The 71,070-nt window shown below is 44.7% G+C and overlaps 2 protein-coding genes across 5 annotated transcripts; both read left to right on the forward strand.

Moving 5' to 3' along the window:
- The first annotated feature begins 1,154 nt into the window (after positions 1 to 1,154).
- On the forward strand, positions 1,155 to 17,501 carry Ptpn18 (protein tyrosine phosphatase non-receptor type 18). Of its 3 annotated transcripts, none has more exons than XM_087898056.1 (15): positions 1,155 to 1,309; positions 4,056 to 4,164; positions 4,410 to 4,486; positions 4,578 to 4,673; positions 4,769 to 4,807; positions 12,208 to 12,276; positions 13,840 to 13,902; positions 14,179 to 14,361; positions 15,195 to 15,261; positions 15,350 to 15,427; positions 15,525 to 15,614; positions 15,807 to 15,895; positions 16,484 to 16,689; positions 17,076 to 17,150; positions 17,320 to 17,501. In XM_087898056.1, exons 1-14 carry the CDS (start codon positions 1,217 to 1,219, stop codon positions 17,104 to 17,106), a joined length of 1,290 nt encoding a protein of 429 aa, XP_087754182.1. In that variant the 5' UTR covers positions 1,155 to 1,216; the 3' UTR covers positions 17,107 to 17,150; positions 17,320 to 17,501. The 3 variants fall into 3 exon arrangements, with proteins under 3 accessions (XP_087754182.1, XP_087754181.1, XP_087754183.1); XM_087898055.1 differs by having other exon boundaries at positions 14,179 to 14,321; XM_087898057.1 differs by lacking the exon at positions 14,179 to 14,361.
- Positions 17,502 to 49,843: 32,342 nt separating this feature from the next.
- Positions 49,844 to 55,101, forward strand: LOC125397943 (serine protease 40-like). Of its 2 annotated transcripts, XM_048430493.3 has the most exons (5): positions 49,844 to 50,060; positions 50,682 to 50,844; positions 51,468 to 51,742; positions 54,044 to 54,210; positions 54,632 to 55,101. In XM_048430493.3, the coding sequence occupies exons 1-5, from the start codon at positions 49,880 to 49,882 to the stop codon at positions 54,953 to 54,955; spliced, it is 1,110 nt and encodes a 369-aa protein (XP_048286450.3). In that variant the 5' UTR covers positions 49,844 to 49,879; the 3' UTR covers positions 54,956 to 55,101. The 2 variants fall into 2 exon arrangements, with proteins under 2 accessions (XP_048286450.3, XP_087753960.1); XM_087897834.1 differs by lacking the exon at positions 49,844 to 50,060 and having other exon boundaries at positions 50,729 to 50,844; positions 51,097 to 51,742.
- The last annotated feature ends 15,969 nt before the right edge of the window (positions 55,102 to 71,070 follow it).

Here is a 71,070-nt window from a genome sequence, read left to right on the forward strand (position 1 = left end):
TGGTGGCACACACCTTTAATCCCAGCATTCAGGGGGCAGAGGCAGCAAATCTCTGTGAGTTTGAGGCTAACCGTCCCCCTTTCAATGAAAAAAAAAAAATTGGATCCAGCCACCCTCTCCCCCATTATCTGGCTGTTTTCGTGTGGGAAAAGTACACAGGATAGAGATCAAGTAATAAAGCCCACACCAGTTCTTGTCTGGCTTTTCAGGATGCTCTCCATTCTTTCACGTAAACACTGCGATGACCACTAAGTTGACAGCCTGTTACCAATGACCCCATTGATCTTTCAGTGACTTAAAGCACTTCCAGTCCTCAGCCCTATTCTTCCACACTCAACCCCAAATGATTTTCTCTGAGCCCTCGGAGGGCTGGCAACCCCTGAAATTCTTTGGTTACCCTGCAGGTGTTGCTAGCCCATCTACTGAAACCTGTGTTTTGGCAGCCCCCCTTTTTATTTTATTTTGTGTGTACGTGATGGGGGATGTACCGTTCACCTGCCTCTGCCTCCCGAGTGCTGGGATTAAAGGCGTGGTCCACCACCGCTCAGCTTTCCCATGGACTCTTTTCCAGTACCTCAATTCTCTTCCTCTCAGAGAGGTGTGGGTTAAGAGCCTTATGTTAGGACTAGATCCTGATATCCCTACTTTTCCAGCAGATTCCAGAAAGAGAAAAACTCTCAGGAATAGGTCTTTTCCAAAAGCTCAGTGGCAGGGCAATATTTTTCTTCGAAGCCTGCCTTTCTCCGACCTCTCTCATATTCAGCTGTGGCACAGCTGTGGATGTCTGTGTGCTGCGTGCAGAATGGGTGACCTCGCTACCCTGGTGCAACCTTGGGAACCTGGACTGCGACCCTGAGGGCGCAGCCATCCACCGGGAAAGGGACATGGTGGTGAGCCCGGTCTAGGGACTGGTTCAGGCGGGTCCGAGCGTTCTATGAGAACTCAAGCGCTGCTGCACCGCAGTCTAAACACCTGAGGCGCCATCGGGGAATTGCGGGTCAGACAGCCACACGACGTCCAGTTCGACAGCAGTAGCTGCCCGCGCTCGTGGTTGGGGCGAAGTGGAGTGAGCTCTTAATGCAATTGGCCAAGGGGCGTGGCTTTCCAGCCACTACCAGCCTTCATTGGCTCCTGGGACAGAGGCTCCGCCCCACAGAGTCTAAATTCTCGGGGGGTGGGAGCGCGGCTTGCACAGACCTCGGCGGCGGGTCGCAGCATGAGTCGCCACTTGGACCTGGTGCGGAGCTTCCTGGAACAGCTGGAGGCCCGGGACCGCCGGGAGGGAGCAATCCTTGCCCGCGAGTTTAGCGTGAGTGACACTCCAGCGATCAAACTTCGCAGCTAGGCTGTCCACCTGTGCAATGTGAAAGTTCTGCCTGCTTCTCTCGGTTCCCGGAGCGTCTCCTGCCTCCGGCTCTCTAGTTTCCTCTTACAGCACCTCCGTCGCGCTCTCACACTCTCCCTCAGCCTTTCCTACTCTGCCCGCAGGTGCCCAGAGGGTGAAGTACACCGCTGTCTGGGAGGAGTCGGACACACTCAGGCGTCCGTGTCTCCCGGAGCGACCCTTCTCCCCAGCAGGGCGGTGGCTGCAGCTGGGGAGGGAGGCAGCACACCTGCGCTGGACTCCCAGTCCCCAACCCGGGCCACTCCTAGGTCACCTTGTAATCCCTGGGAGGAAGTGGCTTGGGGCAGCAGAAAGAGGAACAGGGAAACTGTCGCTTAGCCTTTGAGCTCCGCGGAGTTTAGAGTTTCTCGTCCATGCCTGTGGCCTGGGGAAGTCTGACTTCAGTTTCAACTGTTTTGAAAATGTGAATGCTAAAAGTTGATCTGAGAAATTAGGTAGTTTTGGTGAAAACACTTAGCACTTATGGGGTGCTCACTGAATAGGTGCTCTCAACATGCATTACGAAACTTCTAAACGTTACATCAGGTAGTGCCAATCAAACCTGTGAAAGAGAATACCACTCCACAGGTAACGAAGTATTTTATATATAGTAACATGGTCACACTGTATCAAACACAAGTATGTATTATAAATATATAAAACCAAGTATGACACTAAATAACCACTTACAGCCTGGCATGGTGGCACATGCCTGTAATTCCAGCACTTGGTAGCCTAAAACAGGAGAATCACCACCGTGAGGTCAAGGCCAGCCTGAGTTACATAATTTGAGGCCACTCTGAAATACAGAGTTAGATTGTCTCAAAGAAATAAAAAGATAATTTACACAAAGATCATTATGTAACCCAATAACAATACACGGTGGTGGCACACACCCTTAATCCCAGTACTGGGAAGGCAGGGCCAGCTCTCCATAGAGAGCTCCAGGATAGCCAGGACTATGCTGAAAGACCCTGTCTCAAAACCAATGACAATACCATCATACACACAACAATACCACAATACATACAACAAACATTAATAAGAACCAAATTTATTAAATTCATAAGTAAATATACAGAATAAACATGTATAAATGCAAATATAAATAATTTTCACATGTAAAATACTGTAACATAAGAAATATATAAGTAATACATATTAATATAGGTTTTTTTAAGACAAAGTTTCTCTGTAGCCTTGGCTGTCTTGGAACTTGCTTTGTAGACCGGGCTGGCCTCAAACTCACAGAGATCTGCCTGCCTCTGGCTCCCCAGCGCTGAGATTAAAGGTGTGTGCCATCACCACTGGCCCTGAAATATGTAATTTATAAACATGAAAATGTGCATAAATATACATGTGGTGTATAGTTCAGGTTGATGAAGAGAGCAGTTCTGAGGGCAGAATCTTGCACGCACGCACTCACTCACTCACTCCAGGGCTTTGGTTTTTCCACCTCTGGGACTGAAATCCCAACAGTGGCACCCACTATAGGAAGGTGTCTCTGGGGGCTGGAATAAAGCACTTTGGAGTGGTGGCCCAAACACAATGGCAACTTGAGAGGTGTTTATTATCATTGCATTATGAACACCTGATAGTAAGAGTAATATTCTTCACTAATCATAATAATGTACTAGTTATAAAGCACCTATAGCATCTGCTTATATGTTATATATTATAACATATATGACATCTTGTCACGTATCTTGTATAAAGCACTTATTTTAAAATTTTATTTGGTATGTATGTGCGTGCACATGCTCACATGTGCTTGCAGTATTCTTGGAGACCAGAAGAAGGTGTTGGATCCCCTGAAACTGGAATTGCAGGCAGTTGTGAGCTGGCCGGTGCTGGTGCTAGGAACCGAACTTGGGTCCTCTGCAAGAGCAGAGAGCACTCGACCACCATCTTTCCAACCACCATTTAATTTTTTTTGAGACAGTATTTTATGTACCTCAGGCAGAGCTTGAACTCAATATGTAGCCAAGGATGATTCTGAGCTTCTTATAAAAGTGTGCGTGTGTGCACGTGCGCACATGTGTAACCATGGGAGTTGGTTCTCTCTTTCTACCTTATGAATTCTAGTGGTCAATCTCAGGTCATCAGGTTTGGTGGCAAGTACCTCTACCCACTGAGCCATCTCCCCAGTCCATTTCATTTGTTTGGGGGTGGGAGTCTTGTGCATACTACAAGTACCCATGTAGAGGTCAGAGAACAACTTTTTGATGTTGCTTCTCACTCCTTATTAAGGTGTGCAATCTGGGGATTGAGCACAAATCTTCGGTGCTTTTACCCACCGAGCAATCTTTTGCGTCTAGATAATGCGTGTTTTATTATTTATAGTACTTTATAATGTGGATCGAGGGTGCAGGCCTGAGAGGTGAACCTCCTTGTGGGACCTTTGGCAAGTTGCTCAACCACTTCCTACATCAGCTTCCATCTACACAATGGACAGTGGGTAGTTTCTACTTAGGACGACTGAATCACCCAGGCATGTTTTTCACTTGCTGTTGCTGGATAGTATTAAACAGATTCTTATGCTTTGGGTTTGCACGAGTCTTTATGTTTGGATAACTCTTGGGATGTTTCGGCGTCCCAACACTCTGACCTGGCTTCTTTCTTCTTCTCTCTTGCCTCTTCTCTTCTTTTGGCTCGTGGTGCCTTCTACCAGGATATTAAGGCCCGCTCAGTGGCCTGGAAGACTGGAGGTGTGTACTCCACTAAAGTCGGCAGTCGGCCTGGGAACGCTAAGAAGAACCGCTACAAAGACGTGGTGCCATGTAAGTCACTGGGTATCTTTAGGGAGTCAGGGCCACTTGCACAAACACTAGGTGGCAGTGCCCAAGTGACAGCAGCTACCCACTGCCCGGCCCCAACAGCTCCCCAAAGCATTCTACCTCCCGTACTTGAGGCAGATGCATTACTCCTTGAAGCCACAAGGGGCAGATTCCTACCAGTGTTCCGTTTCCTGGCTTGTTTTTGCCTTGGAAGCACACCCCTCTCCATTTGTCTTACCCACTGGCAGATGATGAGACCCGCGTCATCCTTTCCCTGCTGCAGGAGGAGGGACATGGAGATTACATCAATGCCAACTTCATCCGGGTCAGGCTAGTGACCAGGGAAGAGGTGGCTTGGGGGTGGGGAGGGTGGGCTTCAGAATCTTGTTAATGAATGGTGAATGGGCCTTTCCCAGGGCACAGATGGAAGTCATGCCTACATTGCAACCCAAGGACCCCTGCCTCACACTCTGTTGGACTTTTGGCGCCTGGTTTGGGAGTTCGGGATCACGGTCAGCATTGGGGGACCTTGGGCATGGTTCTGAGTCACCCTCCTTCTTGGTTTTCCTCACCAGTGACCTCCCTCTTCCTTGCCCCTCTTGTCTAGGTGATCCTGATGGCCTGTCAAGAGACAGAGAATGGACGGGTGTGTATCCTCAGCCTCCCAGAGTGCAAAAGAAGGCTTGTGTAGGGAGGCGGGAGAAGGATTTCTAGGGTCTCCTTCTTGTCTCTAGGACCCTGGGTAAAGTTCTTGGATGACTCCATTGTCGTTCTGCAAAAGCAGCTAGTCCTGGTTTTGTTTCCTTTTGTCCCCTCGGCACTGGCAGCCCGGGCTTTCCACCAGCCCATGACATGTCCAAGGACCTGTACTGCACTGTTTCCTCTCCGGTCTTTCTTTCTGCACCCCTCCCTGCTTTTCACACTCCCCTCTACTTATGCTTGCCTGTTCCTCAGATGAGACAGAGAGGTACATCCCCTGCCTTAGACTTTTCAATTGCCCATTCTGTTACCAGGACCTTCAACTGGCTTCCCACGCCCCAGCATGCCCACCTGGAACTCCTTCCTGTATTTTCCCATTTCTTAATCGATCTCAACAGTTCGTATCCACCTCAACACACTGGCTAATTCTAAATGCGAAATACACTCACAATAGTGTGGTTATACTCCACACGCTATTGGTTCTGCCTTTCTGCCGGAATACAATCTGTTCAGTCGGGTATAGCAGCTCCCCACCCCCCACCTCCCCACCCCCCACCCCCGTGCTGCTGGTACTTGGGAGGCCAAAGTGGGAGGATACAAAGTTTGAGGGCAGTCTGGGCAACTCAGGGAAACCACCAACATTTCCATCATCCCGTTAGCAGCCACACCCCACGTTTAGCAGTCACAGACAACCCGAGTCCACTTTTGATAACTGCAGCTTTGCCTACTCTGCATGATTCACACGCGATGGGATTGTGCAGCGAGTGTCCTTTGTGGCTGGCTGCTTTCTCTTTGTGCTTTTGGTTCTTGCACATGGTACTGTGTTCGAAGTTTGCTCCTGTTGCTGAGTCGTACCACACCTTTCACTCCTTTAAGCAGTTTGTAGATGCTGGGTTGTTTCCATATGTTGGCTTCGGTGAATCACACTGCTATGAACACTCATATGCAAACCTCGAGTGGACATGAACTTTCGTTTCTCGAGCTGTTGGAACTGCTGGGTCTTGGAGGAACTCTACTTTGAACTCTATTTTAAGGAAGTGACAAACTGGTTTCCGTAGGAGCTGCACCGAGTTACGTTTTCATCCATAATGCATGACAACTCTGGTTGCGTCAGAGCTTCGCCAGCGTTCGTTCTTCTCTTTTTAAAAACAGTTCCTTTATTGGGGGCGTGTCCATGTGTGCACGTGCGTACTGTGGAACGGGGTGGAGGTTAGAGTCAGCTTTGGGAATTGGTTCTCTTTTTTACCATGTGGGTTCCTGGGATTAAACTCAGGTCATCAGTCCTGGCAACAAGTATATTTACCCGATGAGTCATTTTGCCTGCTCCCTGTTCATCTGTCTGTATAGCCATTGTTGGGAATATGAAAGAATCTCTAACTGGGTCTTTTAAAACATATAAAATGTATGCAAACATAAAATTTGCCTCTTAAGGAACTGAAAAATATTTGGAGGTTAAGAGCACTTGTTGCTTTTATAGAGGACCAGAACTCAGCTTACAACTGCCTGCAACTCCAGCTCCAGGGGGCTCTGACGCCCTCTTCTGGGTTCCTTGGGCACCCAAACACATTTGACATTCATTCTCATACACAGACACACACAGACACACACACACACACACAAATAAAATGCATAAACTCTCCCTTTCCCCCTGGTGCTGGCCACCTGTCTTCTGTCTCTGCTGAATTACCTGTTCTAGTTGTAAACGGGATTATAAAGTAAGTGTCCTCCTGTTTCTGGTTTATTTCACTTGATATTTTCAAGGCATGTCAATGTTATCACATCAGAATTTCATTCTTTTTAAGACTACTATGCCATCGCTTTGTGCCCTATTTTCTTTACCCATTCATGTGTCAATAGATGTTTGGGTTGTTTCTATCTTTTAGACTACTATAGACAATGCTGTTTGCATACACTGGTAAACAGTTATCTGTTTGATTCTGGTTTTTGTTTTACTTCATTTATGTGTCGTGTGCATACTTGTGTCTGTGTGTCAACAACACACGTATAGTTATGGATGGGTACACCTGTGTGCATACATCTCCCATCTCACTAAGTCACCCTGGCTGGCCTGGAACTCAAAATGTAGACAAGGTTGGCATTAAGCTTACAGAGATCCACTTTTCTCTGCCCTCTGTCCCTGCCACGTGGCTAGGTTTAAAGGCTAGGCTCTGGCTCTGCCTGGTTCTCTTATTCCTTCTGAGGCAGAATCTCTCCCTGAACTCAGCTCTTGAATTTTCTCAGCTAGCCTAGAAGCTAGCAACCCCAGAGAGCGTCCTATCTCTGGCCTCCTGAGCTGGGGCTGCAGGTATACAGAGGATGCTTGGCTTGTTATATGGGTGCAGGGATCTGAACGTTAGTGTTCAGGTTGTACAGCAAGCACTCGTAATTGCTGAGCTATCTCTCTAGTGCACCCTCTATTTTTTTCAATTCATTGAATATAAATCTGCAGTAGAATTATTGTTTAATTTTTATTTCACAGTGTCTAAACCTTTTACGATTCCACCAGCTGGGGGTTTCGGTTTCTCCATATGCTTCCTAACACTTGCTATTTTGTGTGCATACATGTGTATGCACATGTGTGTGCACATGTATGTGTGTCTGGGTGTATTTGTGCTTGTGTGCACACCAAGTGTGTGTGTGGGGGTGTGGTATGCTCTTGCACATATGGAGGCCAGAGGAGGAATTGGACATCCTCCTTTATTAACTTTCTGCCTTTTTTCATAGAGGCAGGATCGTCCACTTAGCCTGGCTCTAGGCTGGCAACCAAGCCCCAGGAATCCTCCTGCCTCTGCCCCTACAGTATTGTGGTTACAGGTGCAACTCAGACTTTTCATTTGGGTGTTGGGTATTTGAATTCAGATCCGCATTCTTATTCAGCAACCACTCTTATGCATGAGCCATCTCCCCAGCTCAACAATTGTTATTTACTTCCCACTCATTAAGAAAGCCGCTCACAGGGATAGAGAGATGGCTCAGTTGTTAAGCGTGCATTCTGCTTTTGCAGGGAACCTGAACTTGGTTCTTAGCACCAGCATCAAACTCTCACAACTACTTGTAACTCAGCTCCAGGATCCAATAATTCTGGCCTCTGCAGGCACTGCATTCACCTGCACATCACCTCCTCAATTAAAAATAATAAAAATAAATCTTTTTTTTTTGAGGCAGGGTTCCTCTGCATAGCCCTTACTATCCTGGAACTCACTCTATAGACCAGAGAGCCACCTGCCCCTACTTCCTTAGTGCTGGGATTGAAGGCATGTACCACCATCACCAGGCAAAAATAAATATTAAAAAAAAGCATTCATTTTGGTTTTGTTTTTGAAAAGTTTTTGTATGTCCTCTCTGGACAAGCATATATTTGGGTCCCATTTTAAAAGTGGTCTGTTGTCTTTGTTACTGAGCTGAAAGAGCTCTGGGTATAAGTGCTTATCAGCATATGACTGATGAAGCTTCTCTCCCATCCTGTGGACTGTCATTTCCTTTCTCAGTAGTAACCCTTTGCACACACATATGCTTTGATCTTTGTGTTCTAACCTATCATTTTCTCTCTCTCTCTCTCTCTCTCTCTCTCTCTCTCTCTGTCTCTCTCTCTCTCTCTGTCTCTCTCTCTCTGTCTCTGTCTCTCTCTCTCTCTCTCTTTCTTTCTTATGTGTACAGTATTCTCGGTATTCTGTCTGCATGTATGCCTGCAGGCCAGAAGAGGGCACCAGATCTCATTACAGGTGGTTGTGAGCCACCATGCGGTTGCTGGGAATTGAACTCAGGACTTTTGGAAGAGCAGGCAGTGCTCTTAACCACTGAGCCATCTCTTCAGCCCCTAACCTATCATTCTGCTGGTGTTTTTTTGCATTTCCATCTAGGAAGTCACTGTCTAAAGTATAAAGATCTACTTCTGTGCTTTCTAAGTTTTCCACAACTTTATATCTTACATTTCTTATTCTTTTGAATTAACTTTTATGTATACAGGATGAGAAAGGAATCCAAAGTTCTTTTGTATGTATTCAATTGATCCCATGCCATTGGTGAAGACCATGCCTTCTGCATTTAATTGGTCACTCACTGGGCCTTCTCCATTAATCCCATGGCATCTTTATTGAAAAAAGGAATTGTAAAGACTTATTTCTGAGCTTTCAAATTTTTCCATTGATCTATAAATCTGTCTTTGTATTAGCAAGACAAGGTTGTGATTACTGTACTCTTGTAGCAAATTTTGAGATTTTTTTTTTTTTCAATGCTGGGCCTCAAAACTCAGAGCCTTTTTTTTGGTAGGAAAGCATTCTACTCCTAGACTAAATCCATAGCCCTAGAAGGTTCCAATATGGAAGTGAGCCCTCAAATTTGTCCTTTCTCTGTGTGTTTGTATGGGTGTGCTGTGTGGTATGTGTACGTGTGTATGAGTGGGAAGGTATGTGTACATATGTGTGAGCATGTGTGTGGAGGCCAGGTGATAACCTCAGGTATATTTCTCTATTGCTCTCCAGATTACTTTGAGAAAGGGTCTCTCGGAATCTGGAGCTCCCTGACTCATCTAGAATGGTTAGACTGTGAGTCCGGGGAGCCTATTGGCACTTTCCCACCTGAACCAGCTTCCCAGCTCTAAATTTGTCCTTTCTGGAAGACGGCTTTGGTTATGCACCTTGTGCAAAAAAGTGAACAAGGCCAGCGTGCTTAGAAAGGCCTTCCTATGTGCTGGCTCTAGGACGAATTGTGAGGGTTTTCTATAATAATGGATCATTATGCCCAACATATGTATGCTACCAAAAAGTACCCAGCAAAATTCCCAGGGAGCCGACTCCCTAACAAGCTTTGCTGTGGTTGACATTTCATCGTTTCTGCCACATCAACTCATTGCTGGGCTAATGAAGCACATCCTTTGAAACTCTACTGGGCAAGCAGCTTTGGAAACTTGTGTTCTGCAACCGTTGAGCCACACACCTTTTCCCTGTGCTGAATTTATTCTGTGTCTTTTCACGGGACCAAGTCATGGCCCTGAGGATGATGGTGTGCCGAGTCCTGCCTGTCCTAGTAAACTGTCAACACCAGGCTGGTCTTCCCTAGCCCCCACTTCTGCACTCCTCTATTCATCCTAAGATCACATTTTCGGCAACACCAAAAAAACCTGCCCACCAAGCCATTTTCCCAGTTCTGATACTGATATTTTCATTGTCAAAATACCTTGCATCACTAGGATTAATCCTGTTTATGCATGGCTTATAATACTTGGCTGGTATTTTCTTGAGAATTTGGGCTCTAAGTTTGTGAGATATTGGTGGGTACTGTTTGGATAGGACCATATTTGGTTTTAGTGTGCTAGGTCATGTTTATCCTCCTTCAGGTTTGGCTGATTGGTTAGTTGTTTTTTTTTTTTTAAGGATGTATGAAGGGTTGTTATTAAGTCTGCCTTACTTGTTCAGTAAATGTAACTCGATTATTTTTTATGGGAGGCAAAAATATGAGAAATGGTTTAATGTAACGACATGCCTGCTTTTGTCTTTGTTCTTTACTGTTTTCTGTAGCTTTAAGTTTTCATCTGGTGTTGTTCTATGTATATGAGAAGCTTCTCCTTATAGATTTGCTTGCGATGAACTTGCCTAGTTTTTGTGTGACAAGGTTTCTATTTTATTAATTTATTGGGTGGGGGCGGAGTATGAGTGTGACATGGCACGTGTGTAAAGGTCAGAGAACAACAGTCTCTTCTCTCCTTTGGCTGTATGGGGATCTGGGGATAAAACTACGATGATCGGGTTTGGTGACAAACAACTTTACCCACTGAACCAACAATCTAACCCAAGGTTTTTTCTTTAATTCCAGTATTCTTAGGATGTCACATGATTATCTTCTGGCTTACAGAGTTTCTGAAAGAAATTGTCATCACACATGTTTTGTTTTTAAGATTTTTCTCATTATTATTGTTTTTCTTTCTTTTAATTAGTTGGGTCATGGTGTACTTTTCAACCTTGTTTTCTTTATGTCTTTTCCCCCTCAATGCAGATTATTGACTTTAATTTCATCAGCTTTGGGGAACTTTTGGCTTTTATTTCTTCAAGTATGATTTCTGTTCTCTCTGGGACCAGAGAGATGTCTCAGTGGCTAAGAGCACTGACTGTTCTTCCAGACAATTTGAGTTCAGTTCCCAGCACCCACATGGGGGCTCACAACAATTTCTAACTCTAAGTCCAAGATATCCACTGTCCTCTTCTGGCCTCAGGCGCCAGGCATGCACCCAGTGTCCAGATAGACATGTAGGCAAAACACCCATACACATAAAATAATTTCTGTTCTCTCCATCTCTCCTCTTCTGAACTCCGGGTACCACTTGGTGTGTCCCACAAAGGACCGAGTCTCTCATCTTCCTTTTTTGCTTTGTTTATGTTACAGTATCTTCATGCTCACCGCTTTTCTTTCCTTTGGGATTTAACCTGCTATTTGTGAACTTCAAGTGTTTTAGAATTCGCTTTAGGGCTGGTTTTCCATCCTATACTTCAGTCTTTGTTGTATTCGTGTTTCCATTTTGACTATTTATATTGCTACTTTGAGGTCTTTGCCTCTTTCCTCTGTCGCTTCTGGATCCTATTCTACTTGCTGATTATTCCCCTGGTAACAAGTCACATGTTACGGCGTCATTGTTTGTCAAGGACATTTTTATTAGGTGCTGGATGGTTGAAGTGTCTCCTAGTTCAATGTTAGGTTGTGTTGACTTTGGTTAAAGAGTGTTTCAAGTGCTTTACTTTTCTAGGAAGGTGGCCAAGTCTCTTTTGAATGTTTTATTCAAAACATTCTATTTCACTGGTTTCTGTTTGCATAGCTCACAGAAATTTCATTCCCTGAAAATTCAGTGTTGCCTTCTCTGAGCCACGGTCTGTGTTTCTATAGCATGTTGGAATAATGAGGCTCCCTAGTTCCTACAGCTTAGTGACATGTCCACTTAGTGCCTACACCCCTGCAGTGCATGTGTCTATGATGGGAAGCACTGGTTCATGTACTTAGTTCTAGCTCCAGGCAGCAGGAGAATATCCTGAACTGCCTTCCCCCAGTGTAATCAAAAGATTGCCCCTCAGAGTCAGGCAGATCTCTGTGAGTTCGAGGCCAGCCTGCCTGGTCTACAGAGCAAGTTCCAGGGTACCCAGAAAGAGCTACATAGAGAAACCCTGTCTCAAAATAAACAAAATAAATAAATACATAAATAAGCTTGCCCCTATGGGGTATACATGTGTTTGATGTCATACTCTACAGCTGGCCTCTGTCACAGCCACAGCTGCTGGTCCTTCCGCATGTAGCACTTGGGCGTCTTGTCACTCTGAAGGTGACCTCCTCATTTACCCTTGCCTTTCCTCCCTCCCTCTGCAGAAGAAGTGTGAACGTTACTGGGCCCAGGAGCAGGAGCCACTGCAGACAGGGCCTTTCTGCATCACCCTGGTAAGCTGGGGCAGGGCTGGGAACAAGGTGGGTTCTGCAGGCCTTGGGTAGTGGGGAAGATCTCCAGGAAGAATAGAGAATGAGAAACCTTGGACTGGAAGGATGAACCGTTTTCTCACAGCTCCCTCACACCATGAAAGACTCAGAACACTCCGGGCTTGTCATACAAACCATCAGAACACAATTTAAAGTTTTTAAAATGTATTTTTACTTTATTATTATTTTATTGTTATTATTATTATCGGTGTGTGTGTGTGTGTGTGTGTGTGTGTGTGTGTGTGTGTGTGTGATTTTGCTGGTGAGAGAATCAAGGACTTCACGCATGCTCGGTAAGTGTTCTTCTCAGGCCCTAGCACTTTTGACTATGATTACTGTTACCTCTGTAACCAAAATGTTCCTTTCAGGTTTCTTCAATTCCTATTTCTTTACCATGTGCAGAGAACTGCATATGGATACAATGAGACGGATGTATTTCAGAACAATGGACCTCTCCTGTTCACAGGACAGGGATTAATTTTGTTTGTATAGTCATTCCTCTTTTCCTGTTCTGAGAAAAGTTTCCTTGAAAACTTTGGGAGAAGTTTGGACCAAAGGAAAATTTATAAATATTATCAGTATAGAAATTTATTTGAATTAAAAAATATAGGGCTGAATTTACAATAACGTAATACTTACCTAAAGGAAATACCATCATTGGCTGTGAAACCACTTTTTGTTTGTTTGTTTGTTTATTTGTTTGTTTGCTGAGACAAACAGCCTTGGCTGTTCTGAAACTCTCTGTAGACCAGGCTGACTTCAGATTCACAGAGATCCTCCTGCCTCTTCCTCCCAAGTGCTGGGATTAAAGGCATGCGCCACCAGTGACCAGCTGACTGTGAAACCATTTAAAGATATTCTTTTGAAATGAAAAGAAATATGTAATGAAAATGGACAAGGAAGCAAAGGGAAAATCCTCTGAGGATTGGGAATTCTAACAAGGACACACTAAGTAAGCTAGCCCAACAGAGTCTGAATTGGAAGCCATGCTCAGAAAGCTCTCTCATCTCTCAGCAACATGGGAAATAAGTCTGTGGTCCCAGGAATGTAAGAACAGCACTGCAGGCCAGAGACTTTTTAAAATGTTTTAGTATTTGATTTTTACTCAAGAATGCTTTGCCTGCATCAGGCATGGTAGTATATACATGTATATACACATGTAGTATACACACATGTAGTATACACGTGCCATCCCAGCACATATACACATGATAGTATACACATGATAGTATACACATGTATATACACATGATAGTATACACATGATAGTATACACATGTATATACACATGTAGTATACACATGATAGTATACACATGTATATACACATGTAGTATACACATGTCATCCCAGCACGTGGGAAGCTGAAGCAGGAGGCTCTCATGTTTGAGGCCAGCCTAGGGTTCTATAGCAAGACCGCTCTCAAAACCAAAACCAAAACGCAAACCTTCGCTTTCTAGAAGTATGAAATGTGCCCCTGCAGGTCTGTGTTTCCCTTTTGTTCTCTCTCCTCTTCTCACATGCTCAGACAAAGGAGACACCAGTGAATGCAGACATCACTCTCAGGACCCTCCGGGTTACATTCCAGAAGGTACTGAACAGGCAAAAGATGAAGGGGCTCTTGCACGGGAGGAGCTGTTTCCACCGCTGTAAACTGGGCTCTCTGCATGGTTTTCATCACCCTCAGTGATTAGGCAGTGGGTTGGTTTTCCTTTGCGGAGCTGGGGATGGAGCGCACAGCCTCGTGCACGCTGTCCAAGTACTCCTCTACCGAGCCTTACCTGGTGGATTTCAATGGAATGCGCTTAGAGCTGTAGTAGGTGCTCTATAAATGTCTGCTTTTCTATTCTCTGTTCCGCTGTCCCAGGAATCCCGCTCCGTGCACCAGCTGCAGTATATGTCCTGGCCAGACCACGGGGTTCCCAGCAATCCCGACCACATTCTCACCATGGTGGAGGAGGCCCGTAGCCTCCAAGGAGCTGGCCCTGGACCCCTCTGTGTCCACTGCAGGTTTCGAGAACAGGCTTTCTGGGATCTGTGGAGGCAGAAGGTAGAGGGTGAGGCAGAAAAGCAAGGAAGAGAGGTTTTGGCTTGGAAGCAGCCTTTCCCTTTCAGTTGCTTCTTTTTGAGGAACTTCTGGTCCTATGTTCATGATACGACAAGCTGCCATCTTTAGCATTTGTTGAACACAGACTGCCTGCTGGGGAATAAGCATATAGCTGATACTTCATAAGCCCAAGTGAATAAAAAATGCTTTTCCTGTGCTGAAAAATTTGCTCAGGGGGTAAGGTGCTTGCTGTCTGTGGACTTGAGCTCAGATCTCTAGCACCCAGGGAAAGCCAGGACAGGCGGCTTGTCTCTGTGACCCTATGGCTGGGTGATGGGTAGACAGGTGGATCCATGGGGCTTGCTAGTCAGCCAGTCAAGCCAATTTGTGAGCACCCCATTTAAGAAGAGACCCTGTCGCAAATATAATGTTGATCTCTCTCTCTCTCTACACACACACACACACACACACACACATACACACCCACATACACATACACACACACCATGTTGGCACACACTAGTGTACATATAAAAACAAAACTGCTTTATTTGAAATTATAATCTAGGGATTCTGCAATTTAAGAGGTACTGCAGGGGATCTGACTCAGCTCAGCCCCAGATTCTCCACGTAGAAGGGGTTGTGGCATCTGTAAGACAGACAGGCCCGCCATCCCAGCACTTAGGAAGTGGAGGTCAGAGGGTCAAGAGGTCCAAGCTAGCCTGGGCAACAGGGCAAAACCTATGGGAAGTGGAGGGGGGCCAGAACGGAAAAATGGGGGAAAGGTCGTTTGTGGGCAGGCTGTGATGGAGTCTACTCCGATTCTTGTTTGTCAGCGCTGGCTGCGGACGAACAGGTGTCCTGTGTGCTGTGGATTACGTGAGGCAGTTGCTGCTGACCCAGGTAAGATGCCATCTTCTTCTGTGTGCAGCGTGTCCCACACCTGCCTACCACGGCCTGTTCACACTCACACTCCTTCTCTCTGTCCCAGACAATCCCACCCAACTTCAACCTCTTCGATGTGGTCCTCGAGATGCGGAAACAGCGTCCTGCTGCAGTGCAGACAGAGGTGTGTGCGTGCCCCGCCTTCCTATTCCCACCCCCACCCCCCCGGACACGGGGAGGCTTCTGTGTTTTCCCTACTCAGTGATCACTCACCCCAACAGGAGCAGTACAGGTTCCTGTACCACACCGTGGCCCAGCTATTCTCCCGTACTCTCCAGAACACCAGCCCCCACCGCCAGAAACTAAAGGAGGTACGGGGAGCCCCCAATTTCACTCTGTCAGCCACCAACACTCTAAACACTCCTGAGAACAGCAACGGACTCACTGTGCCAGGGCCCTGGCCTCCTCAGGACTGCTTCCTCGGGCTGTCCCCTCATAAGGTTATCTCAGCACTCACAGTGACCAGCATAACCTCACGACCCTCCCCGCCTGCTCTTCTGTAGAATTGTGCCCCAATTGGAAAGGATGCCTTGTCCGTCAGGATCTCTCCAGCGCAGTCTGCCACATCCCGCCCACCAGGTGGTGTTCTCAGGTACTGGCTGACCCACCCACAGTTCACTTGGCGGCGTCTGTACCGCCTACCCCTGCATTCTGAGTTAGCCTTTCCCTTGCTCTTGCAGACGGTAATTAATTAGGCAAATATATTTTTAGTCTCTCTCTCTCTCTCTCTCTCTCTCTCTCTCTCTCTCTCTCTGTGTGTGTGTTTGTGTGTGTGTGTACACGCACTAAAAGGTCAGAGGACAGTCTTGGGTATGGGTCCTCACCTTCCATATGTTTTGAGACAGTCTAGTCTCACTGTGTACATCAGGTTTTTGGGGATTCACCTGTTCCCCTCTCCCCTCTCAAGTAGGAGTTCTGGGGTTACAGCCACACTCGACCAAGTCTGCCTTTACATGGGTCTTACTTGTGAATCTGTCGCTGTCCCCCTTACTGTAGGGATACTAGCGACGCGGAACCCCCGCTTTCAACCCTCGGGTGGCCCGCCCCTTCCCTCCTTTCCTGCGCTGGGTGCTGGGGCCGGCCGGCAGGAAGGAAGCCCGCAGCCTGGGGTGAGCTTGCTCCCTCCCCTGCTCTCCTTGTACTCTGTGCTTTCACTTCCTCTGCTTGTCGCCCGCTGCAGGAGCATCTCCGTACCCGGACCCCCGACCCGGACCATGGCCGACACGTACGCTGTGGTTCAGAAGCGCGGCGCCCCCGCAGGCGCAGGGCGGGAGACGCGGGTGCCCAGCAGCACAGACACCATAATCTACAGCCAGGTGACTCCACGTTCCCAGCGGCCGGTGGCACACACCGAAGACGCGACGGGGACGACGCCACTGGGCCGTGGTGAGTTGGGGCCGGCCCGCTCGGAAAGCGGGGCTGAGGGTCACCCGCACGCACCTGTTCTCATGTTCGCCACCTGCTAAGGCTCGGGGTGGGGGTGGGAGATCTAAGCAACCACGCGGGGGTCAACTCCCGAACCCAGTCTGGCCACGTCCTGGGCTCCTGATTGTTGGGGTTCAAGCCCCAAAATGAATCCCAGGTCAGGTCTCAGTTGAGAGGTTGGGTCTAAGACGGGCCCCAAAGATAGATCTCCGGACTTGGCCACGCCCGTGGCTCCGCCTCCAACTGTTTACCTCTGGGAGGGAAGTCTGTGACTGCGCCCTCGGTGGAGTCCCCTAGGACTCGAGAAGGCAGCTAGAATTGATCGGTAGGGGTTCTTCTGCCCGCAGTTCCTGCGGATCAAAATCCTCCCGGGCCTGATGCCTATGAAGAAGTAACAAATGGAGCGCAGACTGGTGGTCTAGGTAAGTCAGTTAGAGCCTACGGTGCGGCTTGGGAGAGCCCCAGGAATTTGGTAGTTCTGGCTGGAGCTTGGGACTCAGACTGCCCTTCACATACCAGGGCCTGATGGCACGCGAGGGTGTTTTGGGAGAGTTTACACGTTCACACCCCAACTTCTCTCTCTTCTCTCAGGCTTCAACCTGCGCATTGGACGACCCAAAGGGCCCCGGGATCCTCCAGCGGAGTGGACGCGGGTGTGAGTGCTGTCGTGCAATAGTGGCTGGACTTCTGCCGCCTTGTTGCTGTGCACTGTGTTGGAAATGGGACTTGTGGGTCTGCATCAAAATAAAAGTTTCTCAGGGCAAAAAAAATAAGGGCTTTGCCCCAGTGTTTATAGCAATCAAAGCCCGAGGCTTGGAGAGGTAAGTGGGAGATCACTGGTGGTGGGTCTACCCTGAGGAAATTTAAGAAAGAACATCAGGAGTGGGCGTTGCAACCCCCTCCCCACATACCCAAGAGGATATAATCTATTGGTAAGCTTCCAGAGACATCCCCTCATCACAGAATGAGAGGTATCCTCAGTACTGGGGCTTCCTTTGCCTAGGCACTCAGGTGACCACGAGGGATGAAGTAGAGAGACCCTGAGGATGGGTAGATGGACCTCTCACTATTCAGACAGATCCAGATCAAGTCTAGCTATGGTAAAGTGGACTGACCCCAGACAGGCAGATTTAAAAAAAGAAAAAGAAAAAAGATTCCAGATAGGAAAACATAACTCACCAAATCTCGACATAGAGCTAGGTCGCTAAATACCCACACCTTCAGAGGGGTTATCTATGGCAAAACAGATGGACCTCAGCCAGAGAGAAATAAACCAACCTGTAGCCTTTAAGACCAGTCCCAGCCAGTGATCACTGGTCCCCCCAGATCAGGCCCTCACGCTGCCTGCTTGACTAGCTAGCCAAATGGACTCCTAGCCAGACAGAATTCCAGACATAAACAGATTCCAGATGAACTGATACACACAGACATCTCAGCTAGACAGGGCAGACTGACTGACCTAGCAGCCATAGACAGAACGAGACTGTACAGACATCACAAGTCATCTACTAAACTCTCAGCTATCCAGACAGATGGAGCTTTTCTGGCACAGAATTCCTATTCGGGTGGACACATGGATATTGCTCCTTTCGGTCAGATGGCTGCCAGGTAGCTGAGTCAACTAGCTAGAGAGGCAGATATACATCCCTAGTTGGGCATGCGTGATCTGGATACGTCCCACTATTAGATCACGAGCAGCTAGGCTGACCTGGCATAGTCTTAGATAGAATCCCAGCTAGCAGACTGGTGAACTTCCAGCCTTCATCTAGATAGGGACCCCATATAATGGATGGACCTTTGGGTGACAAACTACTTCCAGGTAGAGATAGATAGATCCCACATCAAGATTTGCAAGCCAAATTCCAAGCTAGGTAGATAGACATAAGTTAGCCAGGTTGCCAGGTGAACCAGTGATGGAGGAGGGTTATCTGTCTATTGTGTTATTTTTATTGGTTAATAAAGAGACTGCCTTGGCCCCTTGATAGGACAGAAAATTAGGTAGGCGGAGTAAACAGAACAGAATGCTGGGAAGAGGGCTATGAGGCAGACGCCATGGAGCCAGCCATCAGGTCAGACATGCTGAATCTTTCCCGGTAAGCCACACCTCGTGGTGTGATACAGATTAATAGAAATGGGTTAATATCAAGATATGAGAGTTAGTTAGTAACTAACTCTCTAGAGATAATGGGCCAGGCAGTGTTTAAATGAATATAATTTGGGTGTTATTATTTTTGGGGCTAAGCTAGCTGTGTGGGAGCCGGGCAGGATGAAAAGCAGGCCTGCCCGCAGCCCCTTTCTACAAACCAGACTTGACCCTGTGGATGAGCCAACAAACCTCCCAAATGCATACAAATACATCTCCAGCTATATAGGTGGAGGCTCAACAAATTAGAATCTGTCTAGACAGACCCTGGGGAGGCAGAAAGACCTGCCCAAGATACTGAACACAATTGTTCGCACAGTCTGTAGTTGGTCAGCCTTGAGCAGAGCAGACAGATATACACAGGCTATCATGTGGTGGACATGCCTACAGCCAGCTACATAGACTTCTAGCCTAATAAGACAGATGAACCAAACCCCAGAGTGTCAGACCAGTTACTAGCTGGACAGACTAGAGATAGACTTCACTGGAACGTACACCCCAGACAGAGTCCTAACTTGACAAACAGACTTCTGCCTGAATTAATATACAGTCCTCCAGCTAGAGACACATAGCTAGCTAGACCTTCATGCAAACTTCCAATGAGCTAGAAAGATCTCTGACTGGTCAAAGAAATGGATCAGCCAGTAAGATAAATAGTACATCATCTAGAAAGACAGAACTTCAAACCTTCTTTCTTGAGATGCAAGAAAGTAGATTCTCTGAGATGGAAAGACAAGAATAAATATATTTATAATATATATTATATTATATATTATATATTAAATTATTATATATAGTATATATAATTTATATATTTATAATATATAAATAAATACATATGCACAATGTTGTAATCCTGATCCTGCCCCACCCCCACCATGATGCCCACAACCAAGTCAGCGCCCATGTGACAGCTGTTCATCTAGTCTCTTCTGGCTATGCCTTCTGACATTGTGCCTTCTCGAGGCTCTTGGAAAGGCTGACCTGACATTGATGAGGGCTCCTACCAGGAACTTGTTGGGCACACATCACTAAAATAATTAGTATGAGAATTCAGTGGTGAGCAGGTCATAAACTCAGCCCAAGAGCCTTAGGCTGTGCTTCATGAATGTTGGACCGCAGTCAGCTTCAGCCTCCCAGGTTTACAGCGGTCCTGGGAAGTCATTTGCCTTTCAAATGTTGGTTAAAAAAAAGAGTATGAAACATGCCTTATTTGGCCACATTGTCAAGTGTTCAAAGAACTTAGTGCCATGAACAGCACTGCCAACAGAAAGCAGGGGTGGCAGGGAAACCCCGGAAATCTTCAGCACCTCTGATGAATCTAAACTCTAAAAGGAAAGTTGGGGCTGATCATACTGAGAGGGAGCTTGGAGCAGAAAAGGGTTAAGGTGCCATTTTTAGAGCCTGGGCTGGGAATGACCACCCTGGGCTGACAAATGGAGGGGCAAAGTGGGGATAGGATGTCATCTGGGGTGTCATCTGGCACATAGGTCAATCTCAAAAGCCAGAACTACTAAATTCCTCAGTCTCAAAGAGCAGCAAGGAAAACAGCAAATTCCTGGAAACAGGGAGCTGTTACAGAAAGAGGAAGATCAGTTCATCCTGACGAAGAGAAACGAACCAAAGTTCTCTCCTGGAGGCCAGAAGCCGGGACGGTTTGCAGTTGATAGGGTCAATGCTGAGCTCAGGGAACACTGCTCAGGTCTTAGCTGCCCTGTCTGAATGGAAAGAGTGGCCGTGCTGAAGTCCAAGTGAGCGCGTCTCTAGGATGGGGAAACTTGGGGTAACTGGTGGCAGGTCCTAGCAGGTCTGTCTTGGAAATCTGTCCTAAGCCAGACTGCGGCTCCCTCCTGACTGGACTCCACAGCCACCTTCCTAGCCTTCCTCTTAGTTCCCTTTTGCTCAGGATAAATGCCATCCTGCTAGTTTTTGTTGCCTTTAATCGTTTATAACAATTACATTGATTGTCAGCTTGACAGAGTCTCGAACCACCTAGGAGACACACGTCTTTGTGAGAGTCTATAAATCGGGCTAAGAGAAGTGGGAGGACCCCCTCTCAGTGTGGACAGCACCAGGCCCTAGGCCAGGGTCCTGGACTGAATGAGAAGAAAGCGATCTGAGCACCTGAATCTCTTCACTGCTTCCTGACTGCAGTTGTAATGGGACCAGTTGCCTCTGGCTCCTGCTGTGACTTCCTCACCGTGATGGACTATACTCTGGAACCGTGACCCCAAATAAAACTCTCCTCCCTTAAATGGCCTGAATCTGGTGTTTTGTCACAGTAGTAGAAACATCACGGATACAGGAAGTGAAGTCTGGTCTAGAAGAGAGTCTTAGGCATTCTTTGATCTTGTTCCAAAGAAATAGGGTTTTTGTCACTGTTGTTGCTCCTCATTTGTTCTGTTATACGAGAGATTAAACCTCAGGCCTCATTCCTGGTTTTTTATGGACTGAATTATAGCCCCAACCATCTTTTAGCTATTTATTTATGTATTTATTTTTAAAGTTGAAAAAAATTATATGTATGGGTATTTTGCCTGTCTCTATGTCTGCACCATGTCTTCCAGAAACTGGAAGAGATCATCAGACCCCCTAGAACTGGAGTTACAGACAGCTCTTAACTTCCAATTGGGTGCTGGGATTCAAATTCAAGTCTTCTAGAAGAGTAGCCAGTGCTTTTACCCACTGAGCTATTTCTGCAGCCCTTGTTTGTTTGTGTTGTTTGTTTATTGTGGTGGTTTGAAAGGAAAAGGGGGTGGCCCTACTAGGAGCTGTGACCTTGTTGGAGGAGGTGTGGTCTTGTTGGAGGAAGTGTGTCACTGCAGAGGCGGGCTTTGAGGTCTCCTGTGTTCTCAGGACAGCACTCAGCATCTCAGACCCCTTTGTGTTGCCTGCACAAGATGTAGAACTCTCAGCTACCTCTCCGGCGACATGTTGGCTTGCACACTGCCCTATTCCACCATGGTGATAATGGACCAAACCTCTGAAGCTGTTAGCTGCCACCTCAGTTAAATGTTTTCCTTTGTAAGAGTTGCTGTGGCCGTGGTGTCTCTTCACAGCAATAGAAACCCTAAGTAAGACAGTTGTTTTGAACCATGTAACTTGGATTGACATTGAAATCACTTTATAGGCCAACGCTGGCCTTCAGCTCCTAATTCTGCCCCCATCTCCCGAATTCTGAGACTATTTACACCTGCAATCATGCCTGATTCTTCTTTTACTCTTTATTTTGGGAAGTAGTCTCAGTAAGTTTTCTCAAGTCAGCCTTGAACTAACTCTTTAGGTATATCTTGAGGTTCTTTTTTTTTTTTTTTGGTTGGTTCTTTGGTTTGGTTTGGTTTCCCTGTGTAACCCTGGCTGTCCTGGAGCTTCCTTTGCAGATCAGACTGGCCTTGAACTCAGAGATCTGCCTGGCTCTGCCTCCTGGTAAGGTTACCACCTTACCAGGTAAAGGTAAAGGTGTGCACCACCACACTTGGCTATCTTCAGTTTGTAATCCTTCTGTCTCACCTCCAGAGGAACTAATTACAAGTCTGTGCCACCAGGCCCAGTTGTTTCTTCTTCTTCTTCTTCTTCTTCTTCTTCTTCTTCTTCTTCTTCTTCTTCTTCTTCTTCTTCTTCTTCTTCTTCTTCTTCTTCTTCTCCTTCTTCTTTTTCTTCTTTTTCTCCTTCTCCTTCTCCTTCTCCTTCTTCTTCTCTTCTAGGCCTACTATGCTTACTTCCTTGCTTCATTAAGCAACTATTAATCGATAGTGATACTTTAACAAATAAACCTTGCCTGAAGATCAAAAGGTAAAACTAAGAAACTAGAGGCCAAGAAGTAGTGTCACAGACCTTTAATCCCAGAATTTGGGAGACAAGACAGATAGGCCTTTGTGAGTTCAAGGCCACCCTGGGCTACAAAAGATCAACGCAAAAACAAATCCAGGTGATGGTGACTCACACCTTGAATGTGACTAGGGAGTCCCAAGCCTTTAACTTCAGCACTAAAGGGTAATATAAGACAGGAGGAGACAGGCTCAGGGCTCAGTGTGCAGTTGCCCAGCCTCGGTAGAGGTGAGACTTCTCTAGTAGCTTGGCTGTTTTGCTTTTCTGATCTTCAGCTTGAACCCCAACATCTGTCTCTGGGATTTTATTGTTCTGTGCTACATTAATCCACCTTTCGAGACCTGGTAGAAGAGGATGTTTGTTGGCTAGTCAGGCATATAGGGAGGAGGATTTTTATGACAATCAAAGTGAAAGCAAAGTGGCACCCAAATCTGAGATAACCTGCTAGCTAGTGAGGATGGCTTTCAGAGCATCTCTGGGTGATGAAGGAAGATGGCCAACGACATCGGTGCATTTCTTGGTTGGCAATGGCAGGTCTCAGGTTGAGGATATGGTTGTCACCAGCCAAGCCCTGGCTATTTCTTGGAGCTGAGGTGGTATAGACACCTGTTTCGCAGAACTTCCTCTGGAGTTCTGATGCGAACCTGGAAAGACAGGTTCTTGTCTCCAACTCTCAGAGACTCCAAGTAAAGAAAGCATGAGAAAAGCGGGAACCAGTTTGGGGCCTTATAAGCAAATATCAGGAGAAAACAGAGGGGTTGAGAATTCGGCAAGGGTTAAAAAATGTGCAAAGCAGAAGATAACTTGGTTTACAGAGCGGCAGAAAACAGAACCAAGACCATAAACAGGTTTCGGGTGGGATCAGTGAATAGGTTGTGCTTTTCTGTTGAAACATCAGATTTGCCAATCCACCCACTGTATGAGCCCTGATTAGAACATTTGTCTGACACGTTACATTTGCTATGATTATTTATATTTATTTTCAGCAAGGAGTACTTGACTGCATTTTTAGTCCTTCCCATCTTCTTCGCTGGAGTTTTTCTACAAAGAATCTTATTAAATTTCTATGTGTTAGCTGGAAAGCCAAGTTGTTATACACTTTGCACCAGAGGCGTTAGCCCAGAGATTCAAATGCAGCCTTTATGTGGAGCAAAGGGAGGGCCCATAAAAGTGTTGGGGAAAAACCCAGGCAAAGTCTCTGAATATAGGTGCCACCTGCTTCCTTCCGTCCCTCAGCCGGAGGTGCAGCTTGTCCTGCCTGTCTCAGACAGAGGTAGGACAGCACAACACCAGCCTGCACCTCATCCTTCCTCGTCTCCAGCAAGCATCGGGGCTGTCCTGGGATAATGAAGCAAAGGTTATTTCTGCCAAGGGTTTGTTTTGTACCATTGCTCTAATCTTTTGCCTTTAGCAATCAGTGATTGACACATGCTGCTCCAGCGGTTTCTGTTAGGGAAACTCTTCCTTCCAAACTCAGTCCCCGACATCTTTGCCCCTTGGCCCTTATCACAGTGACAGCATAAGTGCTCACCTTCAGTACCACACTACCTACCTGACTCCCGTTTTCCTCTTCCCTTGAGATTGTCAGGGGCTCCTGGGCCAAGGCAGGAGGATCTCTGAATTTGAGGTCAGGCTGGTCTACAGAGTGAGTTTCAGGACAGCCAGGGCTACACAGAGAAACCCTGTCTTGAAAAAAAATTTGCATTAGGATACTCATGAATCTATCAGTCTTAACATTCAACTTTGGGAATTTATGAGTTACTCCAGTGGTGTGCTCTCTCTGTCTCTGTCTCTGTCTCTGTCTCTGTCTCTCTCTCTCTCTCTCTGGTGTGATTGTGCATGAACAATCAATTTTCCTGAAGTAATCTTTGAACTTTCCAGGAAGAAGATGGGGTCCCGTAACAACAACTCCACCTGGTTGATATGACGTCATGATACTGATAGCGCTACTACAAGATCTGTTTTGGGTACCAGCTGCACAAGATGGTTCCAACTTGGTTAGCTGAAATGGTGCACATCTTTTACAACATTCTGGCCAGACCTCCACAAAATACTCAGAGACTATTTTCAATCTTACCAGACATTAATCTTGAAATTTAACCATCATTTTACTTTCATAGGATCCCCCAGAAAGAACGTTGCCCCATGACAGCTGGAAGTAATTCTAGAGGATGATGTCCCCTTTCCCAGCAAAGTTTGTCCTTGGGTTTAGAGACATCATTTAGGGGTTGATTATAATTAGTATATGGTTGAGGGTTGGGGGAGAAATTTTTATAAGCTCAGGGATCTTTTTGGGAAAAAAAAGGGAAAATTGGATGATGGGATAATAGATTGGTATTTGTGAGTTATTGTTTATAGATAATTACATTGGCATAGATTTTTGTACATGGACACAAAGTTAAATTATATTGAATATTGTATGCATGCATGCTTCTACCTCTGTTTAAAACATTTTGTGTGTATTGATATATATCTTGTATTGATATACATATTTACCATATTGCAGTGTACATTTCTACCTCTGATTAAGATATTTATATATTGTTTATGTATTGATATATATATATATATTTACCATATTGCAATGTATACTTGTACATTGTTTACACTTGGAGGTCATTGTCCTCATTTATTGCACAGTTGTTTTTTCTCTTAGTCTTTAAGTTAGATAGGTATTAAGAATTGTAGATCAATAGTCATCTATGTTTGTCATATTTATAGTTAGACTAATCAGGTTCTTTAGATACATAGAGATTATATTCTGTATAAATAATCTTCAACCTCTTCAAAGAGCTTTAGAAAATGGCATTTAATCTAACTTAGAGTTCTGTGGTAATGAGACACAATCGCTCCTGGCAACACTGATCTATTAACAAGAGATTGTTGAGCATCAAAGACACTCCACTTGGAGCTTGTCTTCTTCTTGGTAAAACCGGCCTCTGGGCAAGGAACTGCCCATACCTCAACTACTGACAAATTATATAGTATCCGGAAATGGATAAGCAGAACTGTCAAATCTTGCCAAGACAGGGTAAGACGGTTTTGAAAAATTTCTTGCCTTTAAAAATAATCTGTCAGTTATTCTAGGCCTTAGCCAAAGTTGATTGCTTTAACACTGCAAACGTGACTTTGGGTGATTGCCCAGGTAGCCAGGTGTCTCTGTGATTTGTTGCATATTTTGGAAGTTGTTTGATTGCACTTCCTAATTACTCAGGTAACATTATTTCCCTTCTCGGATCTTCTATGGGGTTGAAGACTAGATAAATGTAGCTACTTTCCTTTCATAACTTGGCCAAGTTATTTATTATACAAGACTTAAGATAGTTAGAATAGGATATTTGTTCTTATGTATATAATTTTGTAGTAAGTTTAGAACACTCTTACTTAAACAAAAGGGGGAGATGCTGCGGGAGCTCTTCTGCTCCTTCAGCCAATAGCCTTTGAGAAACCAGCTCACTGGGGCACGGTACCTTTTGCTTTAAAAAAGCAGCGGCAGCCCTCTGTTTGGTCTCTAGCTTCGGATTCTGCTTCTGGCTATCAGACGCTTTTCCTGGTTGTGCAGGAGGCTGTTGTCTAGGACGGTGATCTGTAAGTTTTTTCCCTTGAAAAAAAAATAACCCTTTTATTAATCATAATTCCAAACTGGCGTGGGATTGTTTTGTGACGTAGTCCTTTATAACTGTGCATGTGCCGTGCGCCCATGTGGAAATCAGAGGTCACTTTGTGAGAGCTGGTTCTCTCCTTCCATTATGTAGGTCCTGGGGATCTGAACTAAGGTTGTAGGCTTTGAAGTAATCAGTCATCTCACCAGACAACATTTGTAAAAATACGTGTATGAATAATATTTACCTCTATGAACTGCATTTTCAAAGTGATGATGCATATCACACTCTAATGTAAACAAGTTAAGAAGAAATACAAATAGCCAAAATAATACTTGAAAAGGTGTCCAACATCTTTAACTATCAGGGAAATGCAAATTAAAACTACTTTGAGAGTTTATCTTATCTCAGGCATCAAGAAAACAAATGACAAGTGCCCGTGCAGATGTGGTGAGAGAGGGACTCTTTGTCCACTGTGGATGGGGATGTGGCCGCTATGGAAATTAGTGCAGAGACACCTCAGCAAGTTGGAAATAGAGCTATCAAATGACCCGGCTATACCACTCTCGACATACCTGAAGACCTTTCTGTCAAGACACTATGAAGACTTGATCATCCATGTTTGTAAAGAGGAACTAGAGCAGTTGAAATGTCTATCAACAGACGAATGTATTTTTAAAATGTGGTACCCATGCATAATAGAATTCAATGCGGTCACAGATTGCGACGGGAACTTATTATGTTAGTAAAATGATGCCAGACTCAGTAGGACAGCAGTCACATGTGTCTCATATATGGAGCCTACATTTAAAATGGTGTGTGTGTGTGTGTGTGTGTGTGTGTGTGTGTGTAGGTCATGAAACCAAAAAGGTGATCATGAGAGAATGATCTTAGGGGAGGCAGAAATAGGTAAGTAACAGGAAAGTAAAGTAGGATTAGGATTAAAGGGAAGTAGCATTTGGATCAACTACACGGTTCCTTCATTCTTCTACCCTCTTCAATCCCCTACTTTTCCAATATCAAATGTGTCTACATTTCCCCTCTAGTAATAATTTTGCTAACACATGCTATTTTGCAGAGTCCCATGTCATTGTTTTATTGAGCAACTGTACTCTTAGTTTAGTTCTTTTTTTTGTATTTTTTTTTTTATTTTTGAGTATTTTAGTTCTAGTATGGACTTGAGAACATGGTACTTGGGTTAGTGGAATGCTTTAAAAGTTATGGGTTTGTGCATGTGCGTGTGTGCATGCGTGTGTGCGTGCGTGTGTGTTGTGTGTGGACGTGGCTTTGGTTCTGTGACATGGCTTCACTATGTAACCCTGGATGGCCTAGAACTTACTATGTGTAGAACAAACTGGCTTTGATCTACCCACCTGTGCCTCCCAGTGCTAGACTTAAAGGCATGTGCCACCACACCCAGCGCAATGAATCGGTTTTTAAAACTTGAAAAACACCACGTTTTCTCAACCCTGAGAACAGGAAGTGGAAACAGTAAGTGGTTACTGAAAAGTTCGAGAAAAAAAGGCAAAGGGTGCAAAGGGTGGAAAAAAAATAAAGGGTTTTCTCAGGACTGACCTGCCCCAAGGAGAGGCATGGGAGAGGCATGTAACAGGGCCTCAGACCTTAGCGCAACTGACTCCATGATGGAAATATCATTCAAACTGTAAAACTCAGTATGTGTATAACACCTGCTAAAATAAAACATAGGCCTAATCCATCAAACTCCATATAGTTCTGGGAAAATCTCTACATGTACTAACTTTGCTATTGGCTTCTGCTTCTGGCTAACTGTTCTTGTTGACTGAAGTATGTCAACCCAGGGCGTGGTTTTTATGCTTAAAAGCTCACCCTGAGAAAGGCTGGGATCCTGAGCATCCTGTATAGCCTTTCTATTGACTTAAACCCTTGTCAGAGGAGTACCAAGTGCCAGCGCCAAGCAGAAGCCTGACACAGGGTGCCTGTTCCTCAGGGCCGCAGAATCAGAGCTGCTGGGTCTAGGCAGGTGCACAAGGTGTTGTAGTCATGTTGATGTCAGGGGTGAGCTTAAGCAGTGAGGGTTCACTTGGGTTCAGGGTCCATGGTCCATACGGGGGAAAGGCACGGCAGCAGGAGCATCGAGGCAGCTGACCTCCTTACGTCCACAGTCAAGAAGCTGGGAGAGATGGATGCCGGAGCTCAGCTCGCTCTCTCCATTGCTTAAGTCTAGGACTTCAGCCCACGAGATGGTACTGCCCACAATCAAGGTCTTTCTGGAAACCTCCTCACATATGCCCTGAGAAGTGTTTTCCACGGTGTTTCTAAACTAAGTCATGTTGATGATAAGGACGTCATCAATTTGAGTTCTTAGCTCCGTTCTGTGCAAATTCACACAGTGCACATTCATATATATGTCCACATTCATGCGGTGACTTTTCTTTTTGCCTAGAACTATCCAGACATGTTTTTACTGCATAGCCAAGTGCAAACAAGGTTAAAGCCTGGGATTGGTCTGGTGTGTGTGTGTGTTGTTTAATACAGTTGGAAGGAACAGATAAATGGTCTGCCTCTGATAGGACTGACAACTGTAGAGGCCCCAAAGGCAGGCATAAAAATGTTCTTCGGTGACTCTCAGTGCATCTTCACACAGGCCTAGGCACTGCCGCTGACTTCCTGAAACAGTTGCGAACACTAGGGGTACTGCTTTTTTTTTCTTTTGATCATTTGTCAAAAGCAGACACCTTTGGCTTTCTGAGTCAAGGTTTTGCTACATAGCTCAGGCTGCCCTTGAATTTTCAATGCTTCCGCCTCTGCCTCCACTTGCTGGAACTTACCGGTGTGTGCCTCCGTGATGGGTATGCTCCTGGTTTCATGTTGCACACGCAGTTCTCCAGCAGGTGGTCTGCTACACACCGCAGCATCTGTCTGAGATGTCAGAGCCTCCCTGTCATAGGTTACTGGTCTTCTTTATGTCCAGCATCTACAGAGCCGCTTTAGCTGCTTTCCAATGCAGGAACTGCTGGGGTCATGTGGGTATCTGAATTAATTAGAATGAAATAAAAGGAAAAGAACCCAGTCTCTCGGGTGCTCAGTAAGTACATGTGGTTTTGGAAACTGTGAGGGGCATGAGCCTAGAACCTTCCATAGTGGTGAAAATGCTGCTGGGTGCTGTTGCAGAGGACAGCCAGGCTTGGCAGGCACTGAGCTGGGTTGTCAATCATGTGGTTTGGAACACACAGCAAGGTTTGTATGGGGCTTGAATCTGAACTCCTGGGATAATCGTCAGATCTGTGGCAGATGCGTGATGGTTGCTGAGGTGGACACATGCCTGCTGCTGGAAACAGGCAGCAGAGGTGGACACACATGCCTGCCTCCGGAAACAGGAGGTGGAGGAGCTGGTTGCAGCGTGGTCCCAGCCCTGCCGTTACCTTCCTTTTACTTCACATCTTTGTGTCTTTGCTTAAGTTCTCTGGGCTTCGATTGTTTTCCTTCTCAAATGTTATGATTTTGCCCTTTTGCCCAGATCCTGACATAGTAAGGAGATGGCAATGCTTAGTGAAAATTTAATGAGAGGAACAGTTTTGATTTTCTGACAATTTCCCTAGGCTATCCCAAAGGACTCACAAAGAGAACAGCAAAGTTGGATAAGAAAAAAACAACTATGACCCTTTTAGCATGTGACCTTTTCTTGGTACTCTTGAAAACGTGTTAATAGTAGTTTTTCGTATTGGGCTCTCTCTCTCTCTCTCTCTCTCTCCCCCTGTTTTTTGTTTTTTTTTTCTTTTTTCTTTTTTTTGAGACAGGGCTTTTCTGTGTAGCCCTGGCTATTATAGAACTTGCTCTGTAGAAGAAGCTGGCCTTGAACTCACTTCCACCATTGCTGGGATTAAAGGCCTGCACCACCACCATCTGCTTGGCTCTCTTCTTAGTGTTTAAAACATAATATAACATTTTAGTCCAAATTTCGGATCCTATGACATAAAACGAAGAGCCGCTGATGCCTTCCCATATCATTTAAACACAAGCAGACCCGTTGCACCTCTTCCCTACAGATCGACACAGCCGTTCCCTTGTCTTTATTTATTTTCATAAAGAAATCTGGGGAATGAAGTCGTGGGTGTGGAATGCTCCAGCAAGGCATGTACAGGGCTGAGGAGATGACTCAGTGGTTTAAGCTCTCACTGCACAATCATGAGGACCGAAGTCTGGGTCTTCAGAACCCATGTGGAAGCTGAGTCTGTGTGGTGCCACGCCTGCAATTCCAGCACTTGAAAGGAGGAAATGGGGGGTCCCCAGAGCAAGCCAAGGAGACAGACTAGTCATAGCAGCAAGGTCTGGGTTCCACTGAGGAACCCCGCCTCCGTGATTGAGATGGAGCATAAGAAGACATTGGATGTCAACCCCTTGGCATTGACCCTTGTACCTGCTCGCATGAGCACACACCACATGGACACACATGTGAAAGAAAAAGAGACGTGTACCCACAGGGTGTGGTGGTGCACAATTGTAATTGAGCCCTCAGGATGATGAGGCAGGAGGATCTAGAGTCTGAAGCCCAATCTGCCTGGGCTGTATAGAAGGATTTTTGAGTGCAAAAACAAAACAAAAACACGTAACCTTGCTTTGTTTTGTTTTGCTTTGTTTTCTGAGACAGGGTTTCTCTGTATAGCTTGGGCTGTCCTGGAACTGTAGACCAGGCTGGCCTCGAACTCAGAGATCTGTCTGCCTCTGCCTTTGAAGTGCTGAGATTTGGCTGTGTGTAATTTTTTTTAAGCTGGGGGTTTAACCCAGGGTCTCCCACATGACAAACAAGTGCTCAACCAAAGAATAACACTTCCAAAACACATGACACGCATGGGCAGTTTCAAACTTGACATCAGTTTCTAAGTTAGCCTCCCCTAACTCTTGATAATCCCACTTCAAAGAGCCAGCCAGATGGGGCTGTTTCTCCACCCTTGCCTTGCCGTGAGGCATGTGCCAAACTTGTGATCCTCGATTTTAAGATGGGTTCTTTATTTTCTGGAGTTTCCAAGTCTCTAATTCTAAGAGAAACTGAACAGGTTTCAATGTTTATGACGACATTCATATCTCTTGTTATTTCTCTACTGGTTCTTCATCTTTTTCTTTGCATGTTAAGAACAAAGGTCACCACCATCTTTATGGGTAGGAGTGTCTTGGACATGGTGGGCAATTGACAAGGCGAACATGCTTTGAGCCACGATCCCACTTACAAGACTTTACTCTCTGGAAAGGGCTAAGCCTTCAACAGAAGGGGACAGCTGTCTACCCAACAGTTTTCATTAAAAAAAAAATGGAAACAGGACGGAAAGTGAAACTGTTTTTGAGACCTCATGGAATGCGGAATGCTTCTGAGTGCTGCAAGCCGCATGCAAAGCAGCTCCACAAGAACAATGGCTGAAGTACAATACACCAATAGCCTCATGAAAATGACCCATTCCTGGAAGGGAATATGGAAAATTGAAAACAATGGTGGGTGTGAGATGGAACAGCAAGAGACACTTCTACTGATAAGCAGTAAAGTCATCAGGAGATAGAGAGGGGTACGGGCGGGCGAGAGGAGAAAAGGTGCAGCTCTTCTGGAAAGACACTGTGCCCTGGGCTGGCATGTGCAACAAACACATCAAGCTTCCAAGGTCCCCTCACATCTGCCACTTCCCCAGACTCAGTCACAGCTACGTAACTTTGTGCTGTTTGTCTTGAGTCTCGTCTATTTTTTGCTACTATAATTGAATGTGGTTAGAATAAACCCTGAACAAGCCGTGTCAATTCTGACCGAGGCCCTGTGTTGAACCTCTAGCTCCTCTGCCTTCACTGCCCTTACCTACCTGAATCTCCTGCTATCACCTGCATCAATACAGCCCAGGGCAAGGCAGTTTCTAAAGACAGAACAGCCTCCTCTCAATAAACAACTCCAAGAAGGAGAAACTGCAGACTTTCACTTAGCCCCAGCAGTCCAGTCTAGCTTCCCATTCGCCAAAGCTCTTCTATTAACCCCAGGCGTCCCCTTCAGCTTTGGCAGACACCCCTTTCTTGCTGTGTCTGCCTCTCCCTCTGCTGACATCAGATGCATCTCCTCTCTGCCGCCTGTCCTTTTAAGCACCTTCGGAAATCTAACAAATACCCTAGCTGGAAATTTCTTGAGAATAAAGGTTTCTTTGGGTCACTTAGGTTTTGGAGGCAGAAAAGGGCCAAGGTCCAGGGGTGGCGTTTGAGTAAAGCCTTTTTCGCTTGTGCGGTCTCTGCAGAACCTTGAGGTGAGGCAAGAAGTGGCAGGGTGAATGGGACACAAAGGAGAGACCAGAGTCAAATGGGCCTCTTCAGCTATGCATTCTTGAGAGAGCCCGTTAGCTCCTTAGTCAATGAATGAGTAATCTCATGAATAAACTCTTAAAAGTCTCACCTGGGGCTTAGGGAGGTGGCTCAGATGTTGGGAGTACTTGCTGTTCTCGCAGAGGACTCAGGGTTGGTTTCCAGCACCCGCATGGCCCCTGGCTCCAGGGCCGGGGCATCTGATGCCCTCTTCTGGCCTCTGAAGGCACCAGACACCCGCGCGGTACACAGTCAAAACACACATGAAACAAACAAATCTGAGCAATTATTTTAAAAGTCCCACCTGCCCCCACCACTCGCTACCTGTGGTAGTTTGAATGTACCTGGCCCCCATAAGCTCATAGGGAATGGCACTGTTGGGAGGTGTGGCCTTGTTGGAGGAAGTGTGTTACCAAGAGGGCGGGCTTTGAGGTCTCCTAGGCTCAGGCTATGCTCAGTGCAGACTCAGTTCACTTCTTGTTGCCTGCAGATCAAGATGTAGAAGTCTCAGCATCTTCTCTAGCACCATGTCTGCCTGCATGCCTGCCGCCGTGCCCCACCATGACGATAATGGACTAAACCTCTGAGCTGGAAGCCACCACAATTAAACGTTTCCCTTTGTAAAAGTTGCCGTGATTACGGTGTCTCTTCACAGCAATAGAAACCCTAACCAAGACACCACCTCATCACCAGCATTACATTTCAGTGTGAATTTTATTGGGGGTCGTAAAATCATAACACTACCAATAATTTATTTAGTTCTTCTAGATGCCAGTTTATAGATGTGTGTGTGTGTGTGTGTGTGTGTGTGTGTGTGTGTGTATGTTTTCATGAGGGTGGCTACATGTGTATTTACTCATATGTGGAGGCCAGAGGGTATTGTGACAGGGGCTGCTCACCTTGTGTTTTTGAAAGATGGTCTTTCCCACTAGGATCTAGAGTTCACCAATTCATCTGGTCTGGATGGCCAGCAAACCCCAGATCTGTTTGCCTCTGCCTTTCTAATTCTGGTATTACAAGCACGTGTCACCATGTTCAATCTTCTGTGTGGGGTCTGGGGCAAACTAAGGTCCCCACTCCTGCACACCAGGCACTTCACTGACTGAGCCATCTCCAGACAATCATAACCAGTGGTTTTGTTTTGTTTTTCTTTGGAGTGCTATAGTTCAAAGTCAGGGTCTCATGCAATCTACACAAGTCTGCAACTAGGGAGCCCCTGTTTTTCTTGCTATTTTCCTTTGATCTAATTTCACGTTTAATACTTCTTTTTATATGGCGGCATCTTAAATAGCAATAAAATTATAAAAATAAAGGCTTTTTTTTGTTGTTTTCTTTACTTTTTATTTTTTTTTTTGTTTTTCGAGACATGCTTTCTTTGTAGCTTTGGAGCCTGTCCCAGAACTTACTATGTAGACCAGGCTGGCCTCAAACTCAGAGATCTACCTGTCTCTGCCTCCTGAGTGCTGGGATTAAAGGTATGTGCCACCACCACTGGGCAAAACAAAGGTTTGCATTGTTTATCCTCTAGAATTGCCTGTCACCCCGAGGAGCACTGTCTGCATGTAGCTGTGATGCTTTTGTTGCATGCCCTGAAATGGGTTTACTTGGGACTAGAATCAATGGAGGAACTTCCAGCCTGTTTGTTGCTTTTTCCTGGGCCCTGGGTCAGGTCAACAAACGGCTGCAGTCTTGGGCTAGTGGGACCCTTACAAGCCCAGACTCAGGAATCCAGACTGGTGGGACTGATTTGTAAAATGTGAAAGAAATGGATAACTTGTTTTCTTTTCCTTCTTTCCTTCTTTCCTTCGTTCCTTCCTTCCTCCCTCCCTCCCTCCCTCCCTCCCTCCCTCTCTCTCCCTCTCTCTCTCTATCCCTCCCTTTCTCTCCCTCCCTTTCTCTTTCTTTCCTTTTTAGAAAAAGTCCCTGACGGGCTGGAGAGGTAGCTCAGCGGTTAGAAGCAGTGGCTGCTCTTCCAGGGGACCTGAGTTCTGTTTTTCTTTGTGTGTATTCTGTTGTTGTTGTTTGATGCATGGTCTTTCCATGTTACCCTGGTTAGCCTGGAGTTCACTATGTAGCCAGGTCTCCTGTGCTCAAGATGTGCTCAAGCTATGGCCTTGAGTTTACAACCATTCTCCTGCCTCTTAAGATTAGAATTCTGTTCCAAACACCTAACTCAGGCATCTAACAACTGCCCTCCTCAGGCACCAGCACACGCCGACACAAACATATATAAATTAGAAAAATATTATTTTTTTTAAATAAAAGATGACAGCTGGGCACACATCTTTAATCCCAGAACTCAGGAGGCAGAGGCAGGCAGATCTCTGTAAATTCAAGGCCAGCCTGTTCTACATTATGAGTTCCAGGACAGTCAGGGCTGTGTAGAGAGACCCTGCCTCAAACAAACAATCAAACAAACAAACAAACAAGACTTAACATGCGTCAGGGCATGACTCAATAGTAAAGTGCTTGTCTTTTTTAGATGAGGTCATAGGCCCTACACAGCACTGGGGTGTGGAATGGAGGGAGGGAGGAAAATCTATAACTAAAATTAATGAGTATATGACAGTTAATATTGTCAACTTTGTAAGGATCTGGAATCACCTAGAAGACAAGCTTCTGGGCATGACAGTGAGGAACAGGGACATTTGGTCTGGCACAGTTGTTAATTAATTGACATTGCAAGATGGTGACTACAGCGAAGAAGGAGGAGGAGTTTTCTGTTTTTAAAGAGACACAAATGAAGTTGAGGTAGGGCTGGAGAGATGGCTCAGAGGTTAAGAGGACTGGCTGCTCTTCCAAAGGTCCTGAGTTCAATTCCCAGCAATGCAGGGTGACTCACAACCATCTGTAATGAAATCTGGTGCTATCTTCTGGCCTGCAGATATACATGCAGGCAGAACACTGTATACGTAACAAATAAATCTTAAAAATAAACAATCTGCATATTATTCAGATTTACCCAAGGTAAGAGGAGGAACACAGTTGGTGAGAAACACTGGCCCCCCAGGAGTTCAGTAAGACTTTTTGTCATGGCAGTCCTAGGTGTGATTGGAGAATTGTGGATGGTTTGATTTTCTTCATTCAAAAATGATTTTCATTTTCTTTGCTTAGATACTTTTCTTTAATAGACTCATAATAACACAAAAATATATATTAGTGCTAGGTTTCAATACCTGTGTATATTGCATGATGTTAAATCAGGGTAAGTGTATTAATTTTCTTACTTATTATTTCTAGATGTTGAAATGTTTCAAAATTGTTTTTTTTGTTTTAAAATATCTAGCCCGTTACTATTATCCAGTCACGTTACTATGCAATAGCACACCAGAATGTCTACCTAACTGAACTTAGCTCTCAAATCATCTTACCAAATGGATTCAGAAATTTATGAGAATAATTATTTAGAACTATATGAGAATCATAGTTGGGCGGTGGTGGCACATGCCTTTAATCTCAGCACTTGGGAGGCAGAGTTAGTTCGAGGACAGCTTGATCTACAAGAGTTAGTTCCAGGACAGGCTCCAAAGCTACAGAGAAACCCTGTCTTGAAAAACAGAGAGAGAGAGAGAGAGAGAGAGAGAGAGAGAGAGAGAGAGAGAGAGAGAGAGAGAGGAGAGAATCAATTAGCACCCTATCGGTCTGGGTGCTTCCTTCTCCTCGAATGAAGACATTCTCAGTCTCCTAAACTGGTTAGTGCAAACTGCAATAGGCTATCTATGTGTGTTCTGATCAACCAAGACCTCAACACGTTTGTAGCATCTGCGAGGTCTTCAGGAAAGCTCTGACCAGCAGCTCCAAAGGAGGAAGTGTAGTTTATCTGCCTCGAGGATAAACTTCTCTGACCGTGACCTGCCAAGCCTGGGAAGATTTCGCAACTACTGTCTCCTGGGTGGATGGTTGAATGGTGGAACCGACAGGGGGGAGGTTGGGGAACTAGGAAGGAGTCATCTAACCCCTTGGACAAGACAGACCGCTGTGAGGGGCGGGGCCGAGGGAAGGGGCGGGGCCCGGCATGAGCGGTTCTCACAACCTGCTTCCCCACCGGTCATTCAGGCAATCTTGTCTCGGCCTCTGCCCCTAATCCGCCTGTCCGGGGCTGGGGCTTCCATTAGGGTCTCAGTGCAGACCCCCCAGGTACCCTCCCGGAAACACTAAAGCCTTGTGCTTGCTCATCATTTACTTGGGAGTCCTTTATCGGTCTGTAAATTGCTCCTCTCATAGCCCCCTAAATAATGTATTTTGTATCAATTCCGGGAGATTGCTGGATCTCAGCCCCTAAGAAGTCAGGACAGTTCCTCGCCCAGCTGGACGATGCTGCGTATCACCCAGGTGCTCTTGTCCTCTCCCCGTGAACCGCATCCTCTCTTGACTCTCGCTTGGGGACAGCAACGAGCTGCCTGCTCTAGCTCCCTGCAGGTGGTGTCAGATCAGCGGGCTAGCCAATTTACCTTCAGGGCAAGTTCAGTACTCCTGGTGCCTTTCACATGGACTGTTGTGAATGCGATGGTTCTTGAAGTGGGTCTGTAGTGTGAATATTTCCGCCAGTTTGCAGGTTAGTAATTTAATCTCGGCCCCATTGAGCACGTTTCTCAGGATCATGCAGTTAGTGGGAGGAGGACACCATAGTGGAAGGCCTGGCACCCAAGACAGTAGACAGAAATGTTCTAGTCCTCTGGACTGAGACGGTGCCATGTCAGGGCGGGAGGAAGTCTCAGAATAGCACTGACACTAATAAAAGAGTTACGCCCACAGTTTTAGGTTTTTATTCCAGCACACACATTACCAAGTACTACAGATGTGATATCAATTTTATTAATGTCCCATCTCTAAACTGATGTATTGGGAACATGGTTATTTAGCCATGTAATCAATAGACTTATTAGCTGAGTGTTTTACTTAGTTCCCTAGAATTCAGTTTGCTGGACTTTTAGAATTCAGTGAAACTGTGCGGGCCACAGCATTTGCAGCCTCTCTTGGGCGGTGCTGCAAGGTTACAATCAAGTAGCACGCTTCCAGCCCTGCATTCCTGAGCACCCCACTGGCTATGCACTATTTATATCTCATGCGGCTCAGTTTTTTTTCTCATCTAGAAAATGTAGACTTTGGAGACCTGCCAATTTCATCGGGTCGCCCTGTGAGGTCAGAAGACGGAGTCCAAGCTCAGAAGACCCGAGTAGCCCTTGTTGGAGACTCGGTTTTCAAGGCAGCCTGGTGTGACAGACTTAGGAAGACTGTGGAACGCGATGCCCGAGGTTTGTCTGTGGTTTAGTTCCTTCTCAGTTTGCTGGGCCCAAGGACTGGGCAAGAAACACCTATGGGAATAACACTTTATTCTGGCTTCCAGTTTGAGGGAGTCATTCAATGGCCACGAGGAAGGAACGGCAGCAGGCAGGGCAGACAAGGTAACAGGCCCATTAGGCAGAGAAACTCTGTCTCATTTTAATAAATCACATTCCCGAAGGCTGCGTCACTGCCATCATGTTTAACAATGTGGGAAGCCTTCACCTGCGGAGCCATTGCTCCAGCCCTGATTTTCTCAATTTCTCATTTCTGTTAGAAGTTCAACTCAAACTTATTGACACATCAGTGCAAATAAGTAGCTAGCTGGTTTCTTCTTATTGCTTATAGCACAAGGAGAGCAAGTGAGGGGGAAACTGTTCTGCAAGAAGGAACCGAGCCAGGGTGATTGCGAAGATAGCAGTTACTCCAGGTGGCAAAAAGCACAGCTTACTTTATGACCACAGAATGACCAAGACATCAGAATGTTAAAAGAGTGGCTGTGAACAGGTTGAGGCCAAAGCCCTGAATGTGACACCCCTATTAGGCTAAACTTGGCTACTTGTTACAATATCCCAATTAAAGAGATGAGTCACAGGGAGACACACAAAGGAAGGAGGCTTAATAATGTGCAGGGGTCCAGTGACCCCCAAGTTCATCTTCTTATACTGCCATGAGCTTTCAATGTGAACGTAAGAACTGGGGGCTGGGGTCAAGAGTATGTGCAGTCACGCAGCGTACGTGATCAAGTCGAGGCGGTCTGGTTGGTGGTTTTCTCAATTCTGTACTGCTGTGTGTCGGGGGGGGGGGTGGCGGGGAAGCCTCCATCAGCACAGGGCTTTGACAAGAATCCAAGGAGTCGGCGAGGCTAAACTTTTCTGAGGGATTAGGAAGAAAGGCCCTCACAAACTCTCTTGATGGTTTCCTTCTTTATTCCACCTTCCCTCGTGTTTTCCCCCAGATTTTATACCCTGATGGAATCTTCCAGGCAGTACAAGAGTCCAAACAGTTGTATTCCATTTCTCGAGTGAATTGTTATAGGGGAAAAAACATGTTTTTCATCTCCCTCATATGACTAAACATTGTGTATTGCAGGTAAAAAACAAATTATCCCCAGAACCCATACACATTCATACCCAAGCAACTTGTTATAGATTAACTGTGTGGACAAGCAAGGTGTTCTTGTTAAGTTTTTTACTGGCAGGCTGCATTTTGCAGTTACAAAGAAGGGGCCAGTTACTTTATTACTTATCTTGAAAGGTAATCTTATAAGAAATCTTAAAGAAATTGCAAGCCTAAACTTTTATATATGAGAAAGAATTAGTCAACTCTACTTTAAATCCTTAGGGTACATATCTATTCACTAGTAGTTTTTTTTTTCTAATATCAGGATTTTGAGGGCAGAAATGGGTATAAGGAATTAATCATCACCTTTGGTCATCAACCAAACCTAGCAAGGAGAATACATCAGCCAATAAAAATTGGGCTGCTTTGTTCTTGTTCCCTGACCTTAAAGAGTTTCTCATCCAACTGTGTGCCTTTCTAAAACTTTAAATTGTCTTCTTGGGGTTTTCACCTCAAAGTTATTTTTTAAAAAAATCTTACTCCAACTTTGTTATTTTAAAAACTTTCTTTCAGCTGTGATGCACTCTGAGACCTGTGAACACATCCCCCAACATTAAGATTAAAAGAATTTAAACTATCTGGGATATTGGAACTCAATTGTTAGTCATTAACTTGAGCTACAATCCAAGCAGCTCCTTAGGAGAGATTTCATAGACCCTGGCTGTGAAACATATCCTTGTATTTGTTTTTATTTATCAAAACTCTGTATAGGCTATCATTATTATCAAATTAGACAGTACAGTTTAGGAAGGGGTCATCTTCTCAACAATCCACAGGTAAAAATGCCCAGTAGAATGAGATGTTTCCAAGAGATAAACATACTATATTACAGGCAGTGGAGATCTCCCCATGTCCACTCATACCACGCTAGACATGAAAGAGAGAGAGAGAGAGAGAGAGAAAGAGAGAGAGAGAGAGAGAGAGAGAGAGAGAGAGAGAGAGAGAGAAAGCGCTGCAGCAGAGATGTAAAGGCACAGCAGAAGCAAAAGACATCCCAGGGTCTGCAGTCCCATGGCCTCACCTAAACGAGATTGGCCCCATCAGAGGATGCCCTTCTGGTGGGCTGACACCTGGAACTTCCATTGCAACTCTGGGCTCCTCTGGCATGGCCAATGGCGGTTCTGGTTCTGCAAGGCAGCCCCAGGCAGTCCTTATTACTTCAGGGGACAAACTGGCTCTTAGGAAATGTGTCTTGCCACCAAGGATAACTGACTTCATCCAGAGGGTGGCCTGTTCTTGGATGATTTGCTGTTTCTGAGGTCTAAAGGAACTGCAGGTTTAAGATGATGGTGGAGCGCCTTAGGTGCCATTTGGAAGTCTGGAACGGAGCGTGCAGGGTGAGACGCTGACAGAAAGACGATGGTTACCTTATCTTTGAACTTCAGCTTTGAAAGCATTGGAGTTCGATTAGGTCTGCTTCAAGCAGAAGCTCCCCAGGCATGGGCAATGCTCCCCAGGCATGGGCAATGCCTATGCACACATGTAAGCAGGAAGACCTGCTGCTAAATAGAAAGACAGTAGAAATTATGGGACCATGAGAAGGGGAAGAATCCCTTGCCCAGGAATCAAGTTGAAGCTGGTGAGACTGTGCTCTGACCACTCAGAGAAAGGTACAGGACTGCTTTGCACTAGGAATTAAGACTCAGTCAGACCCCATCTGGGTCTGGTTGCCTGACTGTTTGATTGGGCATGGCTACATTACCCTTCTGCAGAAATAGAACCTTTTCTTCTTCTTTTATATTGCTCTATCATACATTACATCTGGACCACAGCCTCCCCTCCCTCTAACCCTCCCAGGCCCCACTCCAACCCCACCATTCCCTTCTCTCCCAGATCCACTGCTCCTTCATTTTCCTTCAGACAAAGAGCAGGTCTTCCAGGGATATCAACAGAAGACAGCATAACAAGCATACTAAGACTAGGCCCAAACCCTCATATCAAGGCTGGGCAAGGCAACCCAGGAGGAGGAAAAGGGTCCCGAGAGCAGGCCAAAGAGTCAGAGACAGACCTCACTCTATCAAACATACTATGTTTGTTTTTCTGAGTCTGAGTTATCTCAGGATGATTTTTTTTCCTTATTCCATCCATTTGCCTGCAATTTCCCCAATGTCATTGTTTTTAACAGCTGAGTAATACTCCATTGTGTAAATGAACAGTATTTTCTTTATCCATTCTTCAGCTGAGGAATATATAGGTTGTTTCCAGTTTCTGGCTATTATGAATACAGCTGCTCTGAACATAGTTGAGCAAGTGTCCTTGTGGTAGGATGGAGCATCCTTTGGGTATGTGCCCAAGACTGTTATAGCTGGATCATGAGATAGATTGATTTCCAATTTTCTGAGGAACTGACATATTGATTTCCATAGCGGCTATAGAAGTTTGCCCTGCAACAGCAACAGAGGAGTGTTCTCATGATCCACATCACCTCCAGCATGAGCTGTCATTTATGTTTTTGATCTTAGCCATTCGGACAGGTGTAAGATGGAATCACAGACTCATTTTGATTTACTCTTCCCTGATAGTTAGGGATGATGACCATTTCTTTAAGTGTTTCGGGGCCATTTGAGATTCCTTTGTTGTGAAAACCCTGTTTAAATCTGTACCCTATTTTTCATTTGATTTGTTGATGTCTAGTTTCTTGAGTTCTTTACATATTTGGATATTAGCCCTCTGTCAGATATGGAGTTGGTGAAGGTCTTTCCCCATTCTTTAGGCTGTTCTTTTGACCTATTGGCAGTGTCTTTTGCCTTATAGGAGCTTTGCAGTTTCATGAAGTTTCATTTATGGATTGCTGATCTTAGTGCCTGCAGTATTGGAGTTCTGTTCAAGAAGTTGTCTCCTGTGCTGATGATTCAAGGCTATTACGTACTTTCTCTTCTATCAGGCTCAGTGTATCTGATTTTGTGTTAAGGTCTTTGATCAGCTTGGACTTAAGTTTTATACAGGGTGATTAATACAGATCTATGCAAATATTTCTACATGCTGAAATACAGTTAGAGCCCCACCATTTGTTGAAGATGCTTTCTTTTTTTCAATGTGTGTGTGTCTTTTTTCTAGACTCTTTTTTTATATGTATATATATAAAACAGGTGTCCATAGGAGTGTAGATTTGCATCTGGGTCTTCAATTCAATTCTGTTGATCAACCTGTTGTTTTTGTGTCCATACTATGACGTTTTTATTACTGTAGCTCTGTAGTGTATCTTGAAATTAGGGGTGTTGATACCTCTGGAAGGTCTTTTATTGTTCAGGATTGTTTTAGTCATCCTGGGATTTTTGTTTTTCCACATGAAGTTGACTATTGTCCTTTCAACGTCTGTAAAGAATTGTGTTGGAATTTTGATGGGGACTGAACTGAATCTGTACATTGCTTTTGGTGGGATAATCATTTTTACTATTAATTCTATTGATCCACGAGCATGAGAAACTTTTCCATCTTCTGATGTCTTCTTCAATGTCTTTCGTCAAAGACTTGAAGTTTTTGTCGTACAAGTCTTTCACTTGCTTGGTGAGAGTTATATTCTGTGTGGCTATTGTGAAGGTGTTGAGTCCCTGATTCTTTCTCAGACCTCTTGTCATTTGTGTCTAAGAGTATGGTAGTTTGAATGTAACTGGCCCCCATAATCTCAGGGAGTAGCACTATTAGGAGGTGTGGCTTTGTCGGAGTGGTTATGGCCCTGTTGGAGGAAGTGTGACGCTGTGGGGACAGACTTTGAGGTTTCTTATGCTCAGGATACTGCCCAGTGAGTCATGCAACTTCCTGTTGCCTGCAAAATGTAGGACTCAGCTATTTCTTCAATACCATTTCTGCCTGCACACTGCCATGTTCCACCGTGATGATAATGGACTGAACCTCAAGATTGCAAGCAAGCTACCTCAATTAAATATTTTCTTTTATAAGAGCTGTGAGGGCTGGAGAGATGGCTCAGAGGGTAATAGTACTGGCTGCTCGTCCAGAGGTCTTGAGTTCACTTATCAGCAAGCACGTGGTAGGTAGTTCACAACCATCTATAATGAGATCTGGTGCCTTCTTCCGGCATGCAGGCACACATGCAGGCAGAACACTGTATGCAGAATAAATAAATAATTATTTAAATTTTTTAAGATTTATTTATTTATTATGTATACAGTGTCCTGTCTACGTTTATCTCTGCATGTCAGAAGAGGGCACCAGATCTCATTACAGATGGTTGTGAGCCTATAATAACAATAAAAACCCTAACTAAGACAGAAACTGGTGCTAGGGACTGGAGTATTGTTGTGATAGGCCTGACCATGTGTTTGTTTGTTTGGAGGAATTTGGACTTTGGTACTTTGGTTTATGAAAGCAGTGGAATGCTTTAAGTATCCCTTAATGGGCAGCGTGGTAGGTAGACATGCTAAGAGTTATTTGAATTGTGGGGACTCACTCAAGAGGTTTCAGAGAAGAAGAATTTTAGCATGTTGCCTAGAGATATTTTGCTAAAGAAAGTGGCTGCCTTTTGCCCTTGTGCAAAGAATCTGCCTAAGGCTAAAGTAAATAATTTTGGATTGATTCCATTGGCAGAAGAAATCTCAAAACAGCCTAGCCTAGTATAGACTCTGTCGAGTGGTTACTAATGTTCATGCTTATAAAGATTTATAATGAGGGGGCTGGTGAGGTGACTCAGAGGTTAAGAGCACTGGCTGCTCTTCCAAAGGTTTTGAGTTCAATTCCCAGAAACCACGTGGTGGCTCACAACCATCTGTAATGAGATCTGGTGCTCTCTTCTGGCATGCAGGCATCTATGCAGGAGGAACACTGTATACATAATAAATAAATCTTTTAAAAATACAAACATACACACACAAAGATTTATAATGAAAAGGAGCAAGATGAGCAGGGTTAAGTACAAAAAGTAACTTTTGACCTCTTTGCTCACATTCTCACTCCTCCCACTCTTTGACTGGGCTTTGGGAGCTCAGCCCAGTGCTTCACTATGGGTCTCTGCCTCTGCCTCTATCAGTTGCTAGATGAAGGTTCTATGATGACATTTAAGCTAGTCATCAATCTGACTACAGGGCAAGGTCAGTTCAGGCACCCTCTCCACTATTGCTTAGGGTCTTAGCTGGATTCCTGGAAATTTCTCTAGTGCCAGGTTTCTTGTTAGCCCCATAATGGCCTCCCTCAATCAAGATATCTTTCCTTGCTCTCTGTCCCTGTCCTTTCCCTGTCTCAACCATCCCTCAAGTTCTCCTCCCCCTTCCCCTATCTCTTCCTCTTCCCTTCTGCCCCCCCCATGCTCCCAGTTTTCTCAGAAGATCTTGTCTATTTCCCCATCCTAGGGGGATCTATCTATCTATCTATCTATCTAATATCTATCTATCTATCTATCTATCTATCTATCTATGTTTTTCTTAGGGTTCTCCTTGTTACTTAGCTTCTCTGGGGTCGTGGACTTGTTATTCTTTGCTTTACAGCTAGTATCCACTTATTGTGAGTACACACCATGCTCGTTTTTCTGGGTCTGGGTTACCTCACTCAGGATGATTTTTTTCTAGTTCTATCCATTAGCATAAAAATTTCAAGATTTTGTTTTGTTTTGTTTTGTTTTTACCACTGAGCAGTGCTCCATTGTGTAAATGTACCAACAACTTTTCTTTATCCATTCTTCAGGTGAGGGCATCTAGGTTGTTTCCAGGTTCTGACTATTACAAATAATGCCGCTATGAACATAGTTGAACAAATGTCCTTGTAGTATAATTAAGAGACCATGGTGGGGATACCCACTGGAACAGCTTACCTGAGCTAATGGAAGCCCACCAACTCAGGCCTGACAGCGAGGGAACCAACATAGGACCAAGCTACGCCCTCTGAATGTGGATGACAGTTATACATCTAGGGCAGACTGTGGGACCACTGGTAGTGAGACCAGGACTTATCCCTACTGCTTGAATTGGCTTTTTGGAACCCATTTTCTTTGGAGGGATACCTTGCTCGGCCTAGATAGTGTGGAGGGTCTTGGTCCTGCCTCAAAGCAATGTGCTAGACTTGGTGACTACCCAAGAGAAGCCTTACCCTCTTTGAGGGGTGAATGGGGGGTAAAGTGGAGGGAAGGTGGAAGGAGAGGCAAGAGGCGAGGGAGTGGGAACTGGGATTGGTATGTAAAATGAGAAAGGATAGTTATTTTTAAATAACTAATTAATAAAAAAGGAATAGTACGTGTTAGCCCGGCGGTGGTGGCACACGCCTTTAATCCCAGCACTTGAGAAGCAGAGGCAGGCAAATCTTTGTGAGTTTGAGGCCAGCCTGGTCTACAAGAGCTAGTTCCAGGACAGGCTCCAAAGCTACAGAGAAATCCTGTCCTGGAAAACAAATAACCAAAAAGTAAATTTTGAAGGAAAAAGAGCACCAGGAAGTGTAATGAAGCTAAACCTTGTGTTTAAGGAGATAAACAGATTAAGAAATAGAATAAAGGGAGTGGTTACCTCAGGGCAAGATTCGGGTTAAATTCCCAACTTGTGGAAAGAAACTAAAGAAAAACTTAGAGCTGGGTGTGGTGGGGCACATTTTAATCCCAGCACTGGGGAGGCAGAGATCTCTGAGTTTGAAGTCAACTTGGTCTACCGAGCAAGTTTCAGGACAGCCAAGCTTAGGCAGTGGAAGACAGAAAGCTGGTGAAGCTGGCAGCTGAACGATGGAGTCATATTCCAGCTCCAGCAAGCGGCAGAACTTGGCAGCTTCGACCACGTGGTTCTGGCTTTAGAGTTAAGGATGGAAGAAAGGGGTTATGGAATAAAGCCATTGAGGACAGGCATGTGTCAGGAGTGTTCCTGAATGGAGACCTAATAGAGAGGTCATTTCCTGAAGTTGAAGCCTGGATTGCTTTGGAGAAACCAAGGGGTTAGAGATTCCAGAGTTATGGGTTACCTGCCAAGGAAAAATGCTAACATGGAGTGGAACCAGCCCAAGAGAAAGAAGTGTGTTACAGTCAACAAAGCTGAACAGAGTCGGAGATCTGAAAAATGTTTTAACATCAAACATAAAGATGTAGAGTTTGGAGTTTGCCCAGCTGGTTTTCCAGCTTTCTTTTGTCCAGTATTTCCTCATTATGCTCCCTTCCCTGCATTTTGCAATGGTAATGCATATCCCGCACCATTATATGCTGGAAGTATGTGATTGGCTTTCTTTATTTTAATCTTACAGGGTGCCTTTGGGTTTTTACTGCTGTGAAGAGATATCATGCCCACGGCAACGCTAACAAAGAAAACATTTAATTGGGTGGCTTGTTTATACTTTCAGAGGTTCAGTCTCTTATCATCATAGCAGGGAGCATGTGGCATGCAGACAGATGGTGCTGGCTACTTCTTGACTTGCAGGGAGCAGGAAGTAGACTAAAAGTCATACTGAAGGAAGCTTGAGCAAAAGAGACCTCAAACAAAGCCTGCCCCTACAGTGACACATTTTCAACAAGGTCCCCACATCTCCAAAGAGTGCCACTCCCTTGGGGGCTATTTTCTTTTAAACCACCACACAGGGGATTACAGTTAAGAGATTGCCATGAGTCTCAGAATAGACTTTGAAACAAATTTGAGAGTGTTACAGACTTTTGAAGTTGGACTAACTAAATTTTGCATTATGATACTGTTATTAGCTTATGGGGACCAGGGAGTGGAATATGGTAGGTTTTTTTGTTTGTTTGTTTGTTTTGTTTTTTGAGACAGGGTTCTCTGTGTATCTCTGACTGTCCTGGAACTCACTGTGTAGACCAGGCTGGCCTCAAACTCACAGAGATCTGCCTGTTTCTGCCTCCCTGAGTGCTGGGATTAAAAGTGTGCGCCACCATTGCCTGGCTGAATGTGTTAGTTTTAATGTCTCTTCACAGAAATAAAAACCATAACTAAGACAAAGGGCTACTGATCTTTTTGAGTTAATCTTGTAACCAGTCATTTTGCTAAAAGTGTTTATCAGTTGTAGGAGTTTCCTGGTAGAAATTTTGGATCACTTAAATATCCTATCCTATCATCTGCAAATAGCGAAAGTTTGACTTCTTTCTTTCCAATTTGTATTCCCTTGATCCGCTTCTGTTGCCTTATTGCTCTAGCTAGAACTTCAAGTACTATATTGGATAGATGTGGAGAGTGGACAGCCTTGTCTTGTTGCTGATTTTAGTGGAATTGCTTTGAGTTTTTCTCCATTTAACTCAGTGGTGGCTATAGGCTTGCTGTGATTGCCTTTATTATGTTTAGGTGTGACCCTTTTATCCCTAGTCTGCCTCAGTCTTTTATCATGAAGAGGTGCTGGATTTTGTTGAAGGCATTTTCAGCATCTAATGAGATGATCATGTGGTTTTTTTTCTCTCACTTTGTTTATATGGTGGCATACATTGACTGAATTTCATATGTTGAACCATCCCTGCGTTTCTGGGATAAAGCCTACTTGATGATGGTGAACCATCTTTTGATATATTCTTAGATTTGCCTTTCTGGGTATTTTGTTGAGTATTTTTGCATCTATATCCATAAGGGAAATGGGTATATAATTCTCTTTCTTTGTTTAATCTTTGTGTGTTATGGGTATCAGGGTAACTGTAGCCTCATAAATTGAATTTGGCATTGTTCCTTCTGTTCCTATTTTGTGGAGTAATTTGAGGAGTATTGGTGTTAACTCTTCTTTGAAAGTCTGGTAAAATTCTGTGCCTAAAAAGTCCAGTCTGGGGCTGGAGAGATGGCTCAGAGGTTAAGAGCATTGCCTGCTCTTCCAAAGGTCCTGAGTTCAATTCCCAGCAACCACATGGTGGCTCACAACCATCTGTAATGGAGTCTGGTGCCCTCTTCTGGCCTGCAGGCATACACACAGACAGAATATTGTATACATAATAAATAAATAAATATTTTTTTAAAAAAAGTCCAGTCTGGCCCTGGGCTTTCTTTTTTGGTTGGGAGACTTAATAACTGCTTCTATTTCCTTAGGATTTAAGGTCTATTTAAATTGCTTATCTGATCTTGATTTAACTTTGGTATCTATCAGGGAAATTATCCATTTCTTTTAGAGTTTCTAGTTTGTGGAGTACAGGTTTTTGAAGTATGACCTAATGAATCTCATTATTTCCTTGGTGTCTGTTGTTATGTCTTACCTTTTCATTTCTGATTTTGTTCATTTGGATGGTCTCCCTCTGTCTTTTAGTTAGTTTGGATAAGGGTTTGTCTATTTTGTTGATTTTTCTCAAGGAACCAAGGAAATAAACGTTTTTACCTTTGGATTGCGTGGTTATTTTCTTGAGACTCCCCACCCACACCTTTCTAAGCCCCCCCCCAACACACACATCATTCCTGTATATTAACAACTGTTTACGGATTTTCTCCTTTCTTAGATATACACCTGCAGTTTTCTGGGAATGTCACCAGAAACCCCATTTTTAAGGCAAAGACATGCTAAACCTCAAGTATCACCCTAGTGTTCTCTGATTTCATCTTATCAGATTATAATCCTACCCAAGGCCTTTTAAAGCCACCCGGTGATCTCATTCACAAAAAGAGAAAGAAAGGGAATAAAAAGGCCTCTTACTACCTTTTAAAACATAACAGAGCCATCCAGACTGGGGGGAGGGGGATACATGGCTGATGCCTAATGACAGCTCTCTCTCCAGAAGCCCAGACCCAAACCTGAGGGTACAGCTTACTTTCTTTCTCTCATCTCCTCTCTTTATCCTAAGCCTTCTGTTTCAAGTTTGTGTTATGATATTGGTACTGAAATACCCAACTGTCTGCCAGTAGTGGTGGTGGCACATTCCTTTAATTCCAGCACTTGAGAGAACTCTGTGGGTTCGAGGCCAGCCTGGTCTATAGAGTAAGTTCCAGGGCAGTCAGGGCTATACAGTGAAACCCTGTCTCAGAGTCTATTCTAGAAACATTTCCAGAGGATGAGTGCTCCTCACGGGCAGATCTCAGTCAGAGTCAAGGGCATGGGGTATGGCCTCAGAGCATTTGCCCCCCTTTGATCTCTTCAGGTAGTGGAGGCAGAGGAGGAAGTGTTTTGTACATGGCTGCTGCTTTGTCTGATGAAGCAAAGCCGGATGAAACACACACAATCACCATGAAGTGCCTAAGACAGTCATGCTACAAAATCTGCCCCAGCAAACAATGCTGGGGCCACACAGAAAGCACATCCTGTTCCAATCCGCCTTGACTGTCACGGCGGGGAGTTTAGAGAAGTGCGCGCATGCAAATGTGTGCTGCTTTCCCATTTAAAAATAAAAAAAAAACACAATAAGATGTTAAAAAGAAAAACTAGCTGAGAATCCCAAGGGCAGAGTTCTGAGTCCCAGGGAAAGCTATCCCCAGGCCTTGAACTCTAACAAGGGCATAAAACAGGGCATAAAACCGACTCTAAACCTGCGCCTTCCTTGTATTTTCTTCATTGCCCTACCTTCCTTTAGCATGTGACCCTAACTGACCCACTACTAGTCCCGGCAGGCATGTTGGAATCGTTTAGTTTATAGAACTGTGCTCAAAGGTTACTGGTAATTCGCTGGTTGCTGGTGGGGACTCTTACCCACACACAGCCCCACCAGAAGATGTAACATTGTGAACTTTGATGAGATGGTGACGTGTCAGTCTCGATGATGAGACTTCGTGTTTTTGAGTGTGCACTGCAACAGAACGAACCTGGGAAATTCTGGGATGCGGTGAATGTTCGCTGGACCCACTCCCCCAGGAGCGTACTTCTGCGGAAGCCCGAGAAGAGGGTCTGAGGACAAAACCGTGGACCTAGGTTTTCAGCGCACTTGCTCAGCTCCGCGAGGTCAGGATGGGCGAGGGATGGAGTTCCCTAGAGGCAGTTTGCCAGCGTAGGCGGTTGTCTGCACGTGCTTTCCGCCCTGTCTGGGACCCAGAGGCAGGCCAGCCAGATGCAGGGCACCAGGGCCCAGCAATTGGGTCAGGGCTGGAGCGGAGCCTGCCTTCTGGCTGCTCTTCTCCTCTGTTTCAGCCTGTTGCCACTCCATGCCCAGGGCTACACGCCCCCGCAAAGAGCATCACACACTGTGTATGTCTGGCCCATCCCCAAAGGCCCCCAAGCCCAGCATAACGGTAAGTACTGAGAAGAGAAGACAGATTTTGGGGGGTTTGTCCTCTCCCTTCCCCTCGGAACATAGGCAGTTGGGAGTTTCTGCAGGCCTTTACACTGAAGGTGAACATTTGGAGGTGGGGGTCTATACCGGACACCCACAGCCTCTGCTGATTCTTTCCCATTCATCTCTGGACCCCTCACAGTTCAGGGTTAAGGCCATGCACGAGGCTGTACTGTGCTCTTCATTGGGTTGAGGCGGAAGTGCACACCCATCCAAAGACTATAGCCCTGAACAATAATGGCCTCTGTCAGCCCCGTTTCCGCCTCTTCAGAGCTGTGCTCCTCCCGTTAATAAGATCTGAGGAGAGAGCCTGGCGGTATCCTCCCTTTGCCCGCACCTCTCTTCTGTTGACCCTTCTTGAGAGGCTCTCAGCCTGACACCTCCCACCCCCATCCCTGCCATCCAAGAGGCTCTTTGTTAATATGAACTATGTCATTCCACTCTTGACCTTGGCTACGGCCACCTGAAAATGGAGAAGAGAGGCCATCGTGTCCCCCGAGTCCTGCTGATGCTGACATTTGGGGCACCAAGCGCATGCATCCTGAATGCAAGTGCCTGGCGGCTGGGATTGTCTCCACAGTATGTGGCAGGACCAATTTCCAAGGGAAGATCTATGGCGGTCAGATGGCCAGTTCTGAGCGGTGGCCGTGGCAGGCCAGTCTGCTCTTTCGTGGTAGTCATATCTGTGGAGCCGTTCTCATCGACAAAAACTGGGTAGTCAGTGCTGCCCACTGCTTACAGAGGTGCGTGTTCCCTCCCCGGGGCCCTTCTGCTGGGAAGGGGGTACAGGAGAGAGTCACTAGGAGGGAAGGAGAGGGGTGAAGGACGCAGAGCTGACTTTCCTTCTAGGCTGGGTTCTGGGATAGCTTGCTGCCAACGGGAGTCCTCTGCGCTGTTGCCCTGCCCTTGAGTGGTGCCCGCCACCTGCATTGCCATCCCTCGATAAAGGGACAAGAGGAGAGGCCCAGAGCTAGGAAACATATTTTTCCTTTTAGGTATTCCTAGAAGCTCTGAGAAAAACAATTCTCACGCAGCCCTGAGAGGGATCTGGTCAGGGCTGGAAGTGAGCAGTCTTTCTGCCTCCAAGATGAAGCAGTTGGATGCACCTCAAATAGTTTTTAACGGGAATGAAACCCACAGCTCCTTGGATACTAGGGTATGCTGGAGAAGTGATTGGAAGGCTCCAAAAGGACCAAAGCCCTCAGGCTGCTGGAGGTCACCTGCCCTTCAAGAGAAGGACCACCCTAGATTCAGGAGAGGAGGACTGTGATGGGACGAGAGATACGGCGGCCAGTAGGGTGGGTAATTCAGGTGACAATGTCAACTGTCGGCAGCTGTCACACTCAGAGGTGCCGCCCTCCCGTAGGTCCCGAAAACCATCTGACTACCGGATTCTGCTAGGGTACAACCAGCTAGGCAGTCCCACCGAGTCCAGCCGGCAGATGACGGTGAATATGCTCATCTTGCATGAGAACTATAACAAGTTCTACCATCAGGGGAATAACATTGCTCTGATTCAGCTGCACAAACCTGTGACGTACAGCTCCTCCATCTTCCCGGTCTGCGTCCCGGAGAATACCACGAAGGTGCCTCGAGATAGGTCCTGCTGGATAAGTGGCTGGGGGATGCTCAGAGAGGATGGTGAGTACACAGGGTGGGTGAAGAGGGTGAGGGGCAAGAGACTGTGGAGACCTTTCCTGTGACCTTTGAACCAGAACCTCGGTTTCTGGCTCAAAAGCAAAACTCCACCGTTCCGATCAGAAGGGTGGGCTCTTTGATCCCGGGGCTCTAAGTGAGGTTGACTCTGGGCACTGCCAGTCCCTCACCAAACAGTGGTTGCTCTACCCTGGCCAGGAAAGACATGGGGTATCCTTAAGAGCATGAGAGCAGCCAGGCATGGGGTAGGTTGTGGTGTTTAACTGGAAGCCATTCACCTTTGAGAACCTTACTGCCCAACCCTTAAGGCTAGAGAAGACTGCCTGTTCTACCAGCTTGTACAGCCAGCTTGTATACCTGTGGTTCTGGTCCATGAATCCAGTCACTTGGGGACCAAAAGCCTGAGTGTTGGGGACTGACATTCTCCTTGTCCTTATTCCCTAAATCATACAGTATTGCTCTTCTCTATGTTGCATTTGCCTTGGGTCAGATAGTGTTTCATCTAGAGATGATTTCAAGTGCACAGGTTTTCTGCATACAAGGGAATTCAGTGTCTTTGAAGCTTGGTATCCTGGACCACAGGAAGAGCCTACTATCAGCAAGGGGCAGCTGTAGATGTTTAGATTGAGAATACAGAGTTCCCAGGCAGTGATTTTACACAGGATGCTGTAGATGGAAGTTTCTGTCCCCCCTGGTTCCACAACCATTCAGTCCCAAAGAAACACACAAAGACTTATATTAATTATAAGCTGTTTGACCTATTGCTCAGGCTTATTATTAACTAGCTCTTACAACTTAAGTTAACCCATAATTCTTGTCTATGTTTAGCCACATGACTTGGTACCTTTTCTCAGTAAGGCATTCTCATCTTACATCCTCTGCATTTGGCTGGTAACTTACTCTCTGTCTTTCTACTTCCCAGAATCCTCTTAGTCTGGTCACCTGCCTGGCTACTGGCCAATCTGCATTTTATTGGCCAGTAAAAATCTTACAGTATACAAGAGCATTATCCCACAGCAGAATGCTTTTTTTAAAAAAAAATATTTATTTCTTATGTATACAACATTCTGCCTCCATGTATGCCCATACACCAGAAGAGGGCGCCAGATCTCATTACAGATGGTTGTGAGCCACCATGTGGTTGCTGGAATTGAACTCTGGACCTCTGGAAGAGCAACCAGTGCTCTTAACCACTGAGCCATCTCTCCAGCCCAGCAGAATGCTTTTGATTTAAGACAATATAATGACAAGTTAAATAAAGTAAATATAAATTTGACATGAAATTTAAGGTCACAATCTGGCAAAGCAGCCCCGAGGAAGTTTACAGTCAGATGTTTTTCTGAGATCAGGTCTAGGATCCCCATCCCTGCTCCTCTAACTGTCAGTCCCACAGTCTGTCCCGAGAACAGTGTCTCAGCACCACTAGAAGGGACAGTCATTCACTCTCTAAGGGCCTATGTCAGAGCAGGTAGGGTCTTCAGGTCTGACCAGGCGATGGGAGTAGGAGCACGGAAGGAAGGTGTGGGCGGGGGCAGCTCTCAGAGCAGAGAACCTGGCCTCCCTAAGAAACCGGACCTTCAGCCATCTTCTGTCACGCCCCCTCCTGCCCATGGTTGGTTGATGGGCCTCGGGGCAGGTTTGGGTTTGCTACACACAGGCAGCCCCTGACTAACCTTGAGGGATGTGCACGGTGACACCACCCCCCCCCCCCCCCCCCCCGCAAGAAGCAAGCCGTGCTGTTGTCTGCTCCTATGAGGCGACCCCAGGCCAGATCTGTGAGAGCGCTTGGAAACAGAGTTCACATCTCCAGGTCCAGTTGCTCCTTGTGATTGGCCAGTCTTCTTGTCGTGGTCCTAAACATTTCTAGCCCGAGTCCTAAGCCACGACTGCACTCGGGCTCCAGCGTCCCTGCACCCAGCTTGGGCTCCACAGAGCAGCCAGAGCTGTTGAAAGCTGAGTTGTCCCTTTCTTGGCCTCTGTGTCCTCAGGGTACAGTCTCAGTTCCCTAACCTGCTGAGGAGGCTCTGCCTGAGGTCCCCCCTCCCACGCGCTGAGACCTTTGCAGTCTCTCTGACTTTCAGCCTTCTCCTGTCTTCCACAGCCCCGCCGCTTGCTCTTGAACGCCACTTCCACTGGTCACCACATGCCTGTCATGAGCCCTTCCCTGCCACTGTGGCCGAGAGTGACTGCCTCATCCTGCCCTCCCGCCCCCACCCCAGATCGTCCTGGAAAGGGAGCTGGCCTCTTCCCTCAGTTGCCTCTTACAGCTCAACCCTTCTCCCACAGAGTTCCTGCCATCGCCTTTCCCTCTGCAGGAAGCAGAGGTCTCCGTCGTGGATGACAAGGAATGTGAAGCCTTCTTCCAGACTCCAGAAAGCGCCACTAAATATAAAGCTATAAAAGATGATATGATATGTGCTGGGGACATCAACAACGGAAAATCCGTCTGCCGAGTAAGCAATGGTGGCGCCAGCACCGCAGCTGAGCTCAGCCATCTCTCTAATCCCGGCCAGCAGGCCACCGCGTGTGTCCTTAGCGGCTTCCTCTCCCATGTGGGTAGTGGGACAGATACCAGATGTTCAGCTGTTCTAGTTGCCATCCACACACTAAAAATCTGTGGTTGCCCCAGGTAGATGCTGTACAAGGGCCCTTTGCAACTGTATTAAGTGGAATTCTATGATCCTGACCCGAAGAGAGTGACCAGAGAGGTTCTCCTATGTTTTAAATAAAAACAAACAAATGAACAAAAATATAACTCCATGGACCACTCAAGATAGCTGTAGAGACCTCTGGTCCCCAGCAAGTCCTTTCTAGCTTGGGCAATGTGTGTTCCTTCCTTCCTGAACCTACTAGCTATGTCTTCTCTCTCCTCAGGGAGATTCTGGTGGTCCCCTTGTCTGCTCACTGAATGGCTACTGGTATGTGGTAGGGCTGGCCTGGTGGACCACAGCATGCCTAGAGCCAATTTCCAGCCCCAACATCTTCACCAAAGTCGCCTACTTTTCCAACTGGATCAAGAAGAAAAAGGAAGAGACACCGGACGCCGACCCCTTCTTGGCGCCCGCTGAGGAGAACGCAACCACTCTGGTTGGCTGGAGGAGTTTTAACACTGGCACTACTCTCAAACCCAGTATCTGCAGAGCCCTCCTCTCTTCTCAAGTCCTCCTCCTGCGGTCGGCCTGGTTCCAGATTCTGTGATGGGTCTACAGAGCCGTGCCGGCTCTCAAGGTCTAGCAATCTTTACATTGAGCACCACTTTGAATGCTTCCGTCTGTGGTCTCATCTGTCTATCCGAGGCTATCCCCGCTCCAGGCCTGACAGAATAAAACAGCTGAAGAAACTTCTGGATCCCTCTTCTTTTGTCTCATTAGTACAACAACTCCCTATGTCCCATCAGTCTTCCAGTTCTTCAATAGCATAAGGCTACTTCCTCTCTGGGTGGGAACCGTAGTAGACAGCCAGGGAGCTGGCCTACCAGTGTAGGAGCTGTCTGTCTCCCAGCTGGCTTCCAGAAATAGAGTCCACCCCTGCCCCTAAGGCTGTATGATATATATGAGCCACTGTATTAGGCCAAGCCCTCACTATGTTGCTGCAGTGCCTTGTGTTCCTGGAGCAAGGCTCAGCTCAGGCCCAAGGGGCGTCTTCCAAGCCCAAAGTCACAACAGTGCTTCTAGAGAGTTTGACAGCGAGCAGTGAGGGTCTCTGAGGTCTGACATCTCAATAGCAATCCTCAAAACTCTTCTGCAAGTGCAGCAATCACCCTAGTATTCCACCTCCAAACCCCAAACCCCACCCCCTTGTCTGATAAGCCCCGCCCCATAGTCCTTGTGGGCCTCCTTCAGCCTGCATCTACTGAGGCTTAGCAGACCTGGGAATGACTGGCTTAGCCCTGAGCTGCCCTGAAGACCTCTCTGAGTCACCACATCCTACTCAGTCTGTCTGGGAGCTCACTAGGGCTCCACAGCACAGTCTCCACCCTTCATCATGAACTGGAGACAAGGGAGCCACTGGGGGAAATCCAGGGTCTTTGAGAAACCCTTTCCAAGCCTGTTAGAATATCCCAGGCCCTTCCCAGCAGGTGGGAACAAAACAGCTCTTATGTGCATAACCAGCATGCTGTGCCCACTTCAAGACCCTCTTCTGCAATGCCAAGATTCCCAGTGTGCACCCTGCCCCTTCCTCTCTGCAGGTCCATCCCTCCTTCCCTCCCTCCTTTCTTTTCTTCCCGTGCCTAGCATGGGTTCTGGCTCTATTTTTGAGTTTCCATCACTGGGACAAGACACCTGAAGAATCCATGTGAAAAGTGGCAAGGCGGCTATTTTGGATCATAGTTTCTAAAGTTTCTGCCCTTGGTGTGTTGGCCTGTTGCTCTGACCGGAGTGGTATAACCTATCACTGGAAGTGTGAGAGCCAAAGCTACATTTTAAGTTTTAGTTACCAAACCTAAGAGATCCATGAAACAAAAATGCCCCTGATCTGCAAGCCGCTTGCCCAAGGACAGATAGTTCCACAATGCTGGTGGCTGTTGTTTATGGGACATAACAAGCCACATGTTTTCATTCCTCTAACAAGTGTGTTTGACCCATTGTGCTTTATGACACATAGGCAGGAGGTTCCCAGGCAGGGAATATGTCAGGACATACGCTTGCCCCTGTTTGGGCCTGATGAGCAATGGGAATTGTGGGTTTGGCTTTTTTTTTTTTTTTGATATTTGTTGATGGTTTTGGCATTCTTAAGCCCCTGCAAAACTTAATTCGGGCCAATTTTTTTTTCTGAAAAAGCAGAGATAGATTTTATAATTTGAAAAAATGCTGGCATGACCCCGGTGGGCTCACAAAGCAGCCGCTAGCCCAGCAGAGACGGCTGTGGGTCCCTGCAAGATCCCCAGGGGCCATGTGAGTGCATCCCAGGAGAGTGGCTGGCTGTGGGCAGGCAGACACATGGCAGGCGGGCAGGAGACAGAGACTGGATAGACACCACATGTAGAGTGAGATTGAAATATTTATTCAGGGGGTTATGGAAGGGAAAGGGAGGGGGCAGAGAGAGAAAGGGAGAGGGAGAGAAAGAGAGAGAGAGAGAGAGAGAGAGAGAGAGAGAGAAACGGGGAGATGCGTGCAACCTCAAGAGGAGAGCAGTAAGAATGTATGATCCAAGATGGCGGGGAGAGGTCAGGGGTCACCAGGAGTGGGCATGGCTTGCCCCTTAAAAGGGCCAAAAGAATAACAATAGACCTGGCCAAAGCCCATCCCCCTGGGCAGTGTTATTATTCACGATGCACATGACCCTGGCAGGTTCTCTGGTGGGTGGGAGACCACGGCAGGTGGGAGACAGACAGATATGCCATGTAGAAAGAGTGCTTGGGTATAGAGTTTATTTAGTGGGTATTGGAAAGGGTATAAGATATAAGGGTAAGGGGGTTATGGTGGGGAGAGAGATAAAGAGGAATAGAGAAAGAGAAGAAAGAGGAGGAAAGAGAAGGGAGATGCAGAGACGACATTTTCAGAGGAAGGACAGGCAGAGAGATGGAGAGGAGGCGCGGCTTATTTCTTAAAGGGACAGGGTACCCGGGTGACAGGGCAAGTCAGAAGATTTGTTACAACATTCCTACCTTTCTCTTATAATAAAAAGGCGAGGAGTTAGGCATGGCAGGTTATAGGGATGAGGGCATCGGGTTCTCAAGACTGCTTCCTGCTTATTTGTGGGTGTTGGAGTCTTGGGGGACCTGAGAAAGCTGGGTGCTGGTCACGTCCTGGAGTATCTGGTTGCTTCACTCCTATCCAGGATTTGTGGTGTGGAACTGTCAAGTGTCTCTTGGACCTGACAAGGTGTTGGCAGAGCAGAGAACAAGGTTAAGTTTAGGAAGAAAAAAAATTTTTATCTCCTGGTAAGTGAGAAGGAGAGTGTCAGGACCAGGAAATTAAGAGGGGTATTTATCTGACTTGTTTAAGGTAAGTCCTTAAATTCGGCTCCCTGGAACTCACAAGAATTCTTTTAGTTTGTAAAACGTAAATTTTAGACACATACATTGTATAAACAGCAGTATATTTATGCCAGAATAACTGTGACAGATGTTTTTGCATAAAGAAATGTATCTTTAGAAAATGACTAAAGAGAATTTAAAATCTTGATCTTGCAGTAGAGTCCTCTGCCAGAGTTAGATTAATAGCTTATCAGCATTGTATTGATAATTAAAACTATGAAAGACAGCGTGAGAAAGAAAGTTGGTAACTTCCATTTGTTTTCAGGCCTTTATAACTTACAGGTACACACCTTAATAACTCATACTTGTATATCTTAAACACTTTTCATTTAGAACATGATAAGAAGTTATACTGAAATTGGTTTGGTGAGGTTGTCTTTTTTAAACTGGCAAAACCTCTCAGCTACCAAACTGCATCAGAGATCTTTGAGAAGAATAAAATTTTACTTGAGTTATTGGTTTAAAAACGACAGAGAACTTACTCAATTGGCTCCATAGAGCCACTCCTTAGGGTCCTCGATGGTCACTGAGGGCGGGGACTTTTAGGGCTGTCTTTGTCTTCTGTTGTTAGAAGCAGAGCCTGCCAGGCTTTAGAAGAGCCCGTGGGTTAGGAAGTCTGTAGGAAGACAAGCCTACCTTGGCCTGAGCAGCTAGGCTGTCAATTCCACTTCTCCTTTATCCACTGTCTGGAGATTTTCAGGACTGTAGATGAAAGGCAGGTGGGAAATTGCCACACCCAAGATGGAGTAAACAATGCCCTATAGCTAATCACCAGGCGGAGCAGAGGGAACACAGGAACAAACAGGATGTTTAGCTGAAAACTTCAAGCTATCCTCAAAATGAACCCGGGGAGGAGGTGTAGATCTGTGGGCCCTACCGGGGTGAGGAATTTCTAAGGTTCAGGACCACTGACTGGCCAACATTTGTCTTGGGGTGTCTTAGTGAAGGCTGATGAGTGTGCTGGGCTAAGGGACATCAGGTGATCCTATCTACCATAGTTGGAGCGTTAGGAAGTTCCTTTGAGGGTCTGTTCCTGCGTGGTGCCTGGTGATCTCAGTTTCTGGTCTTTCTTGGAACCGGGTATTGCTTTAGGGTCAGGCCTACTTTCTGGCGGGTCTCTGTAGAGTCTGTCTTGGCAGGTGTGTACCAAACTGCCCTGGGTCCCACACCATCCCAGCCAGAGCACTGAAACTGTGATCAGCCAGTCTCTGCAGGCACAGCATCTTTGCAGGAATTCTCCAGCTCCCCCTGCTGGCCAAGCATCGCATTTTGTTCCCTGGGGGACTACATGTTATATGTTCAATGTTGTAACTGGGGCCACATGTTTTATGTTAAATGTCATAAGATCTTTGTAGCTGGGAAGATTTCTCGCTAGGAAATGGTGTAAATGAGGCAGAGTAATGGGCAGGGCAGCAGTCTTCAGGTGGGAGAAATAGCTGGTAAAAGCCATTAAAGGAAAAACTCTTGAATCAAATCAAAACGGTTAGCCAGCATAACCTGGATCTGGTTTTCTTTTTTTAGAAACCTCTGAAACTGACATAATGTTTGTACACAACATAGAATTATTATAAAATTAAGTAATCAAGAGCACAGTTTGACATCAGGTGGTGGTGGCTCCCGCCTTTAATACCAACACTCGGGAAGCAAAGGCAGGTGGATCTCTGAGTTCAAGGCCAGTATAGAACCAGTTCCAGGACAACCAGGGCTACACAGAGAAACCTTGTTCTCTCCTCAAACAGAGAAAAAGGGGGGGGGAGAGAAAGAGAGAGAGAGAGAGAACAGTTTGGACTAATGGAGTAAAGGTAACATATGGAATAAACATGTCAAAAATAGCCAAAATTTACACATTTTGAAATACGTAGATTGATTACATATTTCCTTCTGTATTTGCAGCTATTTGTACCTATAAACTAACGTGCATTTAAATAGTTAGGAATGGAACTTTGGAAGGAGTTACTATAGTATTGTCTCCCTTTTTTATTAGTAAAATACAAATATTATTTAATTTTTCATCCTGGTGAGTTGTACTATAGGACATTTTAGATGCTATTCAAATAAAAAAATCCGTCAGTACTTCAGGTATAAAACATCATGAATGTTGTTATTAGAGATTGATATTTTATACAATTTGAATATAAAGAGTTAATCCAAATCTTTGAGTATGACTAGGTAGAGTAAATGGAGTTGAAATTTAACTTAAAACTATATTTTTAAATTTTATTCAAATTATGCCGAATAAGGAGAATATACATTTATGAAAGAAGTGAAAAAACTTAGGTCTTAGAGGATTAGTTTTTGAATAAGGTAGGGTTTAAGGTAAGCAAACAGGCACATTTTCATTTATAGCTCCGTGAAAACCAAGATTAGAATCATTTTATCACTTACCAAACCAGATAGACTATCACACATCATAAACAATTTAAGAAGTCTAATTACAGACATATTTAAGAAACATAAATAGTGAAAGAAACGTTTAGCAGCTAAAGGCCCCCGACCGTCAGTGGCAATGAAGATGCACTTTTCTAAAGCCCACGTGAATATCGCAGAATGTGGGCTGTGTTGTTTTTTTTTTTCTTTTAGTTGCTAAAATTGCCTGATTTTTCTTTATCCTTTGAGGGAGACTAATAGCTAATTTTAAATTTTAGTTATTATAGTTAAGACTTTTAGAATATTGTGTTCTTTATCTAACATTAAATTTTATATACAGACTTAAATATTTGTCTGTTAAAAATAAGTTTTTACAGGACCGGAGAGATGGCTCAGTGGTTAAGAGCACTGGATGTTCTTCCAGAGGACCTTGGCTCAATTCCTAGCACCCACATGGCAGCTCACAATTGTCTGTAACTTCAAGATTTGACACCCTCACATGGACATACATGCAGGCAAAACACCAATGCACATTAAAAACAAATAAAAGGTTTACAATCACTATGTAGTTTAGTAAGACTTCTAAGGAGGTACCATTCTCCAAACAGAAGTTATCTCTTTTTTTGTGGTTAAAGCAATGACTGACAATTCAAAAAACAAAGGCTTTGCCCAAAGGGAAAAATGTAAAAAAACTAAAATCTAATCATAGGTTTTAAGTGTCCATTTAGTAAAAGGATACTATGAACGAATCAATAAATTGCTGGGGATCAGCCGCAGCAGAGAAGTGGTCTCAAAGCTGGGATGTATTGAAGGTGAAATGAGCACATGAACACGGGGTTCTGATACAAGCTGACAGGCTCTCGGCTGCAGGGCAGGTTCTTCTTCTTCTTCTTCTTCTTCTTCTTCTTCTTCTTCTTCTTCTTCTTCTTCTTCTTCTTCTTCTTCTTCTTCTTCTTCCTTTCTTCTTCTTCTTCTCTTCTTCTTCTTCTTCTTCTTCTTCTTCTTCTTCTTCTTCTTCTTCTTCTCCTTCTCCTTCTCCTTCTCCTTTTCTTCTCCTTCTCCTCCTCTTCCTCTTCCTCTTTCTCCTCCTCCTTTCTTTATCTTCTGCCCTGAGCTTCAAACTTCAGTCTTTTATTGTGAATTTTACACAAGGAAAATGATTCTTTTTTTTTTTTTCTTGCCACAGGCTAATCCTTACCTGAGCAAAGCAGCTCACAGGAAATATAAAGATTCTTTGAAATCAGAACATCATCATTTATCATCATATTTACCAGCTCCCAAGCCCCATGCCAGCCACTATATCCTTAAGTCTTAGGTGAGTTAATCATAAACCAACTTCTGAGCCTTTCACCTCAGTGGCTAACTACTTGTGGTTTACAGAAGCATAGTTCAGTGGGTTTCACTCCATTGTCGTAGCTTTCCCATTGTTGGTCCTCACAATTCCAATTTTGATTTATAAGGCCATAGGCAGTCAGCCCTAAAGCCCTAGGTTCTTCAGAAACTTTATTCATCCTAACCAAGCTCCTTTCTGTTTCAGTATAATTCTTTTGCCAAGTTTTATAATCAGGCAAAGAACAATTTCTGCATTTCCCCAAATTTCCCCAATTCTCTCATCAGTCAGGGTTTTTCCCCCATAACTGGCTTTACAGCTTCATTGCCTGCTGCTCCATCAGATCAGGAAGACTCAGATGATTGTACAGCACATTCATATTGTCAGAAGCCACTGGTGTGGAAGGAGAAAAAGAACATGAGGAACAAGTACACTAGTAGAATTGCTATAACCAGAATCATCTGTAACATTGCCAAATGCGTATGCAGATGCCGTAGAAGCGGTCCTGGGGCATGTAGGTGTTTTCTCCTCTCAAGTAACACTCTCATTTAGTTGTCACTGGGTTGCCTGGAGGGAACTGCTTCCTGCATCTCTGGAACCCCACGTGGAGGGGGATATGCTTTGCTGTCTCCAGCAATAAATAAGATAAGAAAATATTGTTGTAGGAAATTGATCATTCATTTTATCTCAGGATATTTAATTAGCTTCAAAATTTTGTTTAACCCTTATATTGTTTTTAACTTAGTTGCAACCATATTCATTTTAACAGCATTTTACAATATGCTTTATTATTGTTATTACAAAATTTAGAAAAAGTTTCAAGACAAGGTTTCTCTGTAGCTTTGGAGCCTGTCCTGGAACTAGCTCTTGTAGACCAGGCTGGCCTTGAACTCACAGAGATCTGCCTGCCTCTGCCTGCCGAGTGCTGGGATTAAAGGCAAGTCCACAGCCTCCCCTCTCACCTCTCCTCCTACTTTCTTCCCTCGTCTCCTCCCCACCTCAATCCACCTCTCCTTTGTATTTGCTCAGAAAGGGGCAGGCCTCCCATGGGTATCAACAAAGCATGGTATATCAAGTTGTGGCAAGACCAAGCACCTCCCCCTGTATTCAGGCTGGGCAAGGCAATCCAGCATGAAGAACAGGTCCCCAAGAGCCAATCAAAGTATCAGGGACAACCCCTGCTGTTAGGGTCCACAAGAAGTCCCCAAAAGACCACCAGCCACGATGCAACCATATCATGCATGGTGGGTTACACACCTGTACAAAATGGTGATGACCCCGAGAGGGACCTGTAAGCTCCTCTTAAGCACAGCTACAGGAATTTTTAAAACAACGTGACCATTCTACTTAGGATTGGCTTACGCAAGTGGCAATCCATTTCTAATTGGTTAGGGCTAGCAGGGTTGGGATAAAACTATAGCTTTTCTATGCTTGGACAAGTCTGGACAAGTCCCAGGCTCTGTCTTTATTTGGTTATCATCTGTAAGGGGGGAAGGGTTTGGCCCAGGCCAAGTACATATAGGAACTGAGGCCTAGATCTTAACTGAATTATTAGGGGCCTGTCATGATATTTGCCTGGCCCGCTCATTGAGTGATACTCCACTGTGTTAATGTACCACATTTTCTTTATTCTTCAGCTGAGGGGTATCTAGGTAGTTTTCAGGTTCTGGTTGTTACAAATAATGTTGCTATGAACTGAGTTAAGCAAGTGTCCTTGTGGTACGATTGAGCAACCTTTAGGTATATGCTCAAGAGTGCTAATGCTGAGTCTTCAGGTAGATTGATTCCCAATTTTCCAAGAAACCACCGTATTAATTTCCAAAGTAGCTGTACAAGTTTGCATTCCCACCAGCAGCGGAGGAGTGTTCCCCTTACTCCACATCCTTTCCAGCATAAGCTGTCATTTGTGATTTTGAATTTAATCGTTCTGACAGGTGTAAGACAGAATCTTAGAGTCGTATTGATTTGCTTTCCTAAGGATAATCAACATTTTTTAAGTGTTTCTCTGCCATTTGAGAGTCTTCTGTTGAGAATTCTCTCTTTAGGTCAGTACCCCACTTTTTAAATTGGATTATTTGGTTTTTTGACGTCTCGTTTCTTGAGTTCTTTAAATATTTTAGAAACTAGCCCTCTGACAGATGTGGGGTTGGTAAAGAACTTTTCCCATTCTGTAGGCTGCCATTTTGTCCTACTGATGGTGTCCTTTGCCTTATAGATGCTCTGAAAAAAAATTTAATTAATTATTTTTGTTTTAGCATCTAATTTAACCCGCAAGTAGTTTTCTTTGAAGAGCTTTTTTTAAATTATGAATTATCAATTTATCACTTTTAAAAAACAGATATTTCACATTTTAGTTGGAAGGAAATTCTTTTTTTTTTATTAAAAAAAAAAACCCCATGGCCTAGGACTTCATCAAGCATGCAAGATAAACCAGTTTGGAAGTAGTAAATGTTTATTCCCTGTCTTCCAAATTCTTGCAAGTTAGTAATTATCATACATAAAAAGTCAACTAGAATACCAGATGGTAACTTATCTCTTTTTGGAAATCTTGTCCTCATAAATATTTACACACACACATAAACACACACACACACACACACACACACACACACACACACACACACACATACACACTTCTTTTCTCCTCAAAAGCTGCTAATTGGTAAATATGTGTTTTGGTTCAATTTTATGTGCTGCTTTTACGGTTGACTTTCTTGTTTGTTTGCTTGGTTTTTGGTTTTTCTGAGACAGGGTTTCTCTGTGTAACCCCAATTGTTCTGGAACTGGCTCTGTAGACCAGGCTGGCCTTGAACTCAGAGATCCTCGAGCATTGGGATTAAAGGCTTATATCACCACTGCTCTGCTGAGATGGACATTCTTAGTTTTTACCCTGAGATTCTCTGCTCACACCAGGTCTTGGAGTTATCCTGAGTGTTTCCACAAGGAGGACAGTGCTCAAAACCCTGGGTGACCAATCCCTTATGCATGCTTTCCTGCATGAGTCAAGGAAGTTCCTTTTGAACCAGGAAAGGGATATGCTTGTTGGATTTCCTTTAAAATGCCACTGCATGCCATGGGATGCCCCACCACCACCTCTACACTTTGGAGTGGGAGGAAACAAATACCCTTTACCTTTCAAAGTCTTCCTCATTAGGTACTCATAAGATTATCAAGCTAAATAAACAACACAGAATTATGCATTTGAGGAGGAATGTCAGGAGACAAAGGCCAAGTGATCATAAATCAAAACATTTCAAAGTCAAAGAAAACTAAGACAAATAAAACAGAAAACAAAATGCCTGCTAAGTTTCAAAAGTGAACAACATTCAAAATCCCTTTAGAGAGTCAAAAGCAAGTAAACAAACAAACCGATCAAATGTCTAGACAAAAATGCTTGTAAAGCAAAACAAAAAACTAGACAGCTTAAACCAATTCTCTAAAAGCATACAAGAACATCTAGCAAATTAGTATTCTTTATTTATCAACTCAGAATAAACAAAGGGACTGTTAACCAAACCAAGAAATGTTCAGAACCCCCCCCCCCCACACACACACAAGGACTCACCAACAATTTATCCAAGGAAATAGCACCAATTTGGACTCAGTGGATCATGCAGGTATCTATCTGGTTGCCATTCAGATTGTTCCCAGGAAAGGGGATCATTGGGCTGGGTGTAGTGATACACACCTTTAATTCCAGCTTTCAGGAGGCAGAGGCAGGAGGTGACTTCAAGGCCAGTCTGGTCTACATAGTGAGCTCCAGGACAACCAGGATCACATAGACAGACTCTTTTCTGAAACAAAACTAAAGAAAACATAAAAAAAATTAATAAACCATCAAGAAAATACATAAATAAGAAAGAAAAGAAAAAAGTGGATCGTTCTTGGAGCCCCACACTTTGGCATCATAAAGGTCTATGCAAAACCCACAACTCTCATGTGGCCATAACTCAGGAACACAGATTTAGGTTACCCCAAATTCCATGCTCCTGCCTGGGAGCTTTTCCAAGGATGTAAACCGAAGCTGGAGTGAGGTCTAGGGAGAAAGGTGCCATGTTCTGTATAGTTGGCCCAACAGGGTAACCTGGTACCTCCTCTTAGTTTCAGTCCAGCCATTACCTACAGCGTCTAGTCATGGGTAAAAATAGAGAGGAACTGTTGTAGGAAGCCACTTGCTTGTTCCCAGCTGTTTAGCCCTGAAATAATCACACAGAAACCATATTATTTGTAATACTGTTTGGCCAATAGTGTAAGCATATTTTTGGCTAACTCATATCTTAAATTAATCCATTTTCATTAATTTGTGTATTGCCACGAGGCTATGGCTTACCAGGTAAAACTTTGGCATCTGTCTCTGGCAGGGCTATGTGGCTTCTTCTACCCAAGATTTGGTATTATAGTCAAAGTCTCAATGTTTATTGTCTGTAGGATCTATTTATCCATTGGCGCTGATCTAAACTTTAAAAACCCAAGTATTTTCTTTTTTTACTTTTTTGCAATGCATTAAGTTGTCATTTTTAAAAGCCCGAGATTCAATAAGTACTCCTCTAGCTTTTGGGTCTGTTGCTCCTTTGTACAGCTTTAGTTAATCTTTGTAAAAAAGTCACTAAAGGGCATTTTGGTTCAGCTCTCTCAGGCACAGCAGCTCAGGATCTCTTGTGGGCAGAAAGCATGTCAGTTGGGAAGCTGCAACTTGAATTCAGTGACCTATGATGACATGCATGTTGACTTCACTTGGGAAGAATGGACTTTGCTGAATCCTTCCAAGAAGAGTCTCTACAAAGATGTGATGGTGGAGACCTACAGAAACCTCACTACTATAGGATATAAATGGGAAGACCATAATATTGAAAAGCATTATCAAAGTTCTAGAAGACATAAAAGGCATGAAAAAAGTCAAATTAGTGAGAAAACTTCTGTATATACTCAATGTGTTAAAGCCTTTGGATGTCACCTTCACAAGCATGAAAAAACATATACTAGATTGAAGCCCTATGAAAAACCATCCCAGCTTCCATCCAGAGGGCCTTCGGAGTGGTGAGTTGATTCGGGCCCCCGCGGGCCCAGCGAGGGGGAGCTAGGACTCTCCCCGACCCCATAGACTCCCAGGTCAGCCTGCAGTGCTGTTTCCCTGCTAGGCTCTCCCACCTGCCATCCCAGCTTCCATCCAGGTACAAATTTCTATATTTCTCCCCTCCCACTGAGCCCATAAAATTTCCCCAGCTCAGCTGCCTTGCACACTGGGCCTGCTCTATAGGGGCATCCCGGAAAGAGGCAGTGCCTGTGGTTCAATACCCTGCTTGGGGAAAGGTAGGCATTCTATCAGTGAACTCCCTGCCCAACAAGGGAACCTGACCCGATACCAGAAGTTCCAATAGAGAGCATTTGATCAAAGAGATGGGCAGACGCCAAGGCAAGACCTCCTCCAACAATCTGAAAAACAACATGAAAATCATCAGATCCCAATGACCCTACAACAGAAGGATTTGAACACTCTAACCCAGATGAAGTGGAAAAAAGTGCCATTATGAAAGCAATAGAGTCCCTTAAACAGGATATGAATAACTCCCTTAAGGAACTGGTCGAGAAGTATAACAAAAAGTTTGAAGAAATGAGTATAGAAATGGATGTGAAATATAACAAAAAGTTTGAAGAAATAAGTAAATCCGTGAGTGATACCCTGAGAAACCAAGAAAAAACAATCAAACAAGTAAAGGAAACAGTCCAAGAATTGAAAACTGAAATGGAGGCAATGAAGAAAACACAAAACGAGAACCGGCTGGATATGGAAAACCTAGGTAAACGAGCGGAGACTACAGAATCAAGCATAACCAATAGAATACAAGAGATAGAAGAACGAATCTCAGATTCTGAAGATACCATAGAGAAAATAAATGCTCTGGTCAGAGAAAACGGCAAATCCAACAAATTCTCTTCACAAAACATTCAGGAAATCTGGGACACAATAAAAAAACCAAATCTAAGAATAATAGGGATTGAAGAAGGAGAAGAACTGCAGATCAAAGGCCCAGAAAGTATATTCAACAAAATTATAGAAGAAAACTTTCCCAACCTAAAGAACGATATTCCTATGAAGGTTCAAGAAGCATACAGAACACCGAATAGATTGGATCAGAAAAAAACATCCCCGCGCCATATAATAATCAAAACACAAAACATAAATATTAAAGAAAAAATTTTAAGAGCTGCAAAGGAAAAAGGTCAAGTAACTTATAAAGGTAAACCTATCAGGCTTACACCGGATTTCTCTATGGAAACCATGAAAGCCAGAAGATCCTGGATAGACGTACTGCAGAAACTAAGAGACCATGGATGCAAACCCAGACTAATATACCCAGCCAAGCTATTGTTCACTATCAACGGAGAAAACAAAATATTCCAGGATAAAAACAAATTTAAACAATACGTAGCTACTAATCCAGCCTTACAGAGAATATTAGAAGGAAAATCACTACCGAAGGAATCCAATATTCCCAACACGATCTACAATAACTCGAACATCTAGCGACCATTCACAAGCACAAATCAAAGAAGAAAAACACATACACTCTACTACTTAAAAAAAAAAATGACCGGAGTCAACAACCACTGGTCATTAATATCACTTAATATCAATGGACTCAATTCACCTATAAAGAGGCACAGACTTAGAGATAGGATACGAAAACAGGATCCAACATTCTGCTGTTTACAAGAAACACACCTCAACCACAAAGACAGACACTTACTCAGAGTAAAGGGTTGGGAAAAGGTTTTCCAAGCAAATGGACCTAAGAAACAAGCGGGCGTGGCCATTCTAATATCTAACAAAATCGACTTCAAACTAAAATCAATCAGAAGAAATGGAGATGGACATTTCATACTCATAACTGGAACAATTCATCAGGAGGAAGTCTCAATTCTGAATATCTATGCTCCTATTATAAAGGCACCCACATATGTAAAAGAAACTCTTCTAGAACTCAAGGCGGTCATCAAACCACACACACTAATAGTAGGAGACTTCAACACTCCTCTCTCACCAATGGACAGGTCAATCAGACAGAAACCAAACAGAGAATTGAGAGACCTATTGGAGGTATTGAATCAAATGGACTTAACAGACATCTATAGAACACTTCACCCAAATAGGAAAGAATATACCTTTTTCTCTGCAGCTCATGGAACCTTCTCGAAAATTGACCACATACTCGGTAACAAAGCAAACTTCCACAGATACAGAAAAATATTAGTAACTACCTGTGTCTTGTCAGATCACCATGGACTAAAATTAGAATTCAACAACAATGCTCCCCCCAGGAAGCCAACAAACTCATGGAAACTGAACAGTCAACTACTAAATCACCCCTGGGTCAAGGAAGAAATAAAGAAAGAAATTAAACTCTTCCTTGAATTTAATGAAAACAAAGACACAACATACTCAAACCTATGGGACACTATGAAAGCAGTGCTAAGAGGAAAGTTCATAGCACTAAGTGCCCAATTAAAGAAAGCGGAGAAAGCACACATTGGAGACTTAACAGCACACTTGAAAGATCTAGAAAAAAAAGAAGCTGATTCACCCAGGAGGTCTAGAAGACTGGAAATAATCAAACTGAGGGCTGAAATCAACAAAATAGAAACAGAGAAAACAATCCAAAGAATCAATGAATCAAAAAGCTGGTTCTTGGAGAAAATCAACAAGATTGACAAACCCCTATCCAAGTTAATCAAACGGCAGAGAGAGAACATGCAAATTAATAAGATCAGAAATGAAAAGGGGGACATAACCACAGACACAGAGGAAATTCAGAGAATCATTAGATCTTACTATGAAAGTTTATATGCCACAAAGTTGGAAAATGTAAAAGAAATGGACATTTTTTTAGATAAATACGATATACCAAAGTTGAACCAAGAACAGGTGAACAATCTAAATAGACCTGTTAGTCGCGAAGAGTTAGAAGCTGTTATCAAAAATCTCCCTACCAAAAAAAGCCCAGGACCAGATGGTTTCAATGCAGAATTCTACCAGAACTTCCAGGAAGAGCTAATACCTATACTCCTTAACGTATTCCGCAATATAGAAACAGAAGAGTCACTGCCTAACTCCTTTTATGAAGCTACAGTTACCCTAATACCAAAACCACACAAAGACACAACCAAGAAAGAGAATTACAGGCCAATCTCACTCATGAACATCGACGCGAAAATTCTCAATAAAATACTGGCAAACCGAATCCAAGAGCACATTAGAAAAATTATCCATTATGATCAAGTCGGCTTCATTCCAGAGATGCAGGGCTGGTTCAACATACGCAAATCTATCAATGTAATCCATCATATAAATAAACTGAAAGAAAAAAAACCATATGATCATCTCACTAGATGCTGAAAAAGCATTTGACAAAATTCAACACCCATTTATGATAAAGGTGTTGGAGAGACTGGGGATACAAGGATCATACCTAAATATAATAAAAGCAATATACACCAAGCCGACAGCTAACATCAAACTGAATGGAGAGAAACTCAAAGCCTTTCCACTAAAATCAGGAACGCGACAAGGCTGTCCACTCTCTCCATACCTCTTCAATATAGTGCTTGAAGTTCTAGCAATAGCAATAAGACAACATAAGGGGATCACGGGGATTCGAATTGGAAAGGATGAAGTTAAACTTTCGTTATTTGCTGACGATATGATAGTGTACATAAGCGACCCCAAAAACTCTACCAAAGAACTCCTACAGCTGATAAACACCTTTAGTAACGTGGCAGGATACAAGATCAACTCCAAAAAATCAGTGGCCCTCCTATACACAAAGGATAAAGAAGCAGAGAGGGAAATCAGAGAAGCATCACCTTTCATGATAGCCACAAATAGCATAAAATATCTTGGGGTTACTCTAACCAAGGAAGTGAAAGACCTATTTGACAAAAACTTTAAGTCTTTGAAGAAAGAAATTGAGGAGGATACCAGAAAATGGAAAGACCTCCCCTGCTCTTGGATTGGGAGAATCAACATAGTAAAAATGGCAATTCTACCAAAAGCAATCTATAGATTCAATGCAATCCCCATCAAAATCCCATCAAACTTCTTCACAGACCTTGAGAGAACAATAATCAAGTTTATATGGCAAAACAAAAAACCCAGGATAGCCAAAACAATCTTATACAATAAAAGAACTTCTGGAGGCATTACCATCCCTGACTTCAAACTCTATTATAGAGCTACAGTATTGAAAACAGCTTGGTATTGGCATAAGAACAGAGAAGTCGACCTATGGAATTGAATAGAAGACCCAGATATTAACCCACAAACTTATGAACACCTAATTTTCGACAAGGGAGCTAAAGGTATACAATGGAAGAAGGAAAGCATCTTTAACAAATGGTGCTGGCATAACTGGATGTCAACCTGTAAAAAAATGAAAGTAGATCCATATCTATCACCATGCACAAAAATCAAGTCCAAATGGATTAAAGACATCAACATTAATCCGTCCACTTTGAACCTGATAGAAGAGAAAGTGGGAAGTAGTCTACAAGATTTAGGCACAGGAGGCCTCTTCCTAAGTAGGACCCCAGCAGCACAGACAATAAGAGAAACAATGAATAAATGGGATCTACTGAAAC

The sequence above is a fragment of the Myodes glareolus genome, chromosome 18, assembly GCF_982192425.1.
Source record: "Myodes glareolus chromosome 18, mMyoGla1.1, whole genome shotgun sequence".
Lineage (NCBI taxonomy): Eukaryota > Metazoa > Chordata > Mammalia > Rodentia > Cricetidae > Myodes > Myodes glareolus.

What these genes read in the sequence shown, in the direction of transcription:
- Ptpn18 (XM_087898055.1), top strand. Translation starts at nt 1,217, where the DNA reads ATGAGTCGCCACTTGGACCTGGTGCGGAGCTTCCTGGAACAGCTGGAG. An exon ending in CTACAAAGACGTGGTGCCAT is followed by an intron (nt 4,165 to 4,409) that starts GTAAGTCACTGG and finishes ACCCACTGGCAG; the next exon opens with ATGATGAGACCCGCGTCATC. An exon ending in AAGAGACAGAGAATGGACGG is followed by an intron (nt 4,808 to 12,207) that starts GTGTGTATCCTC and finishes CTCCCTCTGCAG; the next exon opens with AAGAAGTGTGAACGTTACTG.
- LOC125397943 (XM_048430493.3), top strand. Translation starts at nt 49,880, where the DNA reads ATGCAGGGCACCAGGGCCCAGCAATTGGGTCAGGGCTGGAGCGGAGCC. An exon ending in CCCCCAAGCCCAGCATAACG is followed by an intron (nt 50,061 to 50,681) that starts GTAAGTACTGAG and finishes TTGTCTCCACAG; the next exon opens with TATGTGGCAGGACCAATTTC. An exon ending in GGGGATGCTCAGAGAGGATG is followed by an intron (nt 51,743 to 54,043) that starts GTGAGTACACAG and finishes CTTCTCCCACAG; the next exon opens with AGTTCCTGCCATCGCCTTTC.